At 32.3% G+C, this 53825-nt stretch overlaps 2 protein-coding genes and 2 long non-coding RNA genes across 7 annotated transcripts in view; 1 reads left to right on the top strand and 3 right to left on the bottom strand.

Moving 5' to 3' along the window:
* Positions 1-11401: 11401 nt before the first annotated feature.
* On the bottom strand, positions 11402-18718 carry LOC122292979 (DNA repair protein RAD51 homolog 2). Of its 4 annotated transcripts, XM_043101570.1 has the most exons (13): positions 18249-18718; positions 17522-17635; positions 17248-17400; positions 16025-16128; positions 15854-15917; positions 15705-15760; positions 14504-14584; positions 13584-13643; positions 13397-13488; positions 13206-13325; positions 12520-12663; positions 12129-12219; positions 11402-11631 (listed from the first exon to the last, which is right to left on the bottom strand). In XM_043101570.1, exons 1-12 carry the CDS (start codon positions 18330-18332, stop codon positions 12176-12178), a joined length of 1116 nt encoding a protein of 371 aa, XP_042957504.1. In that variant the 5' UTR covers positions 18333-18718; the 3' UTR covers positions 11402-11631; positions 12129-12175. The 4 variants fall into 4 exon arrangements, with proteins under 4 accessions (XP_042957504.1, XP_042957503.1, XP_042957505.1 ...); XM_043101569.1 differs by lacking the exon at positions 11402-11631 and having other exon boundaries at positions 12041-12219; XM_043101571.1 differs by lacking the exons at positions 11402-11631; positions 14504-14584 and having other exon boundaries at positions 12041-12219.
* Positions 18719-18839: 121 nt separating this feature from the next.
* Positions 18840-20056, bottom strand: LOC122292980 (geranylgeranyl pyrophosphate synthase, chloroplastic-like). The gene has a single exon (XM_043101573.1). The coding sequence runs from the start codon at positions 20013-20015 to the stop codon at positions 18987-18989; it is 1029 nt and encodes a 342-aa protein (XP_042957507.1). The 5' UTR covers positions 20016-20056; the 3' UTR covers positions 18840-18986.
* A 3990-nt stretch (positions 20057-24046) lies between these two features.
* Positions 24047-24506, top strand: LOC122291312. The gene is made up of 2 exons (XR_006236594.1): positions 24047-24208; positions 24280-24506. It is a non-coding gene; the product is annotated as an uncharacterized LOC122291312 (long non-coding RNA).
* Positions 24507-51436: 26930 nt separating this feature from the next.
* Positions 51437-53825, bottom strand: part of LOC122291270 — a 21162-nt gene continuing 18773 nt past the window's right edge. The window contains exon 3 of the long non-coding RNA XR_006236581.1: positions 51437-51468. This is a non-coding gene — a long non-coding RNA (uncharacterized LOC122291270). The remainder of the gene's footprint in view (positions 51469-53825) is intronic.

Genomic DNA, 53825 nt, shown 5'->3' with positions numbered 1-53825 from the left:
TTTAAATGATGAAAAGTAAAAAGAATTTGCTTAGTTGGTGAAAATCAAAGTAAAAAGAAATGAGGAAGTAAATGAAACATAAATAATAAAAAATGTTTACTGAATAAACAGTATCAATTACATGTCACAAGTTTACTGTAGATAGATGTAAAATATAGGAGTTTTACATGATCCATAAGGTCTAGCTTTTAGACAAAAATTTACATATTTGGCATTAAGAATGCTCTTTGAGAATTTTGTATTGGGAAGTGTAGCACCAGGACACTAATTAACCATTTTATACATATGGAGTAATATAAATATTTGGAAAACATTAAAAAACATTAAAAGTACAAATAGATTCTACATATTGACATGATACACTACCACTAATGTACCACACATCTCTAATATATATTTCTTTCCATTTTCTTCACTTTCCCATACTCAGTTTCCTTGATTGAGAGAGAGAGAGAGGTGTACCTGCCAGCAAGGAGCGAAGAAGATGGCTGGGTTGTGGTGGCGATGGGCTACACGGATGGGGCTCTCAAGGGTTTGGGAAAGGGAGTGGGGAAGGGAAGCTGGAGAGGGAGGAAAATGAAAAATTGATGTGGTATATTACATCAGTTTATGTGATTCTTTTGTGTCTTTAGCAGTTATTTTTTTTTAAATCAATAATAATAATTTTGTGTTGCATAGATTAATTTCCGATAAAAGTTTGTGTCAAATTGTTTTTAGATAATTTAATAAAATAAGAAAAGAAGACCCTTAGATGACCGGTTTCACAATTTCCTCATTTAAAAAATACTCAAAAATTTGTTTCTAAATATATCACAAATAATTAAATCTATATAATTCTATTACTTAAATTTTTTAGACAAATTGCCATTTTACATTGTATCATAACGTGATAGATCTTAATTTCAATTCCTAATTCTACATTCTATATTATTAATTTAAATTTTTATTATAAGCATTGATTTTAATATATATATATATATATATATAAAGCATATGATATGCATGGGTTAGGATGTCAAATGTTTGGTGAATTGAATCAAGTGTCTCGTACCAGCCTCGGCGAATTTATGCTCTAACGTCGCCTAATATCAATTCCTAATTACTCTGTTTTTCAAGAGAAACCAAACAAGACATTAAATGTAAAGCATAACCTGTCTCTTAAAGTGATGGATTACCGACAAAAACGAGATAATCCATAAAACAAATTAACCATCTTCTGACTGATACATCGGGCGCGCCGGGGTATGATTTTCGTGAATCATCGGACTTGGTACGCAGCGCAACAACGTTAAAATCATTTGGTTTCTTTCTCAGGACGAGAAACTACCACGTTGCTTGAGGAATTAAACAATATTAGACGCAAACTTTGACTAATGGCAGATTTCTTCGTACGTAAGTGGTCCACGAGGATTGTAAAAATAAATAAATAAAAGTCTTCTCTAATCTCTGGTTATAATATGGATGGGAAACATGAAATCTAGAAAGAAAACCACAAATCAATTTTCTATTTTTTATTTTGATTAATCAATTATTAAACGAGTTAGTAAAAAAAATTATGTAAAAATGAATGTCATGGTTTATACATTTTTAAAGTGCGTAACTTTACATATTTCATTTGAAAAAAAGTAAATAGATGATTTATGATTTATATAAAAAAAAATTATCTTTTAATAATAAATTTTATTTTTGCTCAAATGAGAACTAAATTTATAATTTAACATTAATCCTAATTAATGTTAGAGATATGACGAAGATATGTTGCATGTAGATGCATGCATCAAACATGCAATTTTTCTCCAAGCGTGTTAAACACGTGTAATTTGAAATTTTTAGAAACAACCCAACACATATGAGATATCGCTTTCATCTTGTGTAATTATTTTGCTAAATATAGGCAACGTGTTGGTCGCTGGTTAGACGAATATGGACACGTCGTCGGAGACTTTTCTTTTTCTTTAAAGCACATTCGATTTAACAAGTTTGCTTAGGAAGTGTCTGTCCCATTAATTAACTTTATTCTTTGGATTCCATGGCTATCATGAATTTTAGGTTCAGTCATAAAATAATGGAAACTATTGACTAGCATTTCACTTTGCTTGAACCATTTAAAATCAGGATATATATATATATATATATATATAATAATTCAAGCTAGCGTTGCTTCATTCCAACCCTTTAATTGTCTGTGTTTTTAGGCCAAATCAGGAATCCCACTATTAAGATTAAGCTGAAACCATTCCATGTGGCATTTAGAATAGAAAAGAAGGAAAAAAAAAAAAAAAAGGATTGATTTTGGAACAGTCAAAACATCGTATGTTCCATAAAAAGAAGTCGTATCTCAGAGACATTAGACAGTGTCAAGCACGACTTAGAAAAAAGAAATATGACAGGATTGCAAGTGGCTGTGGATCCTCCTCATTGCAAGGCAATATAGGAACCTACAGGTGGCAGTGGTAAAATAACCAAAATACTTATAGAGAGTCACTAGCAAAATTAGTAACTACCCCATAAGGCAAATAGTTATACCTTAAAAAACCCTTTCGGTAAACTCAATTTCCAATTCTGTTAACTACTCAAGAACCCACCCGGGTCATGATTGCGACTTTTCAACCGGCTTTAACCGGTTGCAGACAGTTAGAATTCGGTTTTGGGTTTTGGAGAATTGTTTAGGAAAATCTTGAATGTAACTTTTATTATATTTTATTAAAATTTATTTTTAAATCAAATTATACTATATAAAATATTGTATACACTTACTTAAAAATAAGATTTTTCACAAACAAAAGAGGCATTAAATATATCGCAAACCTACTCTCTTCTTCTCTCCTTATATCTGTCTGTCTCTCTGTGATTGACAACATCGTGAATTATGTGCATTCCATAAAAAATGATGTTGTGGTTGGATCTGCTTGACACCATCAATTTCTGACAGCAAAATAGCGGTAGATAGGATCTCATAGTACAATCATGGATCTCGTTGATTGATCAACAACCAATCGATAAAAAGAAAATATAGTTGAAGAGGAATAATAAATTTATTAATAAAAAAATTATTTAAAATTGATTATCTATATAAAAAAATAATTAAGATTTTTTACCCTCTAAACTTTTTTTTAAAAAATAAAATAAAATATTTAAAGTCTTAATTATAATATTATATATTTAATATGATATGAAAATATCTAAATTTTATATAAAACTTGATAAATTAACTTACATAATATAATAAAAGAAGACATTCTAAAAGATCATTTAATAATTTTTATAACGAAAATAAATTTTAAATATTTTATTAAAAAATAATATAGAGAAAAATGATTATTCTTCAAGTTTTTTGTTGGACAAATTTCAATAATTGTTAAAGCTACCAAGCTTGTGTTACTTTTTGAGAATTAAGTTGGTACTCAGTTCAATCAACTAGTCCATGAACACTTCAAACATGTTGATGTAGGGCTAGCTAGGCATCTTACTAGATAAATAGAAAAGTAATGATATATATATAATAGTAAAATATGTAAATATTTTATAGTTATTTAAAAAAATAATATAATCTATTATTAAAAATTAATTTATTTTCAACTCATCTAATCTTAATAACTTCAAATACTATTAAATTGAATGATACATGCTTAATAGAGATAGTCTTGAGCTATTAATTCTAATGTCCACCTTATCGTTTAATGTTGTTGAATGGATATTGGATACTGACCAATTACTGTATATTTTACACAGGACCCCACAAGGGGACTAAATATTTAATTAAAAAAAATTCAAACATTGAGTTGAATTTAATAAAAACAAAGTACAGCTAGGGTTTGCTTTTAGTGGGTATATTGTCGGCAAGGATGTACGAGGTTTACTGGGGGAGACGTGGACTCTCCTTCTCCGTCCATGTAAGTGATCTGTCATTATCTTATCATGATATCAAAACAAAAGGATGATCTGTCATTATCTAGTCAAGCTACCAATTTTAATAGGTTAATTACATTTATAATGTGTCAAACTAATAATTATATTAAAGTGAACTCCTTTATTTTTAAAACTTTTAATCACTCCTTTCATTCTACCAGTAACATCAAATGTAACAAAAGAAACCTCCACGTACTACTCACTTGCATAATATTCATTGAAAAAATAAAAACATCCTTAACTACATTAAAATTATTAACTTCGGAGGCACGTTATAAATTACGTAAAAATTTGAGAGATCAATATAAACTTAACCCTAATTAATAAGTTTAACATAAAAAAAAATATCAATTTGATGTAAAATAAATTAAGAAAAATATATGGTAATCTAAACTATATTAGTTAAATATATGTAGATTTCTATCAACGTAAAAGAAATGGTCGTGCTTCAATGACTTTGTTTTGAACTTTAAATAATTTTACTGTACATAATTATTTTTACGTGTTGTTTGTGCACTTTATTGATATGATTGATTAACATAATTATTTTATATTAAAAAAATTGACGCAGTTAATCACATTACTAAAGTGCACAAAAAATATACAAAAGTGATTGCAAATAGGATTTTTGTTAATTAACCATTTTTTTAACAATATTAGAAAACATCAAGTGCAAACAATTTTTTAATATTTTAAGAAATATTTATACATAAATATGAGTGATGTGCATTCTATCAATTTGTTATTATTAGAATTATCAAAAATATATTTGAATAAAATAATGCAATTTATATAAAATTATGTTAGATTTAATTTTTTTATTCAAATAATACAGATAAATTTTACAGAATAATATTCATGTGTATTTTTGAATAATATAAAAATTTCTAAAATACATAGTTAATTTTACTTTGCCTCCTCAAACTTTCACGCAATTTCACTTTGCTCTATCAAACTTTCACACAAGTCATGGGTGCTTTTGTCTTTATAGTGAATGTTACGCACATGAGCAGCATGTGAAGATACTTTCCGTTACATTTGACGATGCTGGTAGATGGAATGGAGGATTGATAAGTTTTGAAAGTAGGCGGGTCCTATTCAATTATTAGTTTCAGTGGTATATTATAAATTGACTAAAAGTTTGAGGAGACAAAATGTAATTAACCCTATTTTTATTGTTTGAAATTCAAAAACTATTTATTTCAGATAAATTGTTCCATATTTTGAGACATCAATATATATTTTAAATAATTATTTAAAATCAAAAAAATATTTAAATTGCACATTAGTTGATAGGATGATATAATTTTATCAGTATTATAATTTATTTGTTTATACCAAATTATAGTATTTTTTTAAAGTCATTTTTTAAGGTTATACACACTTTTTAAGCTAAGCTTGTAAATTTAATTGAATTAATTCGAAATCAAGAATTCTATAAAATTTAATTGCAGGATCAATCAATGATAAAGTTACAATTATTTCACAACAATTGATATAATTGAAGCTCCTTTTCCAACAGCCTAAGCTCTCTTGTTCCTGATGGTTTCCAGCAGCCTTCTACCATAATCATTGCAAACAATAAGGAAAGGGGTGTGTGCAACTTTCAGAACTAATTCATGGGCAAATGAGTTAAATGACACACATATTACTTTGATCCCCAAGGTTTCCAAACCGACTAAAGTTTCAGAATTCAGGCCCATAAGCTTTTGTAATGTGCAGTACAAGATTTTTGCTACAGTTCTAGCAAATAGAACGAAATGCATTCTTCCTTCTATAACCTCTCCTACATAAAGTGTTTTTGTATCAAGTAGGCTGCTTTCTGATAATGTAATTGTTGCATGTGAGTCCATGCCTACTATGAAGTGCAAGCTTAGTGGAATGAATGACATAATTTATGGCCCTCAAACTTGACATGAGCAAAGTATATGACAGAATATAATGACATTTTCTTGAAGTATAGAAGAAAATGAGCTTTGCAAATAGATGGATAGAACTCATCATGAAATGTGTGTCATTTATCTCATATTCTTTACTCATAAAAAAAAGTCCTCACATCAAGATTAAACCATTCTGAGGTATTAGACATTGTGATTCTCTCTTACTGTATCTTTTCATTCTTTGCGTAACTTGTTTAACAAAGCTGAAGATGCAAGTCATTTAACTGAAATTCTATTAACTCGAGGATAGCTCTACATCAACCACTATTTTTTTTTTTTTTTGTGAATAATAGCTTATTCTTGGTAAAGCCAACTCACTGGAATGGAGCATATTGCAAAGCATAGGAAAATGTTTGTTTGTCAGCATCTTGTTGTATAGTATCTTCATGCACCTTCACATTCATTTTGCCTGAGTTTGATTTTTGCACGTTTTAATTTGGAATTTCTATCTTTCCTACAAACAAACTACGGCCTCAAGCGTGAATGCCAATTTGTTCACTTTTTTGTAATGAGTAATGTTACATATAGTTATTTTTTAATACTCTCTATGTATTTTATTGATGTAATTGATTACATTACTTTTTTTAATATACAACTAATCACATTAATAAAATGTACAAAAAAGTATGTAAAATAACTACATATTGAATTTTTATTTGTAATCAAGATACCGCCAGGTTGCCCACGGCCACCCCCTTTTTATCCCATGATTTAATTTCTACATTCTAATTTTTTCATTTTTTTTATTTAAGATTTTGTATATATATTTTGAAGTAATTTATGTTGGTTTTATAATTCCAGACTTTTTCTTTACATTTTTATTTTATAATATTAACTCTTTTGGTTTTTTTTTTTAAATGCATGACTTTTTAAATTGTATTTTAATTTCATTTTCTTAAATTTTTATATTAAGGTTTTCATTTAAGTTTGAATTTTTAAATTTTTTAAAAAGACTATAAATAATTACAAATTTAGAACCCAGGCTACTAAGAGTGAACATATAAACAAATATAACATAGAGACTGCAAATTAAATACCTTATTTTAAAAAAAAATAATATTTACAGTCACTCATAAATATGAAAATTATACACATTTTTTTAAAAAAATGAATAAATATGAGATTCACATAAAAAATTATTTTTTAATAATAAATTTTATATTTTTTAAGATTGAGTATTGTGCATTACTCGAACACTCTAAAAAAAAAAAAAAGAAAGAAATTTGAGAGTATGCGTGTCAAATTTCTAAGTAGTTGGTGATAATAATGTGGGTATAAATAGGTACGCCTCGAAGATCTTTCTGAATCTATTATTTTGTATCTATTCTATCATACATATATATATATATATATTATATATGAATGAAGAAATTACTTGGTTGATTGATGTAGACGTATAAACACCTTACAGTCTTTCACCTACACATGACTTCTCCGTATACAACAAAATTAGATTATTTATAATGTGACTGCCTACAAAAATATCATTGTCTCATCATTCGCTTAATTTATATATATAATCTCAAGTGTGGACAAAACATCCACGAAAATGAGTACAAACTTCTTTTCTTTTAAAGAGGCTCTTGGTGCCCGTGGTGGGGGGCCTCCATCCTATAAAGTAAGAACTCACATGAAACATGCTCGGAGGCATGCACAAGCAAAAAAACAGACACGAAAACCAAACAAAATAATAACATGCAGCTCCTGCTCGCAAATAGTAAACACCGACCTCGCCAATAGACAAACCATTTATTGGATATAAAACTTTGAAAAATTACTGATCAACAGTACATCGGCAAAACGACAGTACCAAATGAAGATTCAAGAAGGAAGGGAATAAATAAATAAAAAATAAAGTTTCCCTTTTAACTTTTCTCGTGATTATATAAATAATTAGAATTAGTTATGTCGACGAGAAACATGATGATTTGATTTTTTTAATACACTGGTGGCCCATTTGTTTGACATGCTACAGCAAAAGGTTATCTCCTATATTATATATATTTCATTAATTTAATTAATATTTTAATTTCTTAACAATGAATCCAGCCTATTGGAAGAAGTGAATTTGCACCTGATGGAGAATGCAAGATTAGGTAAAGATAAACAAACCTAATCTTATAAAGTTATTTAATATAATATATGGAGATAGATCAGGCCGCCTGATTTTCTGTAGGTATGGCGACTAAATTATATATATTAAAAAAATGGTATTAAATTGTTGATCGTGGCCAAGTTGATCATGCGACTCTTTGTTAAAGTATAAAACAATCGACAAGTGGTACTGCAACTATCATCTTTTTAGAGATATCATGCATGTGGCTGCCTCGTTGGAGCATAATATTTTCGAGGAGATTAAGATGCCATAAACTAATTATTGATTAATAATAAATTATAAGGTTTATAATGAATTATGTGGAGCAATCAGAACGTAATATTCCAGATTAATCTATACATAAATAAATAAATAAGCATTTGTCTTATATTGGACTTAAAGCATGCGTACATGATAGATATATATATCAGACAAGCCTTGATAATCATTTTTTGCATTGTTTAGTGTATCAAAGTCAGTCTGGTCTTCATCAAAAAAAAAAAAAAAAGTCAGTCTGGTCGCTCAGAGTCAGTATGCATGATCAATGATTCGCATCTCATACACACAAATCAAAACAGCTATGCAAACTATATATGTGTGTGTGTCTAGAGAGAGAGAGAGAGAGAGAGCGAGAGAGTGAGAGAGAGAGTTATCCAAAGTGTCCAAAGAGGGGACGGAATATAAAATGTTCGAATGCTAAAGAGAGAAGGGAAAGAAACCTTAAAAACCATCAAAATCTCCGGCTTCAACTCCCAGAATCTTTTCTTGTTTAAGAAACCCAATAGCGGCCTCTTTTCTTCGGCTGATAAAGAAGGAAGAAGCAACATCAACACAGTTGTCAGTCGTACAGTTCTTTATGTTCATTACAATTTAAAAGCGCCTCTTTGGTTCCACCAAGATCAGAAATAAATAAGCATAAATTAATTTTTTTTGTCCATAAATAAATCTTTGCACGATAGAGTGCACACTAAGAAACTCTTTATATATATATATAATATAAAAAAGCTTAAAATATACATTTTGCCGTCCATGCAAAGGTAGTACTGCTACGTACAAACTCCCAAAAAGCCACGGCAATCTTAAAGTCTTTTCTGGATTAGGTTTACAACTAACCACGTACATGTATTGATAATGTTCATAGGCATGTGGCCCTTTGGGGGTAATATAAATGTGGGCACATGCTGCTGCATGAAGTTCCCCTATCCCTGGGTAATATTATTGCAAGTTTTGTCACAGAGAATTATGAAGGGAAGAAGTTATTAAAAGTTCAAATTTAAAAACTTGGGGTTAGTGGAATAATGATGTAGATGAAGACAATCGTATAATATGTAACCGGTTTCTTTCGCACACCCTCTGTGAGAGGTTGAGAATCATATATAATATGAATTAGCTTGGGAGAAAAATTACAATGATGTAACAAAAACCAAAGTCAGTTAAAAAATAATACACTTTTTATAACACTCCCAAGTAATTAAGTGTTGATCTTTCCAATATTCGTTACATGGCTTGTGTTCTTAAAAAATTAAAATAATTTAGTTCTACCTAACTGACTAGCATCGCTATGCTGTGGAACCCATTCACCACCAATTGTTCGTACCGCGATTGTCTTCATCTACATCATTATTCCACTAACCCAAAGTTTTTTAATTTGAACTTTTAATAACTTCTTCCCTTCATAATTCTCTGTGACAAAACTTGCCATAACATCACCTCCCAAAAGCACAGAGAAAACAAACTAAAACAAATAAAAAAATGGACCTCTCAACTTGTTATGGACACGATTAGAGAGAAGTACAAAAGTGCAGTGTTTTGCCAGGTTAAAAAAAAAAAAACTGTACTCTTTTAAGACCCATTTTCTCATAGGGATTCAAAATGTTGCCATGCACTGTACAGTTATACTCCTTTTTCCTATTTGAAGGTAAACGAGGACTGAACAATCCTAATCACACCTTTCAATGCATTTGTTTCTTTTAGTATTGGCATCATGAACAGGCATGCATGCATGGACACTCCACTTGATAAAAAGCAATCAAAGTTGTCAAGGTATCTGCACTTAGTATAATCACAAGTGGGTTCTCATCAGCCAACTCGTTGGTCTCCGTTTATAGTCCTTGTTTTGTAGGATTAGACAAGTGGACTGTTCATTTTGATGGGCTTTTGATGTTTTCTATAGTACATCTGCCCGCACAAGTTTCGAGCTCACCCATTTTCATTTGTGAGCACGCCCTTTTTTCAGTTACCATTACCCAATCACCTACACTAACAGTGCTCGATTATTAACAACTGAGCATGCCTGCAACTTGGTTGATTTTCTTTCCCAGCAAAGAAGAGAAAGCTTGTGGATTCTAAGTACGTTTATTTATATATTAAGAAGGAAAGGAAGAGATCATGAATCTAATCGTCAAAAGTAAGTTGTGTGTACACTATAGAAGGAACAATGTGTTGGAAAATAGAGAAAAATATGTATGGGCGAGAAGAGTTATGAAGAATATATATATGGCTTAGAAAATGGGGCTCGATTATTAGTTCTGAAATCAAAGCAATAGAACCCAGATATTGTAATTCGTAATGCAGGAAAAACCAATGGAATGATTCGCCCTTCATAATGCTCACACACAATTACTGGGCCATGTCACAGGAGTGTCACTACGTACGAGCAATCTCCCTCGCCCTTCAAATTCAACATTTTCACATCTTATTCTTCTCCCAGACTATCATCTCTCGCAATAATTAAATAGGAGTGCATCAGTGAATTTCATTAATTAGGTATAATGTCACTGTCAAGACGTTATAGGTTGCTGCTCTATTGGCCATAATTATCTTGATGAATATAGTATGCAACATTATCATTGAAGCTGATCTGTTTTAACTGTTTGTACCATTACCATTCACTAATTGGTCATCAAGAATAAGAAATGAGTTAGAATAGGAGACAGTTGTGGGGGAGTCTTAAGATCACATGATGGCAGCTTCGTTCATGGGTTCTTGCAATTTGGTAAATGGCACAAAAATTGTTGCTGAGATTTCAGGTCTTAGAACTGGCCTAATTTGACATTTTCAACTGCACATTTATGACTTTGGGGGTTGAAACTGACTATCTGATGGCGGTAAATTGGTTTCATCTTCACAAGCATCCCACTAGTTGTATTTTGAAATGTGGTGTTATATCCTCCTAGTGAGTTTAGTTCTTCACTTTGAGCTTACTCGTACCTCTGGGGAAGCCCACAACCTAGCTAATGGGCTTCTCAATCTTCGCTGCTCCAGGTTTGGATGATTTCTTTAAATCAGTTTCTCAACTTCCATTGCATCTTTTTGGGTTATATGTTTGGATAAAAATGGTCTGCCTCAGATTAGACATTAAATATAGCTACTCTGTAATAGCAAGACCTTTCTACAGAGTGATACTTTTGTACTTAGTCCACATAGGATAAGATTTTACAAAAGCTTTGGTTTTGGGAGAGAGAGAGAGAGAGAGAGACCATCAAAGAGGTTTAAATCTCAGTTGAAGACAGAACACATACTTTTTAATAGGCCCAAATGTGAGCAGGATCTTCGCTACTGTCTGCAACTACTTGTAGGATACCCTGCCAATTAATGCTTCATCGCTCTTTTAAGTCTCTATTCAGCCAAAAACTCTCGCCAAGTGCTAACCGTGAATATGTGGAGACGTAATTCCACGCTTATGAACTAATATAGTTTTTACACACACCGTTACAAGGCAATTTATGAGAATTTGCAAGCTATATTTTACGACACTGTAAAACATCAAGATCTCAATACTTATGTGCGCAATAACAGAGATACCATGCCACAAGCAATGTACTTGAAACCAAAATATAAAAAAAAAAAATGAAAAACACGCCCTGCTCAAGTGTGAACCGGCTATGATTGCGAGGAAAAATGATTAGGTCCCGGATTATGAAGAGTGGTATCTCTCATCCTATCAGAAGATGTCATGTCAATTAAATTGATACTTACACAAGAATTTTAATTATATGACAGGTTGTGATAGAATGAGAGTACTATAGATAAAAGATCATTCAGTTTCAGTTTATTGGAAAACCACCCCCCCCCCCCCCCCCCCCAAAAAAAATAAATAAATAAAATGAAAAAGAAAAATACATAGAGTTAACCCGGAAAGATGGTTCAAAATGAGTCGCTGTAACTGTTACACAGTGTTTTACCTTTGCCAACAAACATTCCTACTACATGCAGATTCCTTTCTGATTGTTCACTGCAAGCTTTCCCCAGTAAAATTGATAATGTCACTGTGGCCTGCACATTTGTCATTAATCTGAGACATTCATTTACAGACATGCAGACATTGAAAGAAGACAAAAAAAAATGGAGGAGAAACTTTTGACGTAGACTCGTTAAATTAATTTCAGCACCTAATCAAGGATGGCCATTTGCAACAAAGTAAAGACTGACTTTCAGTTGTTAGGAGGTTTTTCTACAGGAGATCCCAGACAATAACAAAAGTACTCCACATTTTAAAAGTTGCACCTGTAGTCATGGGTGTTCAATTAAAATTATTCTGTAGATTTAGCCACCAACAAAGTCTCAAGGACATACCTTGACTGCGAATTGCATTTATATCTGGCCCTGTCAGATCTATCCCATCATCGCTTAACAATGACATTCCTGATGCAGTTATGTCAAAAGGGAAAGCCAGAGGTGGTGATATTGGAGATTTTGACACCTTAAGGAACCTTTGACCTGAAAGAGAAAAAAATAAAGAAAGAACTTTGAGTGCGTAATTAAAGAAGCCAAAATCTATGGTGTTCACATGCTATCATACTCTACAAAAAAAAAAAAAAAAAAAAAAGAGATAATATATAGCCTCAAATTCGACAGATAAATTTTCTCGGAGGATACTTCACAATCTCCAGTTTTGAATTGGTTTTCCAACCGTGAACAGAACATATACTCTTAGACTATTAAACCGTGTTACAAAACGAGAAGAGGAAAAGAGACAAGGCACCCAATATGCCCCATATAAATAAAACTCAATGTCAAATCCTTAAGTTTGGTTTTTCGAGTTAAACTTGAAGGGAACATAATCCACTCATATAATAAACATGCTATTTCCAGCAAGATAACGAAGAAATTCATTCCAACCAAGCGAAACAAACTAAATACGTCCCAAACATGCAAAGTGTACTAAAACATTTTATTCCACCAACATGCACATTAGACCTACAAACAAGCTCAATAACCGGTACATTTTGATTTTAAAGAATAGCACATGCTGTGCCAACCTGATTTAGCCTCTAGAACAAGACGGATTGTTACAGCATGAGCCCAGTGAACTCCCAAAGCAGCAACAAGATGAGAACCATATCTTGCTTGATCCTCTTTGGTTTCCTTCCATCTCTGCACTGTACGGAATATTGTATAATATGATAATACATCATGAAGAAGATTTGAAATTTTGATCATGCCATCCAACCTTGAAAAGAAAACTGGCAGGCCTCATCACGGCTTTGAGACCTCACTTGATTTGTCACCACAATAGGAATTCGTGAAAATTCAGCAAGTGACCTAGATAATGAACAAAAAGAAGTCTTTGTCAAGCGGAAAAGACAATCATCTGTGGCTAAGTCCATGATATGACATCAATATAATTTGCTTCTTACTTGATAAAAGAAACATGCCAACCCAATGGATGTTGTCTAGGAATCCCCTGCTCATATTCCCTGAATGTTGTAGAGTGACCACCGATTATATATCAACAACAACCAACTCAACAATGCATGATGTATTACCTTTTTATATTTTGAAAACATATCTGCAGTACACATGGAAGAGGTTTGAAAAAATGGAACTGATAAGAAAGAAAAGGAACAATGTAGCCAACACCAAGGGGAAGGGAACAATGCTTTCTTGAGTAGCTTATGTGTGAGCTAATTAACACTTGATAAGTGCATAGAGATGGAAGAGTAGAGCACATGTATAATCTTCATTTCTGTGCAATGGGGAAAATAGTGAGGGGCTTTGACAATAACATCGTATATGATCTTTTCAGATTAAAAGCATGGATATATCAGTGATGTGAGAAACATAGTATCTTCTGTTAAAAATTAACATGGAGACAGTTGTTATAGCCATACAAAGAAACGTATAAGTTTGCACATCTAATCATGAAATGGCCAGAACTACAGAACCTGCACCCATCACTTATAAAATAGAGCATAGCAGAAAAATAAGACCAGATTTCGTAGAACGTAAGAATATAACCCTCTCTCACTTTTTTCCTTCCTTAAACCTCTGAGAGAATGTTCACTAATCTATTTAACATTAGGGGAATAAAAAAATCACCACTTGTTAAGCATCACATGAAAAATACCAGTTCCATAACTTGCTTCTTTCTGAACATAGGCTATTCCTATCATGACTCATGAGGATGGGGGGCCAGGGAGAATGGAGATATAAAATTACTAAAAGTAAAAGCGGGCAATCGAATTACTACTGGTATCTCCATATTAAAATCACATACCAATTGGTATCTCCATATTAAAATCACAATTCAGACTGCATATGAGAAATTGAAAGTTACCCTGAGACAAGAGCAGCCATGCTATCAATGACTAGTAACTTCACTTCATTCCGGTGGAGTGAAACCTTGATTTGTTGCAGTCTAGTAATTTTTTAGATAAATGAAGATCCATTAACCAATCTCACTAGTCTTTTGAAAAATATTTAAAAAATAAAAAATAAAGTTTCTAAGAGAAAGGAATATAAGGATGCCGGGGAACTTAGTACAGCGCAGGCATAAAAATGTAAAACTAAATATGTTGATAACCAACAGAAACACCTTCCATTTTGCATCAGCCAATTGCTTGAAAGTAGATACATATCATCCACGTAAGATAGTGGAACGAAAATGGTTTTACATAATGTGAAAAATTGGCATCAGAATCAAATGTAAGAATATTGGCCAAAACTGAACCGTTCAGATGCAGCTACATTCTCAAAAAATAACAGAGTTACAATATCAGCATACTTATGTGTTCTGTAAATTGTATAGTCTCAAGGGATTATTTGGGAATTGTATATGGGGTTATTGTCAAGCAAGAGCTTCACTAGATCGAGTTAGTTGCAGAAAGGCTGCTTAATTATTCTACTCTTTTTGATGACGTGGAAACTGTACAAGGCAAGCCCTTCGAACCCACCCCTGGGAAGTAAACCCCATATGCACAACCCCATTTGCCAGAATTGTGTATCAGAAAATCCAAGTGAACTCTAAGGGGATGCTTGTGGAATGAGATGAGATGAGAAATCTGTGAATAGTAGTGAAATGATTTGAGTTATGATGTTTTATTGGGTTTTTGGAAAAGAGAGAAAAAAATTGAATAAAATATTATAAACTTAAAATATTGTTAGAATATAATTTTTTGAATATTATATTTGTTTTGGGATTTGAAAAAGTTGAATTGTTTTTTGTGTTTTGTTTGGAAGTTTGGGAAAGTTATAATGATTAGTTGAAAAGGTTGAATATTTGAAATTGAAAAGTGTTTGTATTTGAGTGATGTTTGGGATTGAGATGAGATGAGATGAAATCTCTTCCAAACAACCCGGAATTAAACAAGATGTCTGAATCTGCAGCTTATCTTAAGCACTTCCTTTCACCACTAGTCTACACTCTAAACAGGTAGTTATTCCTTTCATCACTATCCAGCTGAAGTCTCATTTATTGGCAACACCGAAGTTTCAGTCTTATTCTATCCATTCTAGGGCCTTAAAACATAAATTCTTACCTCTCAGTGAACTCAGAAAGTGATGCTGGACGCCAAACAAGGATCCTGCCACTCATCTGAACATAGACAGAATAACAATCTCCGGTCAACCTTAGTGATGCTGTGAATCAAAAGAATGAAAAGGGAAAGACTTAAATGATAACCCATACTTTCTGGGCCATTCCTTTCGTGAGAAATATTTCTGGGAAACTTTTTGCTCCAATTTCTATCAACCTGAGAAAGAAAATTTTCTGACTTGAAAATATTGCTCTTCTTATTGAAAAATTAGATGTAAGGAACACACACCCCACATAAGTGACACCATGGATGCACTTCTGTACCTTCTTGAACTAAATTTGGATTCTACATCAATATATATTACATGGCCGTCCAAGCCTCCATAACTTGAAGGTAGCGACGCCAATAAAGAGAGCTTTAAGCAAAACTGCAATATAATCAAGCAAAGCAAACTACAGCTAAAAACTCGACCAACCAAACTAGATAACTTCGAAATATTATAGAGAATACCTTGTCATACTTGACTGCAGGTTCAAGTTGTAACTCTTAATAAAACAACTCCCTCATCAAAATGAATAAAAGAAGACATGGCTTCTTCCAGAGATGTGTTTCCCCACAACATAACCAACAAAAGTGTGTGTTGTGTCTTGTATATGGCTCAGTTGCTGAAGCAATGCAGACAGGTTGATTTTCATAGTAGATAGGTCTAAAAAAAGGAAACTGAAAGCTAATAAAGGCTACAATTTTCTATCATTATTTTCACCAAATAATAAATTGCCTCAGCTCGTTGCCAATACATAGAGGCAGCATTGACTTGTCAAAGAGTCCAATTTCCTTTTATACACCGGGATGCGCAATGAAATGTCTATCTAAGTAGCATAAAACATCCTTTCAACATGTCTACAAAGCAATGATCATTTTAAAATTTTCATCTTCGCTAAACACACCTTCCAAGTACAGTGAAAATAATTAGCTCCTGTGAAGTAAAAAGAAGTTGTCCAATTTGAAGCTGCTGCAAGGAAGAAGTCTGAAAATAATTTGGATTATGTTTTGATAAAGTACATTGTGGCCTATAACCTATCAAAAAAAAAAAGTACATTGTGGCCTATAATTTCCCAAGCATCCCGTACAACAGTTAATTGGAAAAAAGGAGCTGCATATTGCCTCAGTAGTTGGGATTTAATTTTATCTTTATTTTCAGTGAACTGCAGATGCCAGTGGTTGATCCCTTCTAGCTTAAACTGAAACATAAAAATTCAAGAATCAGACACCCAGACCCTACGTGCACTGGAGTCCCTGGAAAGCTCATGATGTGTGGCTTTCACCTAATTTAATAAAGGTTTCCTTTGCAATTATTCATGATGCAAAACTAAAACTCCTTCCAACTGTACAGAATGTATGAATTCATTATTCATTTGATGATGACATTGAGTGAAAATGTCAAATAAAATTATCAATTTGAGGGGAAGAAGATACACCCATCAGGACAAAATCCTCAAGTAAACACATATTAATGGAGAATAAGGTACTTATGAAAGAGCTGTACTTGTGTTTTGCCAATTCCAGCTGGACCAACCAACTCTGTCAAAACACCAAACGGTATCCCACCACATAATGCTTCATCTAATCCTTTCAGGCGTGTAGGAAGATGGCCAGCCAAGTGCTCATTTTGAACCCGCTGCTCCATTAGTGATAACGCCTGAAAAGAACAAGAACTAAGAACTTTGCGGAACTCAAAATCAAAGAAGGAAAACATATAATCTAGTGCATAGTTGAGCCAACTAACTACATTAATTGATAAAACTAAGCTGCAAGCTTACACTTTGATATGGTGGACACACAATTGCACTGATGTGTGCTACTGCAGACGTTACTTCTGCCCACCCCACATCTAACAACTCCATCAACTCAAATTCGGTCAAAGATAAGGCATCCTGAAGCAAACAAATCAAATTTCATTTTTCCAAATAGCCATAAAAGAGGGTACAAAAGCCATATTATTTTTAATTAAGTTTTTCTTCTGATGAAGTTGGCCAAAATTTAGAACTATAATCAAAGATATCATTTTCTAGGACACATGACCGAACTGCTGCATCTAGGTTGAAGATAAATATACAAGCATATATCAATTAGGTTCAATTTACACAAATTATAACTCTTCTATAATATTATAACACCAGGATCAATATTTTGCTGAAAAACGCCATCCGATTATAATCTTTTTATGCCTATCATGCTTGTCAAATATCAACAGACGGAAATTAAATTACTAAAATATGTTGAAAATAATGAGTCTTAGTTTTTACAATATATTCTTAAAAAATGAGTTCTGGATTGGTAAAAATCAATGTATTAACATACATTATAAGTATATAGAGCACATGGATTCGAAATATGTACTTGAGAAGATTTTAATCTAATTGAGAACGAAAAGTACGTGAATTTGGGGAAAATTTAGTTCCCAAAATCCAAACAAGACAGTAGTTGCAATTGGAGCTAAAGACGAAACGCAATCGAAATCATTGCAATTTACGCGTATTTAGGTACCTTGGCAGTGACGATGTTACGAGCCGCGAAGATGTTGGCGATCGACTTGGGCAAACCAATCTCGCGGATTAGCTTGTTCGCCATTCTCTCTCTCTCTCTCTCTCTCTCTCTCTGTCCTCGAGGTTTCCCGCCAAATGTGAAAATCTAACCCGTATTTTTCCGAGCAGTAAGGCCCATTCTCTCTCTCTCAAAGCCCAAAATTTATCAGGCCGAACGGCTAGTTTATGCCATTTTACATTATTAATGGGCTTGGCCCATTTATCAAATTCAATTCTCTATTTTCTACTTAATAAAAAAAGATAAATTCTACATATTTTTTTCTAGGCCACAATTATTGTAAATTCGCAACTTACAACAAAACTGTTTTGAACCTATTTACGAAAATTAAAGTCTCGAGATGCAAGAAAGACGTTTTTTAGTAATTTAGAATTTTACTGCCAGAAAGAGGAAAATAAAGCATAAATCAAAGCACAGCGACAGTTTGTAATTTTAATAATTTTTGGAAGAAAAAATGATATTTATAATTACAGAGTGAACAAACACTTTTATTAAAAAACTGATTAAATATGATATTTATATAAAATAATAATATTTTGATAATAAACTAATCTTTTTTATAAAAATGCAGAGTCCTTATACGTAATTTGCCCAATCGGAAATCTCTACAAAGAGCCTCCTCCAAAACGATGGAGCCTCCCCTAAAACGACCTGTTAGAAGTTACAGATTTACAAATGAGACTAGTTTGATCTATGAGCAATAAAATCGGCCAGGGCAACCAACGGCGCAGCCTTATCGAGATCAAAGCCGGAGAGCTGCTCCTGCGCATCCTCCTTCAATTTCTCCGCAAACTCCCTCGATTTGTCGATACCCATTAGCTTGGGATACGTAACCTTATCGGCCACCAAGTCCTTCCCCGCCGTTTTCCCCAATTCCTCCGACGATTTTGTCACGTCGAGAATGTCATCCACTACCTGAAAAAGTAATCCAGTGTACCTGGCGAAAGTCCTCAGTTTCTCAACCTCCTCGTCGGAACCACCACCCAGCACAGCTCCAAGAACCGCAGTGCCTTCCAACATGGCTGCGGTCTTGCGCAGATGAATGAATTCGAGGTACTCTAAACTCACTTCAGACTGCCCCTTTGAAGTTAAATCAGCTACTTGACCGCCTACGACCCCGTCAGCGCCAATGAACCTCGCAAGCTGTCCAATTCCACGGACAATCCTCGCAGAGGGCACGCCCACCGTGGAGGAGGCTATGTGCTCGAACGCTAATGCAAGGAGTGCATCGCCGGCGAGAACCGCCACGGCTTCGCCGAAAACCTTGTGACTCGTGGGCTGCCCTCGGCGGAGGTCATCATTGTCCATGCAAGGAAGATCGTCGTGGATCAGAGACATGGTGTGGATCATCTCGACGGCGCAAGCGGCGGGCATGGCCATGGGTTCGGTGCCGCCAACGAGCTCGCAGGCCGCGATACAAACGAGCGGGCAGATTCGCTTGCCACCGGCGAGGAGAGAGTAGCGCATGGCCTTGTGGATCTCCATGGGATCTTTGAGCGGAACGGCGGCGTCGAGGGCTCGGTTGATGGTATTGGCTTTTTGGGCCACGTAATTTTTGAAATTGAAGGAGGTGGGTTTTAAGATTTCCTCGGTGGGAGACGAGGAGGGGGAGGAGATGGGACGGCGGCGTTCCGGGAATGCTAGGAAATGGGATCTGGATCTGGAGTTGGAATATCGTTTGACCAATGTTCCCACTCTCACACAATTCATCTTCTCTGTAATTCACGGCGCTCTCTCTCTTGGTTGGTTCCGTAGAAAGAACCTTTTTAAATTTTTTAAACAAAATTTTATTTAAATTTCAATTCAATTTTTTTAAATCTTAAAATAATAATAATAATAATATTTTTATAATATATTAAACATCTTTTATCTAAAATTATATCATCTCATCACACCATCCAAACAAACTGTTAATCAAAAAATTAAATATCACCCATAACAAACCTTGCTCAAGCTTGAAAATCTCTTGTTAATCTTAGCTAGAAATGTAGCCAAATTCTAAGGTACTATTTGGTCATCAAGATTTCTTATCTCAAATACAAAATTTTCATCTCATCATCATAATTTTTTTAAATTTTCATACAAAATATAATAAACAATTTAACTTTTTCTTATCTTTTTCTAATTTCAAAATAATAATAATATTAAAATATAATATTTTAATATTTAATTTTAAAACTTAAAATTCTTATTTAATAATTCTCAGTAACTAAGGAGAACATAAGTATTTATGTAATTCTTATCACTTAATTTCTTTGTTAAAACTCATGACTCTTTCTTTTTACATATATAGGATAAAGGTCTAAAGAGTCCAAGAACCATGTAACATTTATCATTACCCACGTACGAAGAACACTACACAGTATTATTTCTTAATAAATAAGATTTCAATAGTTTAGATAAATGCGAATCGGCAAATTGGTTCCAATGGCATAGATTATGGTATGGCGAGCTCTGGCGGATGGATGGGTTAAACAACTCAAAGTTAAGTATTGAATCACTAGCTTTCATTACTTTTAGAAAGTACTACATTTCAATTCTAAATCAATTTGGAAATACAATTATTTTCAGATATCTTTAGACTATTTTATTACTATTCACTATTATTTCATTACTATTCTAATAATTATTGAAGAAAAAATCTATATTTAGTCCCCATTGGGGCCTCTGTGTGCATGAAGTGAAACAGTTCGTTTCTATCTCATTGCTTCTTAGAAATGAAACTTCCCCTCCCCCTCCCTGACTTGGTTCTGCCCTCCCCCTTCCCCTCCCTTTGAAGCATTTCAGAATGGGACACATTTCGTTCCTCCTATAGGGAAGATGAAGTTAGGGGCATTTTTGACCCACTAGCCCCCCACCAACGCTCAAATGAGGAGCTTGAACGAGACTGCAACTGGCTAGGTAGAGGCTTTAAGTCCTACGACTCCAACAATAGTAGTCGCTACTCTAGTAGTTTATTTTGGCAGAGAAAGAGAATGACTTGAAGAAGATTGACAAGTAGCTAAAACCCATGAAGAAGGAGGTGGTAGAGAAGGCAGAGAAGCCTTCTTCATTTGAAACGAGAGGATTTAGGCTTGGGAATGGTTGCTTGGCAGTGGAGGAGGAAAATCGAACTTTGAGATAGGCAGAATCGGTTGGAAGTAGTTGTCCTCAAAGGTTTGTTCAGTCAACTGTCTGATTTGTCAATTAGCTGAATTGCAGCAAAAGATGCTTACTTCTTGTTTGATTTATGATAATCCTTGTTGGTTTTAATTGCTGTTGATTATGTGCCTTTACAATTTTGTTCCTTAGGGACGTTTTTTGTTTGTTTGTTTGCTCATTTGGCATGAGGAGCTAATTTGCTATCTACCATTCCATATATAGGTTTCATATTTACTCCTATTGCTTGCTTTGTATTGGTTGATCCACTAAATTATTGTGTTATCGGAAGAGAGATAAGAATGAAAGAGTTCTGTGAATCGCTTATATGGAGGGAAGATAAAGTGAGGGGCATTTTTTATATTTGAACAAAATTATAAGGAAATGAAATAAACATTTATTTCGTGTACACAGGCCCTTAATAGAGACTGAATGTAGCAAGACTTATTATTGACAGATAGTTTAAGATTTTTTTAATATCCATACATGTTGTGTTGGGTTCTCTTAGTTTAAAATTTTTTAAATATCCTTACATGTTGTGTTGGGTTCTCTCCTAGATGGTGAATGTCCCATGTAAGATCATTAAACTCACATGGAGAGAGGGTTTAGGCCCAGCTTAATTAGGTTTTGAAACCTAGGTGATGCTGTTTTGTATAGAAGCAAAGTTAGGAGAGTGAAACAAGAAAGGAAAAAAATGTGTGGGAGATTGGAGAGAGGAAGGGACAGCCAAATACATGGGAGCTCATCCAGCTTCAATCAAATACTCTAATCGGAGTTTTCTATGGTCTGATTGAGATGAGATTTTGCAAGTACGTTCAAAACTCAAGATTCTATAATTTGAACAGTGGAGATCAGATTTAGAGTAGTATTTTTGGTGTTCAATGTTTTGAATGGTGACACATCTCGTGGTGATATTTCTTCTAATCACACTATTTGATTGTCAAAAAAGTGTTTTTCATGATATCAATGTTGATTATATACCTTTAGTGCTATTTAGAGAGAACATTTGTATACATATCATTGTTGATAGTGGAAGTTTTAATTGGACTAAGCCCCGTAATTTTTCCTTTTACATTAAAAGTTTTTCCACGTAAAAAATTCTTTGCTCTCTATGTGTGTCATTTTGCTTTATTTTACTCTTTATTCAATTACTTTCTAACAAATTCACACAAAGTGAAATAATTATTTTTGCTATTTAGATTTCTCCCAACAATACGGAGCCTTTAATGTTATTTCAAAAAGACAGAAAAGAGAAGATTTGAAGAATGCATCACGATTCTTGTTCTTAAAACCAAGAAATAAACAAGCACGTGACGTTTCTCCTCAAAACAGAGATCTCCAGGTTAGTGATTTTGAACTTTAATTTCCATTTTCCAGATTTACACCAAGCCGATGCAAACACTTTTATTTTGACAAAGCCCAAAATATGCATGTATTTATTTTTGTTATCACGGTACATGTACCTAATTGATTGATAGAGGTAATAGTACATACCAAAAACATAATAAAAATTATATGTGTAGTTATTTTTATGTATTCTATTGATATGATTAGTTGTATATTAAAAAAAATTGATACAGTCAATCACATCAATTGTGTGCGTAAGAAGTACACAAAAATGATTTTATATAACATTATTCAAAAAATAATGTGTTTGTGTATATATATATACACACAATGCAGCTCGATTAACCAAACAATTTTCTATACTTGTCTAACATGTGCTTTTTAACACATGAAATAACCATATGTCTTAAAAGTTAAATTTCATTAAAAAAAAAAAAAAAAGAGAGAGATAAATAGGATAAAGCGTATAATCATAATTTGAATTCATAACTTCTATTATAATAACACGTAAAATCATTATTTATTTCAAAAGTTAAATTTGATGAAAAATTGTATAGGATAAAATGTATTTGTATGTCTTAACATAATGCTCTCGCGAACACATCTATGATCGCTTTTAAAAAGACAGTCTAACGGAAGCAAAAAGATTGTGGAATATTTAGGTTCCATCTGAAGACGATAAAATATAATACTGTCGCTTTTGTGGTTCTATATATTTATAATTTCAATGGTCTTTATACTCAAATTGGTTAATATTCTTAGGTTATTTTTCCTTTGATGTCTCTTTTGCATCAAAAAGTACATCATTGACTTTGTCTGGTGTTTATAAGAACACTGGCATTAGACTAGCTAAATGTTAGTAAAATCTAAAATATAGTTAAGTTTTGTATAAATAACTTGCATTGGACTAACTAAAATATTTAGTTTAAATTTTAAACTATTCATCCATCAAACTCATATTTTATTAAATTCTTTTTAAAAATTTCTTTAGTAAACAAGGCTATATTATGTTGGATAATTAGATTGATATAAAAATAATTGAGAAATAATTATTTTAAGTAAAAATTAATTTATTAATTAATATATAAAATGTATTTATAAAATATAAAAAAAAAAGTTTATTAAAAAATATTATTATTAAAATATATAATATTATATTATTAATTTGACTTTAAAGATGATATAATATAATTAATGTCTTCAATGACTATATAGTCAAAACCTTTAACTTTGCCGTTGCCAATGCTCTACGCCTAACTTGAGGGAATGGACTTTGCCGCGCAATACAGTGGAAGGCTCGAAGCCGCTGCGTAGGTGTGGTGTCTTCTGACTATCGCGGATTTTTGTAGCAAGCTTGATGAAATTTATGTACATGACATGTGTGAACACTTCAGAATTTGTCATTCTATTCAATCAAGGTTAGCATCTATACTTTCTAGGAAGCTGATATCACTTGACCTACCATGACAACGCAGTCATAGTTTTCCAGGTGCACGAGTCATGACCAACCTTTTCCTTGCCTGTGCGAGGAACCTGCGCACTGGCAAGTTAGCCACGTTTGCACGACGTGAGGCAACGTCAAGACTGTACTTTCAAGTCTTCAAACACGCACATGTATTGTATGCTGTTTTTCCCCAATGAGTATCTCACATCAACGTCAAGAGTTTCCTTCTTCTTTCTCAAGTGAAGGGAAAATAATCATTTTGTTCCCTATCCTATCGTATATTCACGCAAAAGTTGCACTTTGAGTTTGAAAATTACGGCAGATGATCGTTACGTGCTCAGTTGTTCACAGGCTTAGATTTAGTATGATTAGATGATATGACATAAAATAGAAAATTAGTAAATAATAATAAGATAATTTATGAATAATAAAATAATAATTTGAATTAAGATATTTTATAAAATTTTGAAAAAAAATTGAATTAAAAAATTATAAAGTTAAAAAAATAAGAAGAATATTGATTTTTAATATTATTTTTATTTTAAAATTTGAAAATAATGAATTTTTTCGTGTTTTACTTAAAAGTTTAGAAAAATTATAATAATTTAATAATAATAATTAGATAACAAGTTAAATATTTGAAATTAAATAATATTATGTTTACAATATTTAGATGTTGAAATGAGGTGAGATAATTGGAAAGATTTAACAAGGTTAGGATAAACTAGGTAAACTGAAAGAACTATATCTATAAAAAAAATGATATTTTTTTATTGCCTTAAAAATTCATAAAAATTAATAGGACTCATGGGGTTCATTCGTTTTGCTCAGAATTGACCCGAACTTTGTGTTTTTTTGCTAAACAAGAATTCATTGCAAAGGAATAACAAGCAATAATTTTACACAAAATATTACAGAATTAGAACGGAGGATCTTTTACACTAAGAAAGTTCAGGAGACTTGGAGGGATTTTGAAGAGAGGATGCTTTTATACAAGTTGTTCGAAGCTACCCCTTGCGTAATTTGATGCGCACATCCATTTGGGTTTTGATAAATTTCTTTTGTTGTCCATGTTTGGCAAGACTGCAACAAAAAAACTTGTGTCCACTGCTATTGACTGCATACAGTCGGCAGCATCAGTTTGATGTTTATCCATCCAAAGGAAAATAAAAAACGAGAAAAATGACATACAAAGCCAGAGGAAAGATGGAGGCAATGTATGGGGTAGGTGATTATGGAGAGGCTGGATAGAAAGGTCTAAAGATAAGAGCCAGAGTCTAGAAGCTAGAAGGAATATTCTTGTAGTGGAATATTCTTGTAGCGGAAAATCCCTTGCTGCGAGTGTGAAGAAAAATGCAACTCCGATGTGTGTGTGAATGCATGTGACCAAAGTAATCTTTCAAGTGGCTCCTATCCCCATTGCAATCCCCAAGGCCCAAAAGCCCCATAAGAAAACCAGGTAAGATCTGACATCCTCGTCTTGATGTAGACACATCCAAACATCAAGAATGTTCCTTGATTATAAATCAAAGAGCAGTGTTTAGAAGAGAAACTTTAAATTTCTTGGAAACGGGGTGCCTCCATCCATGGCATTTCTCCTCAATTCAATACTCATATCCCCCCAACAAACCATTCTTCTCCCCCATATCTTCATCTCCATCTCCTCCTTTCTCTTCTGTAATCAAAACTCTGGTTCTTTCATTTTTCCTTCCGCTGCTTTTGCCCTGCTTCACTGCAGGGGGTGTAACATAAGCTTATGGCGCTCGCTTCTGCCAACACTGAGACGAAGAAGAAAACAAGATTTCCCCCTAAGAGAGGACAGATCAAAAGGCAGATTTTCAAGACCTTGGCTAAGATGGTAGCCTTTTGGTGTGGAAGGCGGGAGAGGTGCATGGAAGGATCAGAGGGGACAGGGGAGGACAGTAGCCACAACTTGTGGCTAACTACAACTCCGATGGATAAACAATAACATAATAACACTTGTCTCTCAATTCTTCGAATTGAGCTCGTCCATGCCTTGGGACTTCTTGGAGAGGGCTTTTTTCTGTGCCCAAGCCTGAGAAGCTTCCCATTCCTGTTGCTTTAGATTCAAAATAAACTTCTGACACGTTCTGGTTCTACTCCACATGTTTAGATATATGTTGTGGCATGACCTGCAGCTAGGAGTCATAATTTTAGGGAATTTCTGTTCGCTCATGATTCGTCTATTAAAAGAAAAAAATAAGTAAGAAAAATCCTCATCCGTTCGTTGGTCTTACAGGGTTTAGAGAGAAGATGATGTAATTGGAGGAGGCTGTTATGGTTGTGTTTTAGGCGTTCTGGGTCTTGTCTTCTGTTGTAATTGCTGTTGGATCTGATGCATTTGCTGCTGGTTTTTCATTCCATGCTTTCTTATGTTTGTCTTTTAAACATCGGGAAATCCAAGTTTGGACCATTCTTGTGTTTGTTGGTTGGTTCATGTGGCCTTCAATTGTCAAATTTCTAGGCCAATTGTTTTTAAGGTTTTTAGTTTGTTAAGAACTGGTCCATGTTACTTTCGATGGATCCATACTCCGAAGGATTTGTGACCATGGGACTTTAGTGGGAAGAAATAGAAGGGGATTTTGACACTCTCTCTTCTGATCCCGGATGTCTTAATTCTGGTTCCCACAACAAATTACAGAAAACTCATTCCCGACAACTCTTCATTAATTTCTCGAATTGAAAACCAGACCTCAGAGCATATTCGTGTGATAAATTTATGTCTTTCCTAATACATGCTCCAGGCAAAAAATTCTAGAAATGTGCCTGAAAGTTGCTAATTACCTAAAGTTTCTTGCTTGTTAATCGGAAGAGGTGCGACAAGCTTTTATTTGTGGTGTTGTTTTTGGTTCTTATTTGTTACTTGGAAAGCAAGTTATCTAAATAAAATAATAAATAAATTCCATGCATGCGTTAAATAATTGATAAATAATATGCAAGAAAAAAAAAAGGAAAAAATATCAAATCATCTCACAATCTAAGCCCATCACAAGGAAAAAGTTAGCATCCCCCTTGATCTACGGCTCCACTTTTTTTTATTAGTGAATTAAGAAATATTATTTAATAATATTATGACTTTTTTTATTCTTTAGAAAATATTTTAAAATGTTAAAAAAATGATGTAAAAAAAAAAATAAAAGTTTTTATTAGTCTAGCGCGCTGGCCCAACGATGGGTGGGTGTCCACCCCTTAGTCAAATGGTACACGTAGCCGCCATGAGATTATGAGAAGGAAAAAATTATTTTGATTTTAAAGAAATGATTTTAAATATATTAATGTATTTTTTTATTTTTTAAAAATATTTAAAATTATTAAAAAATATGAAAAGAAAAATTATATATATATATATATATATATATATAAAGCAACGTGCGGCAACTGAAGCGATGCCACTCAGCGTCAAGGTTGGCCGCTCTATTGCTAAAAAGCTGACACCCTACAACTGGAAGGCTCCACAGTGACAGAGCCAATCTGAAACAAACAATTGAGTCAGACAAAACCTCCAATTCAGTCTTTGTTTTTTGTTTTTTGTTTTTTACTTTTTGCTTTTTGTTTTTTGTATTTATATTCCTCGGAAAATCAACCAGTACAGAAGCTGCTCAAGCTGGCATCAAAACTTTCTCAGTTTGGTCTTATTTTCTTCCTATATTTTTTTTTCCCACAACCCAAACAAGGAGTAGGAAAACTGAAGTTTTCAGATCAAGAATTTGTGTTTTCTTTCTTTCGATTGTGTAAAGAGATGAAAAATGCACAGGAGGGGAGGGGGAAAAAATGGTGCATGCCGGAAATAAGCTTGCAGTGTGTACTGAACACCGAACATAATTTATTTCGCTTGTAAAATGCTGATCACCCTGTGAGGCTGTGAGAGTTTATCTCCAGCAAATTAAAAATCTGAAAAGGTGCATGTTTTTTCTTTTTATTTTTTTTATTTTTTTCAAAGTTTCTTTAGTTTCTCCAAATCTTTTGAAAAGGTGCGTGTTTCAATCATTCATTTGTGGGCGGCTTGACCCCATGAAGAGATAAGATTAGTACTATTTCGGTCATTCAAGACAACTCGATCGCCCCCTACCCACCCTCTCCTCGGTCATTGAAAAGTACCCTTCTGGTCGCTTCTATACATACTTCTTCCTTTTTTTTCTTTTTTCTGAAAATATAATCATAATTTCCTCTAAATTAATTTGTTCCATTATTTGTATTAATAAAAGAGAATGAATTATTTATATATTGTGGGTATCGTACAACTGTAGATAGTCTATCTTCTAATTATCATAAAGTTTTATTATTTATAAATCGATAAGAAAATACATAATTTACTGTGAAATTAATTACTATATTTTATAATAAAAATAAAAAAATATATATGTGTTTTTTTTTCTCCAACATCTTCTGTTGGTATTTTTTAATAAATATTAGTTGTAACGTTTGTTTATTGTTTACCACTGCGTGTCTTTTAAAATTGATCAATTTTTTTTTTTTTAATTTATGGTAGATAACGTTGGTCAATTTGTAACCATGCTCTTAATTTCTTACTTTGCTTTCGACAGACTCTTTCAAACTCTAGACTGTTTTTAGCTTTAATTGTTATTTCTATTAACGTTAGTTTCTCAATTATTTTGTTATCAATTCTTGTAAATGAACGTTTATCGTCTGGCATTAATTCCTCATAGCTGGAATATTAAACCGATTTTATCGCCTCTTCTACGTTTCTTTCACTAACCAATAATTATTTATAGCCTTTATTGAGGTTTTATTTACTCTGCAATTAGTTCTTATATTCGGAAAATGATCACTTAGAAGGGTTTATATGTGTGGCTGTCTTTTAAGAGTCTGACCCACTTATTACTTTGAATACAACATAGAAGGGTTTAATTGAAAAATAACAAAAGAAAGCGTGTTTATATTTTGAAGAGATTTTTCAGATAATAGAGGTATTTTTTGAGTAAAATTTTGAATTCAACTATTTGTGCATATTAGGTTTGATGTATACGACGATCAGTTAGGTTATTGTATCTTAAAAGAGTCAAGTTAAGAAAAATTTTACTATACCAGTTAATTTAAAATTTTGTACACTACAGATAATTTGAATCTTTTTAAAAAATGTTAAATTTCTATGTCTCAATTCAAATTGATTTTTTTAAATATTAATTTTATTATAATTTTTATTATATTATTATGTATTTTACGAACATCTTCCTTTAACTTTTATAAGCATAATTTTTAATTATTTGTGTATTTTTAATAAAAGTCAAAATCTTCTAGATATGATCAGGCGTACGCACGTCCCGTAAGTTTTTCTTAGTGGGAGAGGCAGTCTGGATCGAAACCATGCATGCGGCGGCCTACGTGGACTACGAACCGAACAACACACATACAGCTGTATACAGTTTGAGATTCGGGTACGTAATAGTGAATTCTTGTCTGTAATTTTGATCAGAGTTTTTTTAAATAAATAATTTTGTCCTCCGAGGGAACACTTGACAGAGCTCGGCTGCAGGACGGTTTGAATAATTCAGTTGCTTATCTCAACAACCTAACTTTCTTGTCTTGTCTTGTCTTATGGATCAATTGGAATCTGACACGTTTGCGCCAACTACGTACACGTTTGTGCGTGCATGCTTGCGTAGCGAGGAATGTTACATACAGTCATTTTTACGTATTTTTTATGCAGTCTACTGATATAATTAGTTGGATTAAATTTTTTTTAATACACAACCAATCATATCACTGAAATGTATAAAAAAATCTGTAAAAATAACTGTATATAAAATTTTCTTAAAAGTAATGCTAGGTAGTCGTGAAGTGCATATCCATAGACAAAAGCGTAATGATGGTTACTAGCTTTAAATATATAAATATTGTACAGTTTTTTAAGTAAAATTGTAGATCTGATTAAGAAAAAATGAATTTTTTTTATATTTTTTCATGATAAAATTTATTTATTTATTTTAAATATTTATGTGAGATTTATACATTTAAAATTTATATACATTATATACAATTTTTAATAAATGATATTCTCACAAAGGTCTATATAACAAATCAATAAATAGCAAATTATGCTCTTACAAAATTTTATGAAACACATTTAAATTTTTCTTTATATCAAAATGACCGCTTCAATTAGATGCAAACTCAATAAAGGACAAACCATACTTTCAAAAATATTCATGCAATACGATTAAAATCTTTTTTACATTAAAATGTTTCAACAAACTACATTCATGTACAAATAACTCACACATAAGAATATGTAACTTTATAGGTTAATCTAATTAAATATACCTTTTCAATGCAGTTAATTAGGAACTTATGATTTCCAAAATCGATATTTTATTTGGTCTTTTCATGAAAAATATATAGGAAACATCTCTGTACGTACATAGTGCCCGAGAGCTCAATATAATGTGTTGTGAGAGACGAAATATGTGCTTCACATGTATTACATGTAGTTGCGAAAATTATGATGATAGTTGGGTGCATCGCTTGACTTCTTTTCCTTTTTAGCAGAATAAAATTTGCTTGAAAGCATAAGATTCATGCATTATTTTCAACCAAAGAGCCATTTAATTGCTTGTCGCTCAAGCGGGCAAGCCATTAATTAATGCTTTTCTCTCGTTATATATGCCCTTTATTGAAGCGGCGGGCAAGGTTGAACAAATATTGCATATAGAGTCGAGACCTTATCCATATATAAATCACGGATACTATATATAAAATGAGAACCGTTACATATACAAATAAAAAAAAATACATAAAATAAATTCATAAATTAATATATTTTGAGGACATCTCTTAAATTTATTTTAAAATAAAAGTAATTTTACAATCTGATTTACTATATCAAGTTACATCAGTTAATAAATTTATTTTTATATAATCTCTTTGTAGCTAAATTATTTTTCATATAAAATTATCAAGAGCTGTCACTTTTTTTTCTTTTCATTTTTTTAATCGATTTAAATATTTTTAAAAAATAAAAAATATATCAATACATTTAAAATCACTTATTTAAATATTAAATAAAAAAAAATTGACCAACGATCATTCCAAGCGGTCAAGTGGAGGCAGAATACAAGAGTTTTACAATTTCTTTATGATCATCACCGCTAGTAAATATAAATTTTATTGAAATAGAACCACTAAAATCTCGATATCTTATTAGAAGACGTAGATCACCTCCGTGTCTAAGTCATCCGACCATCGATGAATAGCAGTGCTCCTCTCAGGAAGGCCTCGTGCACCCCTTATGTGGTCTGGCATTAGTGTAATATGGGACTGTACGCAGACGCACTCCGTGCGTCCATTTCTCCTGCGTAAGAGTCATAAGTGCATTGTACGTGGAATGAATTGGCCTGGCTGGCACAAGCCTGGAGCAGGCCGGTGAGCACTGATGAGTTGGGTACATATTGGGACGGTGCTAATTAAGTGCGTACACTGTAGGCCATCATCATCTCCTTTCTATTTGTACGTTCCCTTTCATGCATGGAGGCCACTCACCCAGTACTGTAATGCTCGGAATAACGATAATGCTACCTGCGTGACTATCCAATGCATGTGTGCTTTTCGTTTATTTAAGTATTTTTTAACATTCTTAACTATTAAATAAAATATAAATTTATTAATAATAACTCTCTTAATTATTAAAAATAAAATAAATATATATAATTAAGCATATTTGATAGATATATTTAATAGTTATATTATCATTTTCTTTAAAATAATAATACAAACACGTCACATTTTATAATATATTTTACAACAATGCTTTAAAATGAGTGTATTTATATAAAAGGATTATACTTTTATAAGTTATTGTATAAAATATCCCTTACTTAAAAAATAATTATATAATATATCATGAAAAAGTGTTGTACAAGAATGATTTTTCTTCTAAAAGAATCCAAGAAAAATAAAACCAAAATGATAACCTTACAATAATTTTACAACTCTATATGAAATGGAGGGTAGTTTTATAATATTAAAATTTATTTTTATGTAAATGCTTTTGAACATGAATTGGATTAATGATTTGTACTCATTTTTCAAAAAAATAATGATTAATGAAATGAATATTATTAAATTTAATTATTTTTTTAAATATTAAAAAAAATAGTTTGAAAAAAAGACTACAATTATAGTTATTGCTTCAAATTATGGGTTGGAATTCTGCATCCATTAATAATTTCCTACTCATTTTTTCTGTTATTTAAATTATATAAAAAAATATTTATTGATTAAAAAATAACTATTAATATATTAATATATTTTTTAGAAAATGAAATTAACACTACCCCCAACCTCATAAAACCCCAATCTTTTCAAATGATTTCATTGTTTTTGTCAATCAATCATTCATTTCATGCAGTTCTCCTAGTCCTAGGTGGCTGAAACGGTAATGAATTAAAAATTAAAGATTCCAATGACTAATGCATGAGTGGTCAAAGACGATGAGCTACAAATTTGGTGAAATGGATAAGATTGGACATTAATGTGTGGCAGTGCTTTCTTAATTCTTACTTTTTAAGCATCATGGCTAAGTTTGCTTTCCCAATTCAGTATGACTTTATTTATTAATTTGACCTTTTTGTACATTAGCTTTCTAAAGAGATTTAAAAAATATTTATAAATAAAAAATAAAAAATAAAAAAGTTGACTTATCAATAAGAATAATCGGGACCCACTTTAAGTGGCCCTACCATGACCCTATCATAATATGATATGTTAACAGTTCATTTTGTCAGTTTGTCAGTATTTTTATAATTTAAGTTTTGGATTTTAAAATCTTTATCCTTTCCAATAGTTATAATTATGTAAGTAAAATTATAAATATAAATAGCACTTTTCATACATTGTCTATTAAAATCTTATATATTTTCATAAAATCATATCAATAACTAGTAAATTAATTTTGTTATCATTTTAATTAGTTAGTATGCATATGAATTTGTGAAAGCTATATGAAAAAATAAAATAGAAAAATAAAAATATATTGTATTTGTATTAAAGCATATCACTTTGAAAGACATCTACAAACTTAGATAAACTAATTTTTGTTTGTATCGGTATATCTTTATATTCTGTTGCATAAACCAAAACCTAAACTTAAAAGTAGAAGCAGTTTGAAGAGCACCAAATGTCCAATTGTTCACACTGCTCTTTCTTGCTGAGTCTCGACAATTTTCCATGATCCATCCCTATGAGCCGGTGGGGTCGTTCTTTTCTGGGCACTCTTTCCGCCCACAAGACTCAAAAGGAGTGCCGCTATTACTTGCTTACTTGTTGGTCCCGAGTCTTCCACTTTTCGTAACTCCGGCCTCTAACAACCGGATATAGAGGGTATTTTTTATACGAGTTTTGTTATATATATACTAATCTGTGTATCAATACTAATTTATTCATATTTAAAATTTAAATTAACATTATTTTTAATAAAATTTATTTTTTAACCAATCACATCATATTAATATACAGATTAATACACAATTATGCTTTCAACTATATTTTTACTTTTTATACTTTAACCATACTTTAACCGACAGAGGTGCCCCTGTTGTCAAATTTTCCCCTATAAATATACCGTGTCTTTCCTTCCCATCTCTTCACATCCTTCAAGCTCCTTCAGCCGAACCCCAAGCCGGGCAACCCCCGGCACCCGGCACCCGGTCCAAACTCCCCTCTCTCTCTCTCTCTCTCTCTCTCTCTCTCTCTCTCTCTCTCCAACATCTCCTTCTCACCATCTTCCCCATCTCAAGCTTCTTCTTTCAATCCTGTAATCAGATCTGCTCTTCTTTCCTTGCTCTGCTTGTCCCCTGCTCTGTTTTTGCAGACCATCGGCGTCTTCAAGCCCATGGCAAACGTTACCTCCAACACCGAGCAGAAGAAAAGCACAAGCTTTCCCCCCAGGAGAGGCCAGGTAAAAGCTCAGATTTTTGAGAGCTTGGCCAAGAAGGTTGTCTCCGCGGTCTCTAAGGTGGGAGAAGCATTGGGAATGAACAGAGGAAATGACGGCAACGGTGGAGCCTCTGCATCTTCAACTCCACCTCCAAGTTCCTACAACTCCGATGTTAATTCTGACATCTCCTAGAGATGATGATCCTGATTCATGCCAAGATAGTGGATAAACACCATCGTGGTAAAACTACCTCATCTCAATTCTCTGCTGAATTGAGCTTGTCCACGCTTTTTCTGTCCTTTTTAACTTAGTATATCGTGTAGAGGCTTTGTGTTTCTGTGATTTTAGATACAGAACAAAGCTTCCAAGGTGTTTTAAGGCGCATCTTTAGATCGTCTTCTATGGGGTTTTGAAGATTGTGGGAATAAGATCATGTTGGGTATAACGGCCTGCAGGAGTCGTATTTTAGGGAGTTTCTGTCTGGCCATAGTTTATCTAGCTTTATTTGTAATTCAGTTCGTTGTGGGTAAGATCTCAGAGTTCTTATATATGTTGTAGAAAAAGAAAAGAAAAGCAAAAAAAAAAAAAAAAAAAAAAAAAAGAAACACAGAAACCCTCTTCCGTTCGTCGGTCTTTCAGGTTTTAGAGCAAAGATGATGCAATTGGAAGAAGGTAGTTTGTGTTTGTTTGAGGTGTTTTGTCTTTGTGTCTTGGATTGAAATAGTTATTATTTGATGACAATATATATCTTATGTTTCTGTGTATTTTTTTTTTTTTTTTTTGGATGCATTTTGTTAGATCATGATTAGCAGGTTGTCTTTCCACGTTTTCGTATGTTTCCATCATTAAATGTTGGAAAAAATCCAAGTTTGGAAACTTTCGCAATATATTGATTCATGCAGCTTTTTTAATGCTTCGTTTAAGGTGTTAGTCCATATTGAGATTTGGGTATTGTAAATTAAAAAAAAAAAAAAAATTTATTATTTTAGTTTAAAAATCAATTGATTAGTAAATAAATTATATTTGATTAAGGATAAATGTAGTCTCAAATTTTTAGATCACATATTATTATTATCATATAATTTGATTTAAAAAATAAATTTTAAATTTTACAAATTAAATTATATATCGGTATAAAAATTTTAAAATAGTAATACTTTTTAATTAAAAGCAAGGGAAAATGTTAAAGAAGACAGTAACAAGGAAATTTAAGGCAGGGTCCCACATTTCACGTCCCAAATCCACCCGGTTTTGAACTTGTGTTCTCGTTTATTTTTTTTATTTTATTTAATAATTAAAAAATTATTTTTTAATAATATTATACATTTTTTTATTTTTAAAAAATATTAAAAAATATTTAAAAAAATAAAAGAAAAATCCTTTTTTACCCTTTCTCGCTGAGTTCTTGGGCTTGTAGCACTGCTCTTCTAGAATACTTTTACATCTAACGGGGGATTGTAGGAAACTAGGAACGAAGAATTCCACGTGTTGCGATTTCATTATTCCAAAACTGATAACTATTTGAAAACTAATTTTATTATTTTATTTTTTAAAATAATAATAAATTAATTTTAACCAAGACACGCAACTCTCTCTCTCTCATTTTATTTTTTTATTTTTTTAATTCAATTTATTTTTTGCTTTGTTAGCATCTAAATGCTGGACATGGTGCTGTTTCGAGGAAAAAACTAGTTTTGAAAGTGCATTTTTTGTGCAAATTTCTAGAAACTGTGAAATTCATCGTGAAAAATATATACATATTTTTTCGTGCAAAACTTGCTCACAGATGGCTGTATGCTTGGCTAAGTTTTCACACCAGACGACCAATCCTGATGATGGACGTTGGTGTCACTCGCGGAGAAAAAGTGCATTGCCTTTTCTTCCTTGACTTGGGCGGCTCAGCCGACAAATCCTAACTACCCTCCTTTTCAAATGATGACTTGGTGGAATTTCTGGGTTTTGACACGGCTAGGGTAGGGTAGGGAGGGATGGTCTGAGTTTCTTAAGTTTAATATATATATATATATATTATATATATATATATATATATATGAACTTTGTTAGATACAGTCGGTAAATGTAATCGGCGTGCAGTCGGCTGTATGGAATAAATAAAAAAAATTATAAAAAAATTATTTTATATTCAGGGAGACCTACATGAATAAAAAAAAATTATAAAAATAATTTTTTTTTATGTAGGTCCCGTATTAATTTACTTTTTCTCTACGACTGCACGCCGACTGTATTTTCCGACTCCAAAAAGTATTTCTCATATATATATATATATATATATATTTTGTGTATTTTTTTTAATGTTTAAACAAAAAATAAAAAGTCATAAATTCATTTTAAAACATTTTTTTAATAATTAAGTCTCAATAGTTTTTATCAGATGCATCATTTTCCTTTTGACAACTATATTTTGTAGAATCAAACTTGGCATTTTTAATTTCTTGGCTTTTTAAAGTATCATTTTACTTTAACTTTATATATATATATATATATATATATATATTTATTTTTTCATGTTTTATTTAATCTATTCGCTTAATAAAATGAAACACTTTAAACAAATGTCCTAACACAGATTCTGGACCCCACCCAATTTTAATTTTTTTAAAAATAAAATTTTGTTGCGTATAATCACTTTATATATTTTTTTATGTACTTTACTAATGTCACTTGCTGAGCTGTCAGCATATAATCAAAGCAATTTTTGGGACATGTAATGGGATAAGATTAGGCATGCTACAAAATAGTCCCACATCCTGATGTAGATTTATATATAAATGTATATATATATATATACATTAAATGTACAAATTATATACACAACTACAAGGCTCTCCTTAAAAGGGAGAAATATGTAAATCTGTTGGAGTTTTTTTATTTAGAAGGCATGTAAACTAATTGGCATAATCTTAGCCTCTAAAGGTATGGAATTCAAAATCTCTCTCTCCTTATGTATCAAATTAAATAAAAACTAAGTGCTTTTTTTTTTTTTAATTTTTCTAAATTTTCCTCCAAGTAGACACTCCGCTCGCTCGTCTCATCTGTGTGGGAGACAAGGGGGCAAAGAAGGCGGCCAGCGTTTTCTTGGCAACTGGATAGCTGGGTGGTGGTTTGACCATTCTAACCTTCTCTCCACCTAACAATACATCTAGCTTTTTCTCCATTATCCACTCTTTCATATTCCGTGCTTTAGTGAGCAATGGTCGTGCTGTGTTCAATGTAACGACTGATGTGGTTGCACACCAAAAATAGAGAATCTTTATTTTTAAAAAAAATTATAAATGCAATTATTGTAATATATATATTTATATGATTATATAAGTAATGCTATATGATGGTGTAGTGTATACAGGGCCGGCTCTTCCCTTAGCGAAATTAGGCAATTGCCTAAGGCCCAGTTGAAGGAGAGTCTCCCTTTTAAAAAAATCTAAAGGAAATTTATTTTTAAAGAAAAAATATTTAATTAATCTAATAAGATGACATCAAAAGTATTAAATAAATATTATATTATTATTAATTTTAAAAATATCCCACATAATAATTATTTCAAGTATTCTTTTTTTAAGAATACACTTCTCTTTTATCATTATTAGTTTAATATACAATATAAAAATTATAAGTAGTAAAATCTAATTTTTGAGTGTTGATAAAAAATTTAGTATGATCTTTGAAAAGGCAATAGCCTACTTTTATCCAAATGTATAGGTTATTTATAGAACTTTATTGACAATGATAATTATGATTGCTTTAAGGCTTGTTTATATACAAAGAATATATGTAAATAGTAGTGAAATAGTTTGAGTTAAGATATTTTATTTTATTTTAAGAAATGATAGAGAAAAATTTGAATTTGATAATATCTAAAAATATCTAAAAATAGTTGTGTTCCCAAACAATCCCTAATAATCTAAAGCACGCCTTCTTAAATTAGATTTGATAAAAGTCTCTTTAAATTACAAAGTTTCTAATAAAAATTAAATCGGTTATTAGTTGAAAATATAGTATAAAATCTTAAATAGTAATTTTACTTTATAAACAATTGAAATAATTTGTAAATAAAAATTAAAATAATTTTATTTAATTTTACTTTTTAAAAGAAATAAAACTCCAATAAAAATTTTGATCTTATGCCCCATTTTTATACAACGTGCACTAGGCAAAATATATAGTGTCAATATATTTTTATTTGTAGTCGTTAATATTCTATAAGAATTTTGTGAAGGTTTTAAGTCATAATTTTGATTTTTATGTTTGCTTAAACTTTATGTGTAAACTTTTTAATTTAAAAATTAAATAAACTTTTTTCTGTTATGATTTTTGTGAAAAGTCTATTTTTGTGAAGGAATTTGGGATGGATTAGCGTTTGGCTTATTAGGGCATTGGCAATGTCCTCAATTTTAAAATAACTAGAATTGAGGCACGAATTGGCTGCAATAGCCTCGTCAAATTCTGAAAGTTTAACATAAATGCTACAGTGTTTGTTAGCTGCTGTAACAGCCGCTAAAAATTCAATTGTGAAATTTCTATTGACTTTAGAAACCTCGTGAAAACTCCGTAAGTTTACATGAATTGATTAATCGCATAGGTTTTAGCATGTCAACATAGTTAGTGTTATCACTCACTATGGTGCTAGAAATGCGATTTTAATTATTTGAAATAGTTAGAAGTGTCAGAATACATTATAGTCTACACCACTAGGCTTAATTGAATATTTAGAATTTTTCAGTACTAAGTTTGTTACATTTATTTTTGGAGTGAATAATAACCTCGGTAAACGTACTAAGCGCAATGTTTTTCAAAATCACAGTGTGTAATGTCCAAATTAGGTTAGCGAAATTTTATTTGGACACATGAAAATATTTTAGCCACCTTACTCTTCCAAGTCTACTCCACATTTGGAAAATATATTGAGCTGATTTTTGTAGACATTATTAGATAGAATATTTTAAGATAATCTTTTATAGATATTTTGGGTAGGAGAAAACCACACTCAACTCTCAACTCCAGCCTTATCACCTCCCTTATCTCGTCCATAAGTATGTCCAGCCAGCACCCATGAACTTATCTTCAATTACACCTTCCAATAAAAGATTATCAAACACTCTCTCTCGGACAGCTTTTAGGAGTTCTTTTGCACGCCCATTTCGAAGCTGTTGTAAGTGTTCTATCATAAAGTCTTCTTCATATAAGTTGTTCCTTTTTTAGTCTAATTTACATGGATATCTTATTTTCCCTATTTGAAGATCATTTGGTTAGTCAAATATTGTGTAAACTATAGAAAGGTCATTCTGGGAGATAAACTGGAGAATATGTTATAGTTTGGAGTTTTTGACCAAGCTAATGGATAGATATTGGTCTGAAATTTTTATGGAGTATTGTTAACATGTATATGTGACTATTTGTTGAGGATTTTTGCATGATTAAAGGTTTTGATGAAAGATTTTCTTAGATTTAGAAACTTAGAAACTGGAAGAAGAAAAACAGTTTCTGTTTTGAGAAAGTTTAACTCTTTGGTGGTCTAAACCTATTCTAATGACTTTAATAATTTTATTAGAGGATTCTAAGTATCTTATATACATGTTATATTATTATTTTGAAGATATTTGATATTAGTCTCAAAGATATGAAATTTTATGCAAAAAGATATTCAAATAAGCCAAAGTGTGGATATTCTTGGCTAAATTTATGTTTTGGTTAATTTCTAATCATGTGATCTTGAATTAGAAGCTTATATATGTTTTAGGACATCTTTTTAAACCATGTGATGGTTTGGTTTGAAGATCATATATTTATAAGTCATAGATTAAGAGATTTATCAAAACTAGTTGAGGAAAAAGTTTCTATTTTTGGACTAAGTGTAAAACCAAAAACTCCAAATGTTATTTTGTGATTTTGGTGACTTTAGTTTGATGATTTAAAGCATGGTTGATGTTAGGATGATATTATGAATATGTTAGAAGTAAGATTTGATTTTTAAAATTCTTGGAGATGTTTTGATTTAAGGTCAAAATTTGTGATTCAAGTGCTTGGATTTTTTTTAAAAAAAAAAGTTTAGTGTTAATTATTAGCTTTTTCTAAATGGATGTTTTAAGTATGGTTTTGAACTTAGGATTGGAAGATGTTTGTTGCAAAAGTTTGGTTTAAGCATGAGTTTTGAAATTGGAAGGAATTGCAACAAAATTCAAGGGAAATGGCCTATGGATGTTTCAGCCATAGTGTGTTCTTCATAGTTGTGTTTTGTTTTAAATTTTTCGGAGTTGATATTTAAGTTTAGGATAAAATTTACATGAGGAATGTAAATTTTGGAAACTTTTGAAGTTAGTATGCAAAATCCTTAAGTTATAGGTAAAACGGTCATTTTTCCACATGTAGAGAGTAAAATGAAAATTTTACTCTTTAAGTTAGTATTTTCCATATTTCAAATTATTAGTGATTTAGTTCTAACTTTTAGAATCACTAATTACAGTTCCTCGTGATCGCACTTGAAGTTTTATAAGAAATGCGGAGATCGAGATAAGTTAGCTTTTAACTTACTAGCAGTTTACTGTGTATGTGTGCTAAGTAAAGGAACTACAGTGTATGTATGTATGTTATCATATATGTCATGTCATGCCAAGTTATCACGTAATTGTCTATTATACAGAATTTATTCTGTCATCAATTTTTATCTGTTACATAATATATTCTGTCATGTATTACTGTACATTACAAGTATGTCATGTTAAATATGTTGTCTATTATACGTTATGCCATGTTACGAAATGTTTCTATATCAAGTTGGTCATGTATTTCAAGTTATGTTCAAATCACGTTATGTTACGTCAGGGCTCAAGTCCTTTCGTATTCCAGTCATATTTCATCTTGAGTACATTCAGTTTGTATAGAATACATGGGGCCACAACAACTGTGGAGTATGTATTTAACTGCATTGTGATGTGTAGAATACATGGGGCCACAACAACTGTAGAGTATGTATTTACACGTAGAATACATGGAGCCACAACAACTGTGGAGTATATATTTTTCATGTTAATTCAAGTTTGCGTAGAATACATAGGGCCACAACAACTGTGGAGTATTTATTTACACGTAGAATACATGGGGCCACAACAACTGTGGAGTATGTATTTTTCATGTTAATTCAAGTTTCAGAGTAAGTTCATACTAAGTCAAGTTTCAGATCAAGTTTATGTCAAATCAAGTTCAGTTCATATTTTAATTTAAGTTATGTCAATTATGCTACGTTGTACGTTAAGTTATGCTTTAATTATTTATGAATTTGATTATGCATTTATGCTTTTACTGTCATCCATGCATCATTAGCATGTGTGAAAGTTTTTTGTTAACTTGCTGAAATTTGTAATCAAATCTCACTATGGTAGTCCCAACTACTATTCCCCCCGAATGGTAGATCTTGTTACAGGACCTGAAGGAGGATCAGGAGCTGACCAACTAGACACAGTCGACTGAACGACGGTGCGTCGTTAATGTTAGTATAGTAGTTAAATTACTACTTGTACGATAGAGTTGCATCTCCAGTACTTTTGGATCATAACTATTTTGGACTAGTGTTTGTGATCTTGGTTGTTCAATAGGTTTTTATGTATGAAGTACGTTTTAAGTATTTGAGATATTTTCAATTTGGTGCATAGTATTGCTAAAGAAAAAAAAATTATCCGCTGCGAATATTTGTTGCCCAGATGACTAACACAAGAGGGGGGTGAATTGAGTTGTATTAAAAAAATAACAATTATAAATCAAATATATAATATAAAATATAAACAAAATATGAAATAACAATAAATATAAAGAGTAAGGGTAAGAGAGAAGCAAACTCAGTATGTTAACGAGGTTCGGCCCCACTGCCTACGTCCTCGCCTCAAGCTACCCTTTGAGGATTCCCAAATTCACTATTCAATCTCCTTCAGGTAGAGATAGAAACCTATTACACATTTGAACAACACCGCTACAAGGGATCCGTGTAGAACACCCTCTACACTTGCAATCACCTTACACGTGCTGATTCAACTATTCCCCGTGTAGAATACTTTCTACACACACAAGGGTTATACACACCATTTTTCTGATACAAGAGCTGATAGTGGGTAGGTTATCAGAAAACACTCCTCAATGAGTGAAATAAGAACAATAGAGCGCAAACTATATCTCTCAAAATGAACAAGGATTAAGGCTCAATGCTTAGAGAAGAGAGAATGAAAGCTTTGAATTAATGTTGTATGCTCTGGATGTTGTAAATGTGAAGCTCTCAAATGATCTATTTATGGGCATATGAGACTTCATATTCAAATTTAAAAAGATTCGCATGTCAAAAACAACATCATTCACTTTTTCAAAAAATCAAACCTAATTTTTTACTTTTGGCATATGACAAAATGAGCACACTTTCCTTTTCAAAAAATTCAAACCTAATCTTTTACTTTTTGTATATGACAAAATGAGCACACTTTACTTTTCAAATTTTTCAAACAGAATCATCTACCTTTTGTATAAGTCTAAAAAAGCATCAATCACTTTTGAAAATATTCAAATAAAACATGCACATGTGAAAGATGACAATTAATCATCTTTAATATTTTCAAAGTTCAACCATTTAATCAAGGCATGCACATGCAAAAGATGACAATTAATCATCTTTCAAAATTTTCAAATTTAATTTTCATAAATATTCATGCACATGTGGAAAATGTATTTTAATGTTTTATGATAAAATATTAATTTTGAGCATTAATCCTAATTTTGAATTTTAAGAGATTTACAATATTATTCTATGATTTTAATGTGAACTTGTTTCCTTCTTGCTCATGCTTGGTTCTTTGATGTGCTTGATTCAATTGTGTGAACAACTTGAGCTTGAAACTCCTTTATTCTTTGAATTCATTTGTTATCATCAAAATCCATGTGTAGATTTATAATCACATGAAACTTGAAACCTTGGGTTCAACAATCTCCCCCTTTTTGATGATGACAAATACTTGATAGAACTTGAAACCTGTATTAATACTTAAACTCCCCCTGAAAATATGCGTTAGTTTTTCAAGCAAAAGTATAAATATAATTTCAAGCATATATAACAAGTTTAGTAATTTAAACAATGTTAATGTTCTAGTCTAAAACTTCTCTCCCTTTTGGCATCATTAAAAAGGATCGGCAGTAAATAAATGGATTGAAGAAAATGATGCGCTTAATAGTCACTGTAGATAGTTGAAAAAGAAGCCGTCCGTGACCCGACAAATACTGCAAAGTCTTGAGGCCTAACTCTATGAATTTAGTGCAGCTGGAGATTTAAACAATCGCCTGATGTTGTTGATAAACGTGATTGAAGGCTCTGAGTTGTTATAAAAAAATGATCATTTTCATCTATCGGATGCCAAAAAAATAATCGTTTCTTGACCTGAGTTCTGTTTTTCCACAACGATAGAATGACTGAGCAATTCTCTTCCACTAATGTTCCAGACTTGAATCAGGAACCCTTGACGCATCAATCATCAAACTTCTCTCCTGAGGCCATCGATACCATGATAGGAGCAATAAACCGTTTTTCTAGTAAGGCTGATTCTGAGATTATTGCAGAATCAAGAATGCTCAGTAGTCAATATGCTGCCTCTGTTACGATCATGTCTCGGAGGTTAATGGCCAGGCTAAGTGAGATTGATCATCTTAACATGCAAATATTTGAGTTACGACAGAAGCTTGCTAATAAGGATAGTGAGAATAAAAGGCTAAAGCAAGAAAACCAAGAGTTGAAAAAATTTGCAGATTGGTATGCTCATGATCTGCAACCACGAATAGAGGAGCTGGAACGAGAAAGGGTTCAGATACAAGGTCAACATCGGCAGAAAACAGTAGAGGTTCATTGTTTACTAGAAAAATAGGGACAATCTACTGTTAATCTCGCTGGCCTAGTAAGAAAACTTTTGACAATGTGTGTCCAGCATATCTTGTATTTCTTTTGACTAAATAAGATTTGAAGAGACAATAGTTTGTCTTATTCTTTATGCTATATCTATAAAATCAGTCCTGAAATTAATCTAATTCGCATCAGGTTTTCATCTCATCTCTATAACTCATCTGCATTCATTCAGCATTCTCGTTTTAAGCCTTCTATTATTTTCTCAATGGCTCATTCTTCTAACATTTCTCTAGATCCATCCATGAGGCATTCTGCATCTCAACCTCCTGTCCTTTCTGCAGCTGCCATTGGTGCCATGTTGCAGCAAGAAAATAATAATCTGACTAATAAGTCAGATTCTGATACTATTTATGACTTGGTGAGTCTTGGGACTCGCTACTCTTCCTCTATTGTTGCTTTTTCTCAACGGTTACAAGCCAAAAATCACGAAGTTGAAAAGCTCAAAGAACAAATTGTTGTACTTCAACGAATTGTTCAAGAGTCTCACATAAGGGAAGGAATCATTCGGCAGAAGAATAAACAGTTGAAATCTTTATTAGATTCTTCATTCCGCTTGCCCGTTCCCATAGATAAGAATGACATGATATTGTATGAAGAGAATGAACGTCTCAAACATGAGGCTAAGAATTTCAAGTTTATGTAAAAGTATTTAAAAAATCTATTTCTATTTTTATTGACTCTGGTCTATCTTTTAAGATATATTCATAGCATGCATCATACCTATTTCTCTTCTGAACATACATAATCTATCTTCTGGTAAAGGTTTTGTGAAAATATCTGCTAACTGATCGTGTGTGTTTGTGAACTCTAATATTATATCGCCTTTCTGCACATGATCTCGAAGAAAGTGATACCTTATTTCAATATGCTTAGTTCTAGAATGTTGTATTGGGTTTTTTGAAAGATTTATAGCACTTGTATTATCACATTTGATTGGAATGTGATTATACTTGAGTTTAAAATCTTCAAGTTGTTGCATCATGTAGAGAACTTAAGCACAACAACTACCCGCAGTAACATATTCTACCTCAGCAGTAGATAGTGCAACAAAATTTTATTTTTTACTAAACCAGGAAACTAATGCATGACCTAAGAAATGGCATGCTCCACTAGTGCTTTTTCGATCTATTTTACAGCCAGCATAATCTGCATCTGTGTAACTGATTAGATCGAAAGATGTGTGCTTAGGGTACCATAACCCTAGGTTAATTGTACCACTAAGATATCTAATAATGCACTTAACTGCAATTAAATGTGATTCTTTTGGAGATGATTGAAAGCGTGCACATAAGCACACACTAAACATAATATCTGGTCTACTGGCTATTAAATATAATAAGTTACCAATCATACCTCGATATATCTTCAAGTCAACTGGCTTACCGGATTCATCTTTATCAAGTTTAGTTGATGGGCTCATTGGTGTTCTAATTTCCTTAACATTTTCCATCCCAAACTTTTTCAGTAATTCCTTAATATATTTTGATTGATTGATGAATGTCCCACTTTTTGCTTGCTTAATTTGTAATCTGAGAAAGAATGTAAGTTCTCCCATCATGCTCATCTCAAATTCTTTCTGCATAGTCTTAACAAAAACTTGACACATATTTTCATTAGTAGCACCGAATATTATATCATCAACATAAATCTGAATTAAAAGAATATCATCATTTTCATATTTAATGAAAAGAGTTGTGTCGATTTTTCCTCTTGAAAAACCTTTTTCAATCAAGAAACTACTAAGTCTTTCGTACCAAGCTCTAGGAGCTTATTTAAGTCCATATAGTGCTTTTGTGAGTTTGAAAACATGATTTGGGAAAATATGATTTTCAAAACCTGGAAGTTGCTCAACATATACCTTTTCATTTATAAAACCATTTAAGAAAGCACTTTTAACATCCATTTGAAAAAGTTTGAAATCTTTATAACAAGCATATGCAAGTAGCATTCGAATAGCTTCTAATCTTGCGACAGGTGCATATGTCTCATCATAATCGATTCCTTCTTCTTGATTAAAACCTTGGGCTACAAGTCAAGCCTTATTTCTAGTAATGACTCCGGACTCATTTTTCTTGTTTCTAAAAATCCATTTTGTTCCAATAATAGTATGATTTTTGGGTCTAGGAACAAGTGTCCAAACATCATTTCTTTCAAATTGATTCAACTCTTCTTGCGTAGCTAGAATCCAAGATTCATCAAGAAGTGCGTCATCAATATTTTTGGGTTCAATTTGAGATAGAAAAGCAGTATGATTGCAAATATTTCTAAGAGATGATTGAGTACTTACACCTTGTGAAGGTTCTCCCAAAATTTGTTCCACTGGATGATCTTTCACAAATTTCCACTGTTTGGTTGCATCTTGTATTAAATTTTGATGATCTTTCCTGATGGCTCCATGTTGAACTTCCTCTATTGTTTTCTCTTTGTTGAGATTGAGACTTTCCGTATTATTTATACCTCTTGTTTCTTCATCAATAGATTTCTTGGAGAGTGAAAAATTAGATTCATCAAATACCATATGCATAGATTCTTGTACAGTCAAGTCTTTTTATTGAATACTCTATAAGCTTTACTATTAGTAGAATACCCGAGAAAGATACTTTCATCAGATTTTGCATCAAATTTGCCTAAATTATCTCTGTCATTCAAAATAAAACATTTGCATCCAAATACATGAAAGTAACCAATGTTGGACTTTTTCTCATTCCAAAGCTCATAGGGGGTTTTATCTAACTTAGACCTTAGCATAACTCTATTTATAACATAACATGCAGTACTTACCGCTTCGGCCAAAAAAAAAAAATGGGCAAGTTGTTCTTATTGAGTATTGTTCTTTCCATCTCTTGAAGAGATCTATTTTTCCGCTCTACTACCCCATTTTGTTGAGGAGTTCGAGGAGCAGAAAAATTATGCACAAAACCGTTTTCATCACAAAATGTTTCAATATTTTTATTAACAAACTCTTTTCCCTTATCACTTCGGATACTTGAAATAGTATAGCCCTTTTCATTTTGAATTCTCTTGCATAACTTGGTAAAGGCATTATGTGCCTCATCTTTATGAGCAAGAAAGATGACCTAAGTATATCTAGAGAAATCATCAACAATAACAAATGCATAATATTTTCCTCCTAGACTTGCAACTCTATTTGGTCCAAAAAGATCCATGTGTATCAGTTGCAATGGTCTAGTAGTGGAAATATGTTTCTTAGTTTTTAAAGAAGTTTTTGTTTGTTTACCAAATTGACATGCATCACAAATTTTGTCTTTAAGAAAATATGTTTTTGGTAAACCTCTTACAAGATCATTTTTTGAAAGTTTGGAAATAAGTTCCATGTTGGCATGACCTAATCTTCTATGCCATAACCAACTAGTTTCATTTTGAGCTGAAAAGTAAATAGCATCTTGTGAGGTAATTTCTTCAAAATCAATTATATAAACATTATTGTTTCTAAAAGCAATAAAACAAATATTACAATCATGATCATTCAAAATAATGCACTTATCCATTTTGAAAGTAACTGTAAATCCTTTATCACATAATTGACTTATGCTCAAAAGATTATATTTTAGACTTTCAACAAGTAGAACATTTTCAATTATAAGAGAAGATTCATTACCAATTTTACCTATTCCCACGATCTTCCCTTTCGAATTGTCTCCAAATGTCACGTGTCCTTCTTCTTTAGATCTAAGATCAAAGAACTTAGTCTTGTCTCCCGTCATGTGTCTTGAACATCCACTATCTAAAAACCATTTGTTTTTGCTTGTGGAAGACTTCATGCATACCTATAAAAACAGTTAAAATGATTTTTCTTAGTACCCAAGTTCTTTGGGTCCTTTATTTATTAGTATTAGAAGAAACAAGATTTTTAGGTACCCATATGGCCCTAATAGTCATTGTATGATTTCTTCTAATAGGACAAGAATGATAATTATGACCATTTCTATTACAAAAATTGCAAATAGCATGTGACATATATGAAAAACTTGAATGATTATAATAATATCCTTTTTTGACAAAATTATTTTTATGAAAAGAATTTTGAATATTAGTCTTTGATGTAGAATGATTATCAAAGAAATTTTTATAAGGTTTGTATTTTTATTTTGGCATATATCCCAAACCTGCCTTGTCAAAAACACATCTTTGACTACCAAGAAGTTTTTCAAAATTTCTTTTTCCATTCGTAAAGTTTTCAACAATATTTTCTAAATCGATTTTTTTCTTATTCAATTCAAGATTTTCATCTTTCAAAATGATACTTTCTTTTCTTAAAATTTCAATTTCGTTTGTTAAAGAAAAATTTTTCTTTTTCAAAGCAGTATACTTGATACCCAATTTTTCAAATTCCTCACATACCTCTTCTATAACATTTTGCAATTCTTCATATGAAGGATCTTCAATATTATCAAGATTTGTTACCTCAATGTCATCTTTAACTATAAGACAAAGATTTGCTGATTCTCCATTGCTTGCTTCATTATCTGAACTACTTGAATCATCATCCCATGTAGCTTTCATTGCTTTCTTGCCCTTGTTTCGATCTTTCTTTAGCAGAGGACAATCTGGTTTGATATGACCAGGTTTATTGATTTATAACAAATTAAAGTGTCATTTTTACCTGAATCTTTCTTAGAAAACTTTTTGAAAGATTTCCTTGGAAGAGTTCTATTTTTCTTCAAGAACCTCTGAATTCTTCTTGTTATCATCGCAACTTCTTCATCTTTATCTTTGTTTTCCTCATCTTCATCACTTTCACTTTCATGAGGAACAACTTTAAGTGCTAAGCTCTTCTCCTCTTTCCTTCTTCTTCTCCTCTTTTCAATGTTAACGAGGTTCGGCCCCACTGCCTACGTCCTCGCCTCAAGCTACCCCTTGAGGATTCCCAAATTCACTATTCAATCTCCTTCAGGTGGAGATAGAAACCTATTACACCTTTGAACAACACCGCTACAAAGGATCCGTGTAGAACACCCTCTACACTTGCAATCACCTTACACGTGGTGATTCAACTATTCCCCGTGTAGAATACTTTCTACACACACAAGGGTTATACACACCCTTTTTCTGATACAAGAGCTGATAGTGGGTAGGTTATCAGAAAACACTCCTCAATGAGTGAAATAAGAACAATACAGCGCAAACTATATCTCTCAAAATGAACAAGGATTAAGGCTTAATGCTTAGAGAAGAGTGAATGAAAGTTTTGAATGAATGTTGTATGCTCTGGATGTTGTAAATGTGAAGCTCTCAAATGATCTATTTATAGGCATATGAGACTTCATATTCAAATTTAAAAAGATTCACATGTCAAAAACAATATCATTCACTTTTTCACAAAATTCAAATAAAAGGTTCTTCTTTTTCAATTGTCAAAGACAACATTATTCACTTTTTCAAAAAAAATCAAACCTAATTTTTTACTTTTGGCATATGACAAAATGAGCACACTTTCCTTTTCAAAAAATTCAAACCTAATCTTTTACTTTTTGTATATGACAAAATGAGCACACTTTACTTTTCAAAATTTTCAAACAAAATCATCTACCTTTTGTATAAGTCTAAAAAAGTATCAATCACTTTTGAAAATATTCAAATAAAACATGCACATGTGAAAGATGACAATCAATCATCTTTAATATTTTCAAAGTTCAACCCTTTAATCAAGGCATGCACATGCAAAAGATGACAATCAATCATCTTTCAAAATTTTCAAATTTAATTTTCAAAAATATTCATGCACGTGTGGAAAATGTATTTTAATATTTTATGATAAAATATTAATTTTGAGCAGTAATCCTAATTTTGAATTTTAAGAGATTTACAATATTATTCTATGACTTTAATGTGAATTTGTTTCCTTCTTGCTCATGCTTTGTTCTTTGATGTGCTTGATTCCATTGTGTGAACAACTTGAGCTTGAAACTCCTTTATTCTTTGAATTCATTTGTTATCATCAAAATCCGTGTGTAAATTTATAATCACATGAAACTTGAAACCTTGGGTTCAACAATATTGCATATTGTTAGATGCATGTTAGGAACATTGCATCTTATATGTCATGAACGGGGGCAGGTAACCTTGTGTTGCATGTCTCGACGCTTCAAATGTCTGTTCGATCCCAAACAGAATTTGGGGGCGTCACACCTGCTCTCCAGACTTGACGAGGGACTGTACCGAGTCGAAAGAGTATTTTATCATTTTTCACACTACCCGCTCTCTCCCTTTTCCCTCGTTTTCTCGTTCTCTCCCAACGAACAACACTTTTCTCTTTCTTTCTCTCGATCGAACTGCTCGGATTTGCCCGTCTTCTTCAGCGGCTGCCATGAATCAAGTCCAGTGGTCACCTTCTCCAGCAGACGCCGTCGTTTCCGAGCTGTCCAAAGTAAGTATCTCTTCCTCTCTCTTCCTCGCTCTTCTCTCCCTCTTCTTTGTTAGTATTCCTCCGAACGAAACTCAGCCCTCTTCTCTCCCTCTTCTCTGATTGTTTGGGGAAATGCATAGTTTTTGATTTTTAGTTTTATTTTTTTGTAGATGAAATGGTAAACGGTTGGTTGGCATTATTGTTTTTATTTTTCCTGCATTTAGGCGAGAAATTTGTTCTCCTTTAAAATCTGGAAGTGCTTGGTTTGTGAAGGTTTGTTTGACGTTGCTTAATCATGTTGTTGCTTGACATTGTTGGGTTTGGAGTGTTTTTTGTCTGTTTTATTTTTCTTAAATGTGTTTATCAATGTCACATCTGTAGTTGGGGATTGCTATGACTGTGATTGAAATCCTATATCACCACAACAACACCACATAATGAACGCATGTATCTAACTTGCCCAGATTATCACTGCTGATGTAGCAGTCTACTGGTTTTAATAGAAATATGCCATTTTTGGATATTTATAATAATATTTATAAAAATAGTATATTTATAATAATTTGAAGTTAAATAGTTAAGTGCATATATTAGTTAATAAAGTTATTAACTAATATATGAAGTGTATATGTAAAAAAAAAAAAATTTAATATTATTAAAATATATAATATTTTATTATTAATTAGACTTTAAGATAGTTAGTCCAATATAGAACAATATATCTAAAAATCTATTTTAGACTTTAAACTTGACATTCTAGTTAAATTATGGATTTGGCAATACAAATGCTCTTATATACAATTAAAATTTTATTGAATATACAATTAAAATTTTATTGAATGATTCTGTTTGATAAATGAACTAATAATATTATTTTAAATTATAAAAAGTTAATTTTTCTGTCAATCTTTTAATATTATCAATTTATTTTTCAACGCGACGTATTTGGTGAATTTTGAAAAGGATGTAAGACACGCAACTCTCTCTCTCTCTCTCTCTCTCTCTCTCTGTCTCTCATTTTATTTTTTTAATTCAATTTATTTTTTGTTTTGTTAGCATCTCAATTCTGGACATGGGGCTGTTTTGAGGAAAAAAACTAGTTTTGAAAGTGCATTTTTTGGGCAAATTTCTTGAAAATGTGATATTCATCGTGAAAATCGTGCAAAACTTGCGCACACAGAATTTTCTGGAATCTGGGAGACGGCGGCTGAATCCTTGGCTAAGTTTGCAGTGCTGACGGACCAATCGTGATGATGGACGTTAGTGTCACTCGCGGCTCAGCCGACAAATCAAAACGAACTGCCATTCACATGACGATTCTGTGGAATTTCTGGATATTTGTCTTTTGACAAGGGTAGGGCAGGGAGGGATGGATTTTGTCCAAACAGAAGGAGAAATAATATTTATAGATATAATTATATAAATAATATGAATTTTTTTTTAAAAAAATAAATTAATGCAGAATTTATACTAAAAAATTAATTTTTTAATAATAAATTTTATTTTTTTTTAAATAATTGTGTAGCATTTACATATTTGTATATAACATTCCTCTTAAAAAGATGTCTCAACACATATTTTACACTCCACCTAATTTTTAATTTTTCTAAAAATAAAAAGTTTTGATATATATAGTTATTTTTATATTTTTTTAACATTTTATTAATTTGATTAATTAAAGTTATTATTTTATATTAAAAATGTCACAATCAATCACATTAATTGAATACATAAAAGCGATTGTACATACAATTTTTAAAAAATAAATATCATAATTTTGTTCAGAATAGCCCCAAAACTCACAAGCTCTTTGTCTTTCTACACTAACAATAAGATAGTTGGAGCTTCAATCTTACTTTATAAATCATGATAAAATTAATTAAGAAAGCCATTGATGTGGTTGCGCAACAAAAATAAATAACCTTTTTTTTTTAATTATAAATGTAACACGTATATTATATCTTACTTTGTGCCAACTGTCACGTCTTTATATACGTATATGGTATTATATGAAGTGTACAGTAACCATGACTAGAACAAAGTTTAATATTTCAATGACCATTAATATTTTTAAGTATATCATTTCGTCCGGCCTGTATGTGTGTAATTAATAAATGTGACGCCCCCAAATCCCCACGCCCAAACACGGAGAAATCGAGACGTCCAGATGATGACATAACAGGTCACCACCCTAACAACGTGTGCCGAGTGTGTGCAAAGGCAACATATGTGCACAAAGAAACATGCAGCGGATAAGCAAGTCAATAATTAAGTACCAGAATTTTTCTTGTTTAATACAAAACTAATCCAAAACGTACATAAATAAAATATTACAAAATACGCATATAATAAAATATCAAATACAAAGCGTAACTTCAACAACCCGGCGGAGCCGCATCCTCGGGCTCAGCCTCCTCCTCCTCGTCCTCGAACTCTGCACCAAAAACTACGGAACCAAAAATGGTACCGCAGGTAAGTAAAACCCAAACACCACCAGATAAAAACACATATAACTCAAACAACATGGATGCAAGAACAACCAATGCACATGTCCCGCAAAACCACATTTTTTGCACGCACGCCAAAAACCCATTGGCCCCATAAAAACATATTCTTAAAAACCACGCCTCGCCATTATCCCAGATAATGGCCCAAACCACTATTTTCCCAGAAAATGGATCAAAAGCCTCAAAACCAAAACTCGCCATTTTTCCAGAAAATGACCCACATCCGATAACCATAAAAACACACCGGTTATGCGTGCACCATGATCTCCCCTAGGGATCATCCGCACACCCTGACTATGTGCCACACCGCAGGTAAGGACCGTGCATGTGACACCTAACGAGCGATGCCCAGACTCGCGCCCCGCGCGTACCTGGCCAGGCCATCCTCTAGCTCTCGCCAGCTAAGGGCCGCGGAGTCGGTGAGTAGAGCGATGCCCAGACTCGCGCCCCGCGCGTACCTGGCCGGGCCATCCTCTAGCCCCGCTCCCGTCGTCGCCCAGCGACAACTAAGGGGACGTCACTCAGTATTATCCACTCCCGAGTGACCAGAGGAGCTCCACCGAGATAATAACCCATCCCAGCTTGGGCTCGTGAGACACACGCACCCGAAAATCCATTCATGCCAGCAAAACAGGGTTTCTCAAATAAAATAAAATACACGTGCATGCACCATGCAAATTCAATTATCAATGCACAAAACAAACAACCAACCATAAAACAATAAATCAAGTAACTCCGTCCTCCATCCATCCGACCCCCGGACTCCTCGGACTCAGTCCGGAATCAACCAACCAGAAGATAAATTAATTGAAAGAGCAATATATATTTAAATCTGAAAATAGGGTTTGAAAAATACTTACA

Source organism: Carya illinoinensis, chromosome 13 (assembly GCF_018687715.1).
Source record: "Carya illinoinensis cultivar Pawnee chromosome 13, C.illinoinensisPawnee_v1, whole genome shotgun sequence".
Lineage (NCBI taxonomy): Eukaryota > Viridiplantae > Streptophyta > Magnoliopsida > Fagales > Juglandaceae > Carya > Carya illinoinensis.
Note: the sequence above shows the minus strand (reverse complement) of the source record. Positions and strands in the feature narration are given on the sequence as shown.

Excerpts from the sequence above, each read along its gene's own strand:
- LOC122292979 (XM_043101570.1), bottom strand. The coding sequence starts at position 18,332 with ATGGCGAACAAGCTAATCCGCGAGATTGGTTTGCCCAAGTCGATCGCC. Across the intron at positions 16,129-17,247 it reads CTGGAATTGGCAAAACACAA|TTTTGCTTAAAGCTCTCTTT; the intron begins GTACAGCTCTTT and ends ATTATATTGCAG. Across the intron at positions 12,220-12,519 it reads AAATGCAATTCGCAGTCAAG|GCCACAGTGACATTATCAAT; the intron begins GTATGTCCTTGA and ends ACAAATGTGCAG.
- LOC122292980 (XM_043101573.1), bottom strand. The coding sequence starts at position 20,015 with ATGAATTGTGTGAGAGTGGGAACATTGGTCAAACGATATTCCAACTCC.